This window comes from Lactuca sativa, chromosome 5 (genome assembly GCF_002870075.4).
Source record: "Lactuca sativa cultivar Salinas chromosome 5, Lsat_Salinas_v11, whole genome shotgun sequence".
NCBI classification, from domain to species: Eukaryota; Viridiplantae; Streptophyta; class Magnoliopsida; order Asterales; family Asteraceae; genus Lactuca; species Lactuca sativa.
The window spans coordinates 232,280,009-232,352,097 of record NC_056627.2 but is presented as its reverse complement, the minus strand read 5'-3'; the positions used below and the strand labels follow the sequence as shown (position 1 = coordinate 232,352,097).

At 39.8% G+C, this 72,089-nt stretch overlaps 1 protein-coding gene across 1 annotated transcript; it reads right to left on the bottom strand.

The window, feature by feature from the left end:
* Positions 1-35,962: 35,962 nt before the first annotated feature.
* LOC111911461 (cucumber peeling cupredoxin) lies at positions 35,963-36,905 on the bottom strand. Its single transcript, XM_023907246.3, has one exon. It carries the CDS (start codon positions 36,814-36,816, stop codon positions 36,127-36,129), a length of 690 nt encoding a protein of 229 aa, XP_023763014.1. The 5' UTR covers positions 36,817-36,905; the 3' UTR covers positions 35,963-36,126.
* Between the last annotated feature and the right edge of the window lie 35,184 nt (positions 36,906-72,089).

Below are 72,089 nucleotides of genomic sequence, written 5' to 3'. Positions count from 1 at the left end.
AACTTCTCTGCGGAAGAGCTCTCACTAATAGCAAGGAAGTGGGCGCTCTTCGTCAACCTGTCCACAATCACCCAAATTGCATCAACTCCCCTAGCAGTCCTTGGCAATTTGGTGATAAAATCCATGGTAATCTGCTCCCACTTCCATTTGGGAACCTCCAACGGCTGCAACTTACCATGCGGTCTCTGGTGCTCGGCCTTAACCCTACGGCAGGTTAAGCACCTCGCAACAAACCACGCGACATCCCTCTTCATACAGGGCCACCGATACTCTCTTCTCAGGTCTAAATACATCTTAGTGGCCTCAGGATGGATCGAGAATTTCGACCGATGAGCCTCTTCCATCAAAATGGTATGCGTCCCTCCCACAAACGGTACCCAGATGCGCCCCTAGAATGTCATAAGCCCTCGACCATCGGTAACGAACTCCGAAACCAACCCAACAACTCACTCTTTCTTCTGTATCTCAGGCTGCACAGCCTCAGCCTATGCCCCACGAATGGCGTCCAATACTGGAGCTATCACAGTCAATCTCAAACATACATCTCGCAACGGGGTGCTCTCCGCCCTGTGGCTCAGTGCATCGGCTACAACATTAGCCTTGCCCAGGTGGTACAGGATCTCACAATCATAATCCTTGACCACATCCAACCACCTCCTCTGATGCATGTTTAGGTTGGGCTGATCCATCAAATACTTCAGGCTCTTGTGGTCCGTGTATATCGTACACCGAACCTCGTATAGATAGTGATGCCAAACCTTGAGGGCGAACACCACTGCCCCCAACTCTAGATCGTGGGTGGGATACCTCAACTCATGAGGCTTCAGCTGCCTCGATGCGTATGCTATCACATGCCCTCTCTGCATCAGCACTGCTCCTAATCCCAAGATCGACGCATCACAATACACCACAAAGTCCTCCATCCCCTCTGGGAGGGCTAACACTGGGGCTTCACATAGCCTCTGGCGAAGCGTCTCAAAAGAGGTCTGCTGCTCTGGTCCCCATGAAAAAGCGACACCCTTCCAGGTTAATCTGGTGAGTGGCACAACGATCTTGGAGAAATCCCTGATAAATCTCCGATAATAGCCTGCCAACCCCAAGAAACTCCTGATCTCGGACGGTGACCTCGGCACATCCCAACTCATCACTGCCTCCATTTTGGCCGGGTCGACCAAAATCCCCTTCTGGTTTACGAGGTGCCCTAGGAATTGGACCTCTAGCAACCAGAAATCACACTTGGAGAATTTGGCGTAAAGCCTCTCCGATCTCAGAACTCCGAGGATCTCCCTCAAATGCTCCTCATGCTGCTCTCTGGATCTCGAATACACCAAAATATGATCGTTGAACACGATCACCGACCGATCCAACATCGGCCTAAACACTCTGTTCATGAGATTCATGAACACTGTCGGGGCATTGGTGAGTCCGAAAGGCATCACCACAAACTCATAATGCCCATAACGAGTCCTGAATGCTGTCTTCTGGATATCGTCATCTCGCACCCTTACCTGATGATACCCCGACCTCAAATCGATCTTGGAGAACCAAGATGCTCCCTGCAACTAATCGAACAAATCATCGATCCTCGGCAACGGGTAACAGTTCTTGACCATCAGCTTGTTCAACTCCCGGTAATCAATGCACATCCAGTGTGAACCATCCTTCTTCTTGACAAAAAGGATAGGCACTCCCCACGGCGAGCTGCTCGTCCGAACAAACCCCTTCCCCAACAGCTCCTGAAGTTGCGAGGATAACTCTTGCATCTCTGGAGGTGCAAGGCGATAGGGCACTTGGCAATAGGTGTGGCCCCCGGAACCAAATCGATACTGAACTCCACTTGCCTCACGGGAGGCACACCCGGAAACTCCTTTGGAAATACATCCGGGAACTCACGCACTATCGGAACCTCCACAACTGACCTCGGTTTCTTTGAATCAACCCGCGTATCCATCACATACGCCACAAAGCCCTTACAGCCCTACTGTAGACACTGCCTCGCCCTAGAGGCCGAACAAAACGCTGACCCAGAACGTGTACCCTCGCCGTACACCGTAAGAACTCCCCCACTAGGGTCTCGTATGGTCACCAGCTGTCGCTCGCAGTCGATAACCGCACCGAATCTGCTCAACCAGTCCATGCCCATAATGACACGGACATTACCCATCACAATAGGAACCAAATCAAACGGGAACTCAACACCGAAAATCTCAAACACGCACCCACGGATCACCTCCGTGGCATATATCACTCTCTCGTCAGCTATGGAAACTCTCAGAGGCCAACTCAACGCCTCACGACTAACACTGATGTGCTGACTAAAAACCAGAGATACAAAAGACCGACTCGCACCCGAGTCAAATAACACCAAGGCAGGTACATAATTCACAAGAAGAGTACCTACGCATAACATAATATAAGCATATTATCTCCTCCGCGGTCAACTGAAAGGCTCTCTCTCGTGCTCTCGGCGCCTCGGCCTTCACTGGCCGACTCTCGGTAGCTCTGATGGAGGCAGGGGCAGATCCCTGAGGTGCTCCCTGTGCTGATCCCCGCAACTGCGGACAATCTGCCTTCCGGTGTCCGGTCTGGTTGCAGTGAAAACATACTGCAAACCCCTTGGGGCAGTCCTTGGCCATATGCCCCTCCTTGCCATATTTGTAGCAAGACCCTACTCTGCACACACCGTCGTGGCTCTTGCCGCACTTGCCAAAAGTGCGGCCCCTCTGGCTCCCTGATCTCGAATCGGTGGGCTTGGCCCGCTTGGCTACCGGTTGAGACTGCACCGGTCGCCGATCCCTCCCCTGAGACTCAGCCTCCTCCCTAGCCTGAGTCTCCAACTCTATCTCCCTCTTCCGGGCATTTGCCTGAAGCTCGGCAAACGTCCGGTACGTCGAGTTCGCCATGAACTCACGTATATCCCTCCTCAGAATGCTCAAATATCGACTCATACATGCTTGCTCGGAGGACACGTGCTCTGGGCAGAACATCGCTCGCTCATGAAACATCCTCGTAATCACCGTAACAGACTCAGTACCCTGCTTGAGGGTCAGAAACTCCTAGGCCAAACGCTCCCTCTCCACCTGGGGAACATACTCATCTTGGAAACATAGCAGTGAACCTCTCCCAGGTCACTGCTGCAAGCTCAGCAGGCGTATAGTGTGCCGTCACAAATTTCCACCAGTCCTTCGCTCCCAAGCGAAGCTGTTTCAGCGTGAACCGGACTTTCAAATGCTCAGGAGATGAGCAAGTGAAGAAACACCCCTCTATGTCTGAAATCCACCTCATTGCCGCAATCAGGTCCTGGGTCCCGTCAAACTCCGGTGGTTTTGTGTTGCTAAACTCTCGGAACAGCAACACATCACCACCCTACGGCCTCGTCGCAGCTATAGCTACAGTGGCTGCAGCAACAGCAACCTCGGAAAGAGCAGCGTACTTCTCATCGAATGTCTCTATCAACGTGGTCTTGATAGACCCGAACATCTCTGGTATCTCTGCCCTGATGGACGCAGCCACCTCCTCCTGGATGATCCTGTGGATCTCCTCATCCCTCGTATCACTGATCCCTGGCGTGTGGCGAGTCCCAACCATGATCTCTCTCTGAAATACAATACAAGAATAATATCAGGGACTTGCTCGAGTATACCCACACTCGAGTACTCCATCCTACTTGTTCCTTGGTACTCCAAAGATTCTTACTTGGACTGTACACTGACCCGGTGTCTTCAGTAGTACGGGCCCAATACTACCGTCCACACCGCATCAACATCCACCCCAAGTCCTCCTCCCAGAGTCCCAAGTCCCAAGCACTCTACTCTCTCTAATCATATGATACTCGCAAACAGATCTCTCACAATCTCCTCGCTGCTACCTAACCACTCTGAAAGATTCATAGCAGCAAGACTCCTAGACTCAGGCATCACATATCAGGCCACTCTAGTCCTAATAAGAATACCTAGTCTATTCTAGCATGCATATCATAGCTCATCAGATAACATATCACATTATATCTCATAACACTTGTAATAATGGTACTTTGGGAAATCACCGTTCAGGCGCTAGCTGTTCGTACACACGACTCTGCTCTGTTTGTCTCGCAAGTTCTTCTTTTGAAAACTTGTTTTATTGTCAAAATTTTCTCAAATCCTCGGTTTGAGTTCAGATACGCCCGAAGGTGCACCCGAATCCCTCAAACCTAGGCTCTGACACCAACTTGTAACACCGTAAAAATTAAAACAATTTTTTACTTTCGAAAAGGCATTTTTAATTAAACCATTCATTCACAAAATGTCATAACATCAAGTTTTCAAATCACAAATGTCTCCCAAGATCAAAATACATCCAATCCCATATGTGTGTACGAATCAAGCTGGCGCCTTCCAATGGTCATCACTGGTACCTGAAACACATAACACTGAACACCATAAGCATAAGCTTAGTGAGTTTCCCAAAATACCACACTAATCACATAATAGCCACTCGAGGCTGTAACTCTGTTGACCCTCTGGTCAATGTGTCTCAGTGGGGCCCTCCAGCCCCAACTCTCTATGGGCCCTCTGGCCCTAACTCTAGGGACCCAAAAGTCCCAACTCTGTAACTCTGAATCATGCATATCACATATCACAACAAATCACAACACATAATAACATGCAAACATGGTGGCATATAACTATATAATACTCTGGCTCTGAACTCTATTACCACACTAGGTAAAGTATAGTGAGAAGACTCACCTCGGGTGTCTCGGTAAATATCTGTCTCGAAATAAATATGATCTAGCCTCCGCCTAATCACACAAAGTAATACACTCATAAATACAACTGAACTCAACCCTAAAGGTCAACAAGGTTAACGGTCAACTTTGACCGGACACGGCGAGTGCACTAGGGTGACTCGGCGAGTCTATATGTGTCCACTAACTCCCTTGGATCCTCTCTCGACATGTCGAGTACTTCCCTGACTCGACGAGTTCCACGTGGCATGAATCGCGGGGCCACCACGACTCAACTCGCCGAGTCTCAAGAACAACTCGGCGAGTTCCGGCTTGACTCAGCCCCCCCTTGACTCTCCCTGACTCACTGAGTCGACCCCTCAACTCGGCAAGCCCACTCGCTGAGTGGTTACGGGCAAACTTCATGCTACTCGCTGATGTGCACGAAAGTACCCACTAATTTTAATATTTATAACCTAACAAACTTAGACTATCTATGCACTTATAGGCAGTGTACCTAGTCAGATTACAGTATAGCTTAGGTAAGTCGGGTGTCGATCACAGGGAACGGTGGATTAATTTCATATATTTGGTTATAGGTTATATGTCACACGAAAATAATAAAGAAAATGGTTTAATAAATCTCAAACTAACAATTAACAACTATCGATAAACTAACAGGAAAGCACATCTCTTCAGGTACTTTGATTTAGATAAATTACACCTTAAAAACATAGACAATTGCATACACAAATTCATTTATTCATGTTCACCGATTCCTAAAATGATTAGATTCGCGTTCACTATAACTAATCCTTTAGCAAACAAGTCAATTCAAACAGTGATTAATTGATTAAACTAACATGCTTCCTAGTGTTCAGTTCGTATCAAGCAAGACTTGTAAATATAGTTAATCAATTTAGACATTTAATTAACCTCTTGTTGATGGTCATCAAACAAGGCTCACACATTAACTTACTTATTCTCAAATTAATCCTAGTTTCACATTCGTTATTTCTAGTCTTATAATCTCGATGGTCATCAAAAATCATAAGAGACAAGCAATCGAGCAGATGTTCAAGCAACTCAATTCACTTAACAATTAACAGAAAATAATCATCATTAACACATGAGGATCTTTCAACAAGCTTGGCAAGATAAATTAAACACAAATAAACAATTCAATATAGCAATTAGTCTAATAATCAAAGCTTCATTCAATCATAAACACAAAGTAAAAGGTTTTTACACCTAAATCAGAAACTTAATACAGAAAAGTACCACAATGGAATGCTAAACATGGTCACGTCAGCAATCCATATGATTACCGACATGTATCCGATCTCCAATCTTTCCGATCTCTGCTCCCGTTAGCTTAACGGCCTTCTGGCCGCCTTCTAGACCCTCAAAACGGCTTAACAGAAGTTAATTGTCGACTAAATTAGGTTAGAAGTCGAATCCCCCTTCCTGGTTAGCTAAAAATCGACATTTATAGTCTTTGTGGCCGACCTAAGTACGCTGGGCGTACTTAGGATTACGCAGCACGTACTCAAGATAATCACGCGATCAAGTCTATCCGAAGCAAGTCTGTACGCGGGGCGTAACCTTAAGGTACGCGGGGCGTACTCGCTACCTCAGCATTCTTTTCTTTCTTTCAGCTTCTAAGCCCGGTTTCCGCTTCAGTCTTTTCTTTTGTGCTTTATCGACAACAAATAGCTGCAAAACATAATTCAAAGTATTATGAGTACTTTTTAGTTCTAAAATAGAATAAATAAGGCCAAAATATTAAGATAAAGTGTATAAAAATATATATATAAATACGCATATCAAAATACCCCACACTTAGCCTTTGCTTGCCCCCAAGCAAATTTGCTTTTATTTTACCAATATCGCACTAAAGAATCCATTTAAAACTCAGCCATTATGCCAAGACCTCAACGCGCACATTTGTGTCTAATATTTTCCTAAAGTACCCCCCCCCCCCCCATATTTTAAATACTCACAATCTTCATAAACACTCGCCCACTTTTTCCGAACAATGCTCATTTTATGCAACCCTCCGAATCCATCCGCAGAAAACCTCCTAACCTCAAGGTATTTTTAGTTGAGCAACCTAAGCATACATAATCTAGAATTACAATTTTTCGATACCACTATGGAGCTTTATTTGAATTCTTCATTTCTTTGACATTTGATCTTTGATTTCTTTGAATTCAACACCTTATTTGATTTGATTTCTGGTATCTTCAACTTTTTGGTTTTCTTCAGAATTTTGATCTTTTGATCTTCACTTTATTTGCTCCAAAATTCTTCAAACTTTACTCGTAATTCTTTCTTTTTTTTTTTTTTTTACATGTAACTCACTTTTTTTTTTCACTCAAAACCTACATGCTTAATCAGAGGCGCTCAACCTCAACCTTTATTGGTTAATGATAATAATTTTCCTGGATACATTTCAGGTTTAGGCTGCTAAACATATTGCATCCTTCAAACCGAGCGGGGTTATGTTTTTGTTCCATGATTTCACTAAAATAAGGGAGGCCACAAATGCACTATAACGTGTATTGGCTCAACTAAACATTTGAGTTCTCATCAGATCATTTCATACAATATTAGCAAAATTTAAATTATCACTAGATTTTCTAAATTAAACTATTATTTCAAGTTTTTTTTTTTTTTTTTTTTTTTTTTTTTTTTTTTTTTTTAAATTTTCCAAATTCTAACAATTTCATTTTTCTCTTAATTTTAATTTACTTTTACCGATCCCCTACCCCACACTTATTTCATACAATGCCCTCATTGTATGCTAAAACAAATTAAGAACATAAAAAGGGAGAAAAAAGAACAGACTCCCCTGGGTAGTTGTGGCGAGATCGAATGGGGCTGCTACAAGCTGCTCTGAATATCGCCGAAAGACTAAAAACTGGAACTGCTGCTTCTAAATTTGCCGAAAATAAAATCAAGACCGCCATCTTCGAAAATGTGGTGCAAAATATTGCAATTAAATGCAAAGCATAGTAACCATGACGTGGGAAAGTGTCGACCACGTCATCTCGTCGAGAATGACATCCTCTACTTGCGATGAAAAATCCCCCATAACATAGGAAAGTGTCAACCATGTCGTGGCAGCCGGGACGATACTACTTCCTCGCGTCGAAATAAAACTCTATGGTATGGGAACTGCTCATCCATATCATAAGAGTCAAAACATCGTAACAATGCCAATCTTCAAAACGATCGCTCACAAAATAAATATGCACCCCACACTTATGACAAATCGTGGGTCTCGATTATAATCTTCAACTCTCATACCGCTCTCTCTAGCAACAGTCGGACCTAGCTGCTGAACTTACTGCCAGCTTCCTAAGGGCGAAAATTCTGCAGAAATCAAATACTAAAAACTAAACTAAACTAAACACAAAACAAATAAAACAAAATAAAAAAGGATCACTCGTCATCTCCATCATCATGTGGCTGTGTCCCAGAAGTACCGGCCCCATCAAATCGTGACTGGAATGGTGGTGGAAAGGGAACCGAATACTGAAACCCCTGGTGGGCAAAGAATGCGTTCAACGCATTCCCATACCACTGCTGTTGCATGTCCACATGTGCAACATACTCGCTAAGGTTCTGGACCCTCATGTCAAGACGGTCAATACCCTGAGCCAGGTAGCGCATATCAATCTCCCGCTCAGGTCCCTGCTGCGCTCCCCGAGGAGCAGGTCGACGCCGCTGGACCCGTCTCGGCTGTGGCTCGGCAGCACCCTCCACATCTGCCACATCATCTGCTCGAACCCTCAAAACACCATCTCCACCCCGCTCTAATACACGCATCGACTCCAATAGCTGAAGACTCATCGGCCTTATGTCGTGAAACACCATCGATCTCATGATCTCACGTGTCATCAACTGGTATGATCGAGCTAACCGTGTGATAAAATGCCCTCCGCATATCGGGCTATCTCCCCTAAGTCCCCTGGCCCTCCGTCCCAAGTATACAGCTAAAGCAACTGGAAGGTTCAGGTGCCTCCCTGGAGTAACTAGTGCCCATAGGAAATACAGGTCCGTCGAAGGCACTCTCTCACTATTCTTGTGATGCGTGAGAGACATAGAAATCAACCGGTGCAACATTCGGTATGTAGTGGACCGAATCATCCCCCCTCGAGCGGTAGATGGTGTATAAACTCCTCCCGTAATCTCGGCCCAAAATGTGTTCTCATTATAGTCCTCTGGCCGATCCATGAGACAATCAGCAAGGAATGCCGGGAAGTGAACACTCCTCGTCTCATCGACGGTGTAAATACCCACCCGAGTCGCAAGCTCTATCACGCTGCATTCCCGGCTCACTCCTCCTAGTCTGAAAGCAAAGGTTGTCCTGTCATCGAGTGCCTTCCTGGATCATAGGAAACTGTAGCGTAGAACTCTAGCAAAAACTCCCGATACACAGGCTCCTGGATCCTGAACAAATGCGCCCATCCCTGACACACAAACAATTCCACACCACTCGCGTCCGAGTGTGTGTATTGCAAAAATTCCTGGATCAATGCAGCAAGTCCAGTCCTGGTAGCCAATTCCCAATCAAATGAGGGTGCAATATCAAACTCCTTTGTGAGAAGCAGGCTCAAGTTGGTGACATAACGCGCCCGGGTAGCATCGTTCAGCGTTTGCGGAAATTGTAAAAAACGATGATCGGTCACATCCTCGGGAGGGTTGGTTCTTTGTGCCCTTCGAGCCATAATCTGCACAGACAAACACAAACACAAAACCAAACACCATTTCACAGAATTAATGACTTTTTAAACCAAAATTAAAAAATTTGGATTTGGTTAGGGTCTGTACGCTGGGCGTACATCCAGCGTACGCTGGGCGTACGTCCAGATGCACGAATCTGTGTTGGTTCCTTTACTTGTGCAAAAATCATAACCCACATCAAAATAAACACAGCAGGGCATGCAAACTGTTAACATTTCGTGGTCCAAATGTAGTATGAACAAAAATCGGGATCTCCCAAAAAAAATATGAATCAATCCCTAGGAAACATTTAACAGGAAACATGTATAGCGGTCAAAAATCGAAGCCTAGTCAAGAACTCGAAGTCACAGGGGTACGCTAGGCGTACGACCCCAAGCTCAAATCGATGGTGTGGGACGGAATTAAGACGAAATTAGGTTCGAGGGTTTAGTGTATTAATCGAAATCGGTCCATTCAAGCCCTAATCAACAAATACAATTGCGAACTCGGCCCTAATTCGAGAAATATATAAACCCTAGATTTCAAGCAAAAGCTAAATGCAGCTTATTCCACCGATTGAAACACAAATACATGATATTGAGTAACCGAAAAGCTTACTTGTGTGTTGGATTTAACAAGAAACGAAAAAAAATCGAGGATCTTGGAGGCTTCTTCCGTCCACAGCGTATGCGATAAAGAGGTTTTGAAAAGAATAACAAAACAGTCAAAGGGTCAAAAGATATACCTGGTCGTCGCCCTACGCAGGGCGTACTACAAGGTTACGCGGGGCGTAACCCCGTCCCCCTGAAATGTTCATTCGCGATCCGGGCACATTACGCATGGCGTAAAATAACTTACACGGGGCGTAATGTTTAAATGAAATTTTCCTTTTTTCTTTTAATTGAATTTCCTTTTCTTTTTAAACATTTAATCTAGGGACTTAAAACTTATTTATTTTTTTTCTTTTTAATTTCTTAAGCTAATGATGACTTCACGATGAGTGATAAAAAAAAAACGGAGATGTCATAATCACTTATCTTTGTCAAGATCAAACAACAATGGTTGATCAAAAGACCTTTGCATGCAAGAATTGGTTTGCGAAAACACCCACTTTCGGGACCCGTTAGAATATTTCCTTTGTTTTCCTTGCACCTTTAACTAAAAGCGGAACAAGAAGTGACCTAACTAGTCAAGAACAGCAAGAGCTCGGTCTTCCACTTAACCACCACAATACGCCTTGCTATACTACGCCTCATGGATTGAGTTGGACAAATCAACAAAGTAGTAGGCTAAGCAGGTCAAGAATTCCCTAGTCGCTTTCATTCCCGAAACCCCTGCAAAAAGTAAAGTCAAGCAGTGTGTACAATCCCAAATTCCTGCAACATAAAAACAAGAACCTTCCCGACAAGTGAAATGATATCATCAAAAATCAAACTAAAAATAAAAACTAACTAAAAACTAACTAAAAACAAATAACGAATAATCAAATAAAATAAATTAATGACAAGCCGTTCCCCGGCAACGGCGCCAAAAACTTGATATGCACAAAAGTACCCACTAATTTTAATATTTATAACCTAACAAACTTAGACTATCTATGCACTTATAGGCAGTGTACCTAGTCAGATTACAGTATAGCTTAGGTAAGTTGGGTGTCGATCACAGGGAACGGTGGATTAATTTAATATATTTGGTTATAGGTTATATGTCACACGAAAATAATAAAGAAAAAGGTTTAATAAATCTCAAACTAACAATTAACAACTTTCGATAAACTAACAGGAAAGCACATCTCTTTAGGTACTTTGATTTAGATAAATTACACCTTAAAAACATAGACAATTGCATACACAAATTCATTTATTCATGTTCACCGATTCCTAAAATGATTAGATTCGCGTTCACTATAACTAATCCTTTAGCAAACAAGTCAATTCAAACAGTGATCAGTTGATTAAACTAACATGCTTCCTAGTGTTCAGTTCGTATCAAGCAAGACTTGTAAATATAGTTAATCAATTTAGACATTTAATTAACCTCTTGTTGATGGTCATCAAACAAGGCTCACACATTAACTTACTTATTCTCAAATTAATCCTAGTTTCACATTCGTTATTTCTAGTCTTATAATCTCGATGGTCATCAAAAATCATAAGAGACAAGCAATCGAGCAGATGTTCAAGCAACTCAATTCACTTAACAATTAACAGAAAATAATCATCATTAACACATGAGGATCTTTCAACAAGCTTGGCAAGATAAATTAAACACAAATAAACAATTCAATATAGCAATTAGTCTAATAATCAAAGCTTCATTCAATCATAAACACAAAGTAAAAGGTTTTTACACCTAAATCAGAAACTTAATACAGAAAAGTACCACAATGGAATGCTAAACATGGTCACGTCAGCAATCCATATGATTACCGACATGTATCCGATCTCCAATCCTTCCGATCTCTGCTCCCGTTAGCTTAACGGCCTTCCGGCCGCCTTCTAGACCCTCAAAACGGCTTAACAGGAGTTAATTGTCGACTAAATTAGGTTAGAAGTCGAATCCCCCTTCCTGGTTAGCTAAAAATCGACATTTATAGTCTTTGTGGCCGACCTAAGTACGCTGGGCGTACTTAGGATTACGCAGCACGTACTCAAGATAATCACGCGATCAAGTCTATCCGAAGCAAGTCTGTACGCGGGGCGTAACCTTAAGGTACGCAGGGCATACTCGCTACCTCAGCATTCTTTTCTTTCTTTCAGCTTCTAAGCCCGGTTTCCGCTTCAGTCTTTTCTTTTGTGCTTTATCGACAACAAATAGCTGCAAAACATAATTCAAAGTATTATGAGTACTTTTTAGTTCTAAAATAGAATAAATAAGGCCAAAATATTAAGATAAAGTGTATAAAAATATATATATAAATACACATATCACTCGCCGAGTCTATTCTTTAGACTCGGCGAGTCCATGCCATGCATAAACTCAAACTCACTTCTGAGGTCAGATCTGTTCCATAAAATCATAGATCTAGCCTCCCCAGGCATGATAATCACGTAAAGTCCAAACCTTGGGGCTCAAACAACAACTATTTGCTCATAAATAATGTTTTAGCCCCATGTCTCATAACTCTAGGCCAAAACTCTCATGAATCCTCATAAAGCTTAAGGAATAAAGCATCTCTGGACCTCTATGGATCTCAACTCAAGCCTCATCACAAATAGGGACGAAATGGACATCAAATCTCACCAACAAAGGGGTAAAGAAACCCTAAACCCCCATGTTCATCATAACAACAGAAAAGGGAGCCAAAATATACCTCCAAGATGATGCTCTGAGCTCCAAAATCGAAGGATGTCCACCTCCTTTGCCTTCTCTTAGCTAGAATCTCCCTTTCCTTGCCAAAAAAAGCTTCAAAGGTCAACAATGGCCTTTTCCCTCTCCCAAAACGCTCAAATCTCTTTAGGGTTTCTCTCTGGGGGGGTTAGTGGCCGCAAATGATGGCCATAAGCCCCTTTAAATAGGCCTCAAACCCTGGAAATTAGGGTTTCATTAAACAGCTTGGACTCGCCGAGTCCACTTTTGGACTCGCCGAGTCCAGACGCGAACCCACGCCCAAAACCGCGATCCTACTCGGCGAGTTTGGACTCCAACTCGCCGAGTCCCCTCACAAAACCCAAAAATACAAGAATAAGTAATACCTGCGAATCCGGGGTGTTACATATGGAAAACATGATTTGTATCTTTCACATTATTAAGGCTTCACTCAAAATCATTTGAGGCTTTGGTCAACATGCAACAACATGCATCTAGGGACACTAAACTAGTCTTACGAAAAGAATTTATACCTTTTGCAGCTCTAGTATTGACAGTATTTTTGAAATAAAATGAAAAATATTTTTGTATTTTGTGAAAAATTTTGAAAGAAAAATAAAAACAAAAAGAAAATTATTTTTGGAATTTATATAAAGAAAATTTTGAAAAGAAAAACCTAAAAATAAGTGTGAAAAAGAGTACACAAAAGAATACAGCCAAAGTTCGTTTTAATGAAAAAGAAGTGAACGAGTTTAGAAGGACCGAACCCGAAATAGACGGAGCGTTCGGTTCATTCGATTCCCGGGTGAACCGAACCCCAAATAGACCGAGCGTTTGCTCTATTTCGCTTCTTACCTTTAATGAAGCGAAGGTCATTTTGTTACTAATTCTGCTTCCATCATTCCTAGGCCATGTAAGATCTTATTGAAACTTGCTTTAGGTAAAGCCTTAGTGAATATATCTGTTAATTGATCAGTGGTCCTAACGAAATGAATTTCTACGTTACCATCTTCCACATGATCTTTGATGAAGTGATACTGCAGTGCTATGTGCTTTGTCTTCGGGTGTTGCACTGGGTTATAACAAATCCTAATTGCACTTTCAGAGTCGTAATATAGTGGGATTTTCTTCATGTTAAACCCATAGTCCCTAAGCTGACTCTGTATCCAAACAACCTGAGATGTGCATGAGGCGGCGGCTATATATCCAGCTTTAGTTGTGGAGAGAGAGACACAAGTTTGTTTCTTTGATTGCCAGCTAACCAATTTACCATCATGAAATTGCCATCCTCCAATAGTGCTTTTACGATCCAATCAACAACCCCCTAAGTCGGCATCTAAGAATGCTTGGACAAAGAAACTTGAGTTGGATGGAAACCATAGACCGAGAGAGGAAGTTCGCTTCAGAGAGCGAAATATTTTTTTTACCGCTAGCATGTGAGGTTCGTGTGGGTTAGCTTGGAATCGGGCACAATAGCAGACTGAGAACATGATGTCTGGCCTGCTAGCTGTGAGATACACCAATGACCCAATCATCTGATGATAAAGCGTCATGTCAGTAGCTGGCTTTTCCAAAGATGGTGTAAGCTTAGTTCCAAAAGCCATAGGTACTTTCACTTTGGAGTCGCCTAACATCCCAAACTTGGAAAGTAACGTCTTTGTATATGCCTCCTGATTTATAAAAATTCCTTTGGGTCCCTGACTAATATTTAAGCCAAGGAAAAAGTTAATTGGACCCATTGAGCTCATCTCAAATTTAGTTTCCATCAACTTCCTGAATTCAGCTGTTAGGTTGGGATTCGTGGTGCCGAAGATGATGTCATCAACATAAATTTGGACTATCATAAGGTGGTTACCCTCTCTCTTTCGAAAGAAGGTTGGGTCAATCGGACCTTATTTAAATTTGGACAGTTTTAAGAATTGAGTTAGGGTTTCATACCATGCTCTGGGAGCCTGCTTTAGGTCATATACTGCTTTGTCCAGAATGTAGCAGTGATTTGGATGCTTCTCGTTCACGAAGCCTGACGGTTGCTCAACGTACATAGTTTCTTCAAGTTTTCCGTTGAGAAAGGCACACTTTACGTCCATTTGATAGACCTCAAAGTTCTTGTGTGCAACATAAGCAAGAAAGATTCGAACCGAGTCTAATCTTGCAACTGGAGCGAAGGTCTCTTCATAATCTATACCTTCCTCTTGACAATATCCTTTCACCACCAACTGGGCCTTGTTGCGAATCACATTCCCTTCCTTGTCCATCTTATTTCTGAATACCCATTTGAGACCGACAACTGAAGCATCCTTTGGAGTTGGAATTAGACGCCATACTTTGTTTCTTTCAAACTCATTCAGCTTGTCTTGCATGGCTTGAACCCAATCAGAATGACCAAGAACTGGATGAGTATTTTCTCCGAGCAGCAGATTCCAGTGAAAAATGTCGGCTTTGTTGGAGGTTCCGAGTTGCACCTTTACTAACGAAACACCTTCAGGTAAAATCCCATAATTTAAATAAGTAAATTTCAATTAAATAGCTTGAAATTTTATGTTCCATGAAATGTGCATGATTCTTCTGAAATACTTAATGTGAGCTCTAGAAAAGGTATTACAATATTATCATGGAAATTTGATGAAGAGATATGAATTTCATGTGATTCACATGTAATTCACATATGAATCACATGTAAATCATAATTGAATTACATGTGATTCACATGTAAATCACAAGTGAATCACATATGAATTATGTCTATATGGACACCTGCATTTTGTGTGAATGTTCTTCGTTAATTATTTTTTAAAATTTTCTTATATATTTTACATTTGAATCTTAAAAGATACAATCACATGTGAATATCACATTATATAATCACATGTGAATCTTACATGATATAATCACATGTGAATCTTACATTATATGTATATATATATATATATACATACATATTTATATTTATATTTATATGTCACACCCCCGAATCTGACGGCGGAAACGTCTGGGGGCTTGTGCGTGACTTCATCTTGAAATATCATTACAGTGAATATAATTGAAACATAACATCATCATCATCATCATCATCACACGTAATATAACAACATTCATTGTTTACATCGAGTATTTTATTTGAATATTACATGCCAAAAATAATAAGAGTATGATGAAACAAAATATAACACAATATCCATTAGTTTGTTTCGTTCATCCTGCTGCAACGGTTTCCTGAGAATACAAGTATTTTTGAAAACGGTAACATAAAATATTGGTGAGTTCATATTCATGTTTGTGAAAATCATTTGTATAATTTTGAAACCACCAGAAAATCCGATATTTTCTGCAAACTGTTTAGTATGTTTGTGTCAGATCTTGTATTAATGCATGTATGTTTTTGTTTATTTGACTAAAAGGGTAGAGAGAATGTAAAGAGCATGTAAAGAGAATGTTCCCAGATAACCCGATGTTGTCTGTAAAAGAGAAAGATGCCATACCAACCCCCGAGGTTGAGTACCAGTACGAGAATGTTTCCGAGTAATCCAAGAGAAAAGAGAATGGTCTTCCGTAAACTTCATAACGTTAATTCCTCTAAGTGAGTCATCATAACCATACTAAATAACGACAATTTTGACTATCTTGGCGTTGTTGGACGCAAATTTTGATTTTTGATTATAAGGTTTTCGTCACCCTAGACTGAGTTAGTCTAACTGTAGCGAACAGCTCAGGTGTGGGGTGTCATCCCCGTATACATCTATACACAAATCCTCGTTCTCCCTCCAAGAGACTCTGGTTAGAACTAAAGGCTACGATCGTACACTTAATAGGTGCCAACCGACAAAACTCACTAGATCCTTAATCGAATTTACGTGAAGAAAAGTATAATCTCATTCTAGGCCCAACGAACCATGTAAGTGAACCACTAAGGCATCGCTAAACATGTAAATCATTTAAAGGCCCAAATTGGAATGAAATTATATAACATGGGCCCGAAATATATATATATATATATATATATATATATATATATATATATATATATATATATATATATATATATATATATATAAAGGGCAACTAAGGCCCATTTCACATGTAAGACATTTACAGGCCCAAATAGCACACAAATAGTATCCAAGATCCGTCGCACATGTTAATGGGTCAATGAGGCCCAATAAACATATAAATAGTATACAGGACCTATCACACATAAAAATGGGCCACTAAGGCCCAATAACCTAGAAAATGATCAAATTAATCCGTTTGTTAGTTTATCGTTGGTTTTGGTTCAAGTATTCACTAAAATAACATAAAAGCCCACTTTTTGTAAAAATGACGTTTTGGCCCAATAAGCGAAAAATTTACAATTAAGGCCCAATTTTTGTAAGAAATACACTTTAGTCTCCATTTTGTTCAAAACTTGTTTATGGTAAAAATAACATTTTAAAAACCATTGTTGTCAAAAATATCATTCTTGGCTTGATTTTTGCGAAAAAACACATTTTCTGGTTTTTGAGCTTTTCCGACCTAGTCGTTGGAAAATTTGTAGAAAAATCATCGTAAGTCGAAATTTGGATCCGTCAATTCTGGAAGTTTGGAAATTTTTTCTACTTTGTTAAAAATGTTTCTCATAATTTTTAATTGCTCATAACAAGTGTGAAATTTTTCACCTTCACAGGCTGGTCCAAAATTATTTCAAATCTGATAGGCAGTTTTGTAAAATTCGCCAAAAATTGTAGAAAAATCGTATGAAAACGTGAGACTAGTATTTTAAAAGGTATAAACCTGAATTTTATCCATGTAAAATAGTTTTGAAAAATACTTCCATTAAGAGGGTCAAAAGAGTTCGAGATTGGGCTAAAACTTTCCTGTTAAAAGTTGATTTTTTAGTATAAGTTATAGATCTTTGAGCACAACACTCATTTTTACTATTTTAAGTGTATAATTCCCGGATCTACAAGTTTATATGTAATATATGTGATAAAACATACTTTTCTCAAGGTTCTTTTGAAGATCCAAGTGATAAACTTCAAGTTCTTAACATATTTTTAGATTAATGAAGTTATCAACACATAGTCACCAAATAATTCATGGAAAACACACATAGTCATGCATATACACATAGATCTACACAAATAAACTTGTATTCTCCCCCAAAATCATATGAAAACCGAAAACAAGGGGTATGAAACTCACCTTTGCTTTGATGTTTTGGTTGTTGATGAAGAAGTGAAGAGATCTCGGCCCTAGATGTGTTATTGAGATGATTTTCGAGCTCTAAGGTATTCTAAGAGTATTATTCACGAAATCATGGGTGTAAGAGGAGTAAATGTGTTTAAGGATGAAGTATAACACTTAGGTTTGCAAGAACTTACCACAATATGAAGTTTGAAGTAATTTCCCTTGGTGATGATCCTTATATCCACGGTTTTGCTTGAGATAAATGGGTGGAAAAGTGTTGAGAGAATATGTGTTAATATTGAAGTGTGAGTGAGTTTAGAGAGTGAGAGAAGGCCGAGACATAGAGTGAGAGATAAGAGAGGTATATGTCACACCCCCAAACCTGAACGGCGGAAACGTTCGGGGGCGGATGACTTCATGTGGTAACGTAACAAATGAATACATAGTAAAGAAAGCAATACAACCATCATATATATAATTGAAAGTTTACATTTGTCAAAAGTTACATGTTCAAAACCAATTACAATATGATGTCAAAATATGAGATTAAACTGGCGCCGCAGCATCCCTTCTTACAAAGCATATTGATACCTGAAATTACTAAATCCCTGGGACATACAAGTAATTTTGAAAGAGTAGATCAGCATTTAAGCTGGTGAGTTTCATAGGTATTAAATGACAAAGGTTTGTATAAAATGAAATGTTTTGTCCTTGTTTGTTTGTTTTCTAAAAAATCCTATATTTTCTACTAGTATAAAAGTAGCCTTCTCTCAAGACCAATGTTTATTTCTAAAATGTATGTAAGTGTAAAATAACCAATATGTTTGAAAACCTCGTAAATCAATGTATTTTTAATACCCCATGTGAGTTTTATAACCATACTATTGACTCGGAATGCCTATACACAACGTTCTTCAGGCGTTGGAATGTTATGACGTTTGTTACCCCAAATGGTGGACTATAGCTAACAGTCAAGGCGCGGGTTGTCAAGCCCATATAGATCTATACACAAACACCATGCTCCCCCTCCAAGGGATTCTGATATATAATATAGAACTTGAAATGTGTACTCGAACGTACATGAAGTTAATGTCTCACAAACCGTGGTATAAAAACAGATTTACGTGTTAAAATGTTCGTTTACTCTTGTATATGAAAGTGACTTCTTGAAAATCGTGTTTCTAGTATGTAAAAGTTAGCAATATCCTCATAAAACTATACCTATTATAGCTTTCTAAAAGTGTGTCTCTTTTGTTTAGAAATACCTAGAAAAGGAATCACTTGTTATGAAAGTATAGATTTTTGCAGAGCCTAAGATAGACAAGTATACATATAATCTAAGAAAATGTTTAGTTTATACATGCATTTCAACAATTTATATTTCAAAAGATAGTATGCTATTGTAACATATTTTATATACGAAAGTTCCCTATAAAGTTTATAAATCACATATGATTTGGTTAAATAAAAGCATAAAATAATTCTTTATATAACACACGATGATACTCGTGTGTTTTACTTGTATCCCCCCCCCCCCCCCCCTTGAAAGCATATAAAAGCATTTATAGAACATTTAAAAGGTTAATTAAGGGGTATGAACTCACTTGAAAGTTTGCAGAAAGCGAGATGGAAACCGGGCAGAATTTCGTCTCGGGAAACGGAATTTTCTCGGGATTCTCGGGAATCTCGGGAGTAAAAACGACCTTCGAGACTTGAGCAAAATGACCGGGGCTTCGGGTTAGAACGAGCACGGAAAACGAGGCAAGAACGCATGCGGATGAGAGAATACTGTCCACGAGGAGAGATTCAATAAGGGTGAAAGTTGCAAACTTGACTTTGCTGTGCTCGGGACAAGAGCAGATTTCAAAGACTAATTCCGTCCTTTCAATCCACTGCCTCAGAGCTATCACTCCACCAGTTCCATAAAACATCTGGGGTTTGGAATTAGTAAAGTCCTTATAGGTGCATTCTCAGGGTTGCCCATGACTCTCGCCATGGTTGGATAGGTGTGTGCCAGTTCCTGAGCCAGTAGTACTCAAGTTATTGATCTGTGACATGGCAGCTGCTACCGCTGTGGTGACTGCTGCTTGGAACATGACAGCATCAAACTGAGGTGGTGGAGGTGGTGGTGGTGGTATAGGTGCTTCCCCACCGTTGTTTCGCCTTGGGTTCCTACGCGGAGGCATCCTTCAACTAAAGGTTGAAAAGATAATGATAAGAATTACTTAGTATAGAAACTGAATGTGTCTAATGAACCAAATTGCTATAGTTCGACAACAGATGATAGTATGAGTCTTAAAATAGAAGAATGAAAGTTATTTGTAAGACTGAAAATATGAATCAAGAATTTGGTTTCTCGATGACTTTTCAAGGATTTAATGAGATACTCAACGTAGTAATAATAGTGCCACTTATATTAATATAATAGTTGATACAATGATCACGAAAATTTGACCCCTATAAGGGTCTCCGGTTACAAAGTTTGAGAAATTTAAAGACTTTTAGCCGAGGTCCTAACTTATAACAAAATTTGAGATTTTTGCAAGCACTACTTGCGACGTAGGTTGCGCTTGGAGCTTGACTACGCATCCGATTGCTTTGACTCAATTAGACGCCTATCAAAAGCGGCTTGTTGTTCCCTTAATTCGGCGAGGGCTGCAATCATTTGCGCTTGGAATGCCTCGGTTTGGAGTTTAGCATTGTCTTGCATTCTGTCCAGCCTACGGATGTCGGAAGTGTGAACCTGTACTTCCACGTTGACATCCCGGAGCCGGCTAGCTTGAACTCCGGATTGATAGGACTGATTGGCTAGCTTGCCCACCATTAGTGGGAGTGCCCGATCAGCCGAACCTCCACCGCAGACATCGTAGAAGTCCCGGCACATGCCGTAGGGAGGGCGTAGGTTTTGTTGTTCGCTCCAATGGTGGAGGTGACTTCCCCAGATGGGATTCGGTCCTTGAAAGTTCCTTATGAAGACGGGAGGTTGTACGGGTGGTGGGTTGATCACTTCCGGCTCTAAGTCGGTACCGGAGTCATCATCCACTTTTATCGGTTCCTCGTCCTCTTCGGGATCATCTTCGACCCATCCTCCGTTGCCTTGGTTGGGAAAGTAGAGGTCGTCGGGGTGGTGAAATCCAGCCATTTGACTGTACGAGAAATAGGGTTATAAGAATTGAATAAAGTTAAAACATGCAAGACTAAACATGTAAGTTAAACTAGTTTATGTAGCAAATACTCCTATAGTATTTAAATTCTTGTGTTTGATTCTTGTGATGTTTTGGTAAGTTTGACTTGTTGCTTACTACGAGCATTCCTCGATATACGTTGGTCCAATCTTGGGAAAATATAGTTGATCACGCTATATTTGTCCCAAATCTGATTACATATATCGAGTCTTAATCGTAGTGTCAACTTGTCTAAATACTTGTTGTATAGTTAGATATCATGAAAATAATTTGTTGTATGCATGTATTTGTACTTAAATGAACTAACAATTTAAGTTAAACGTAACGCTGCTTAAGCGTAAAAACAAAATAAAAATGTTTTTTCAGAGAGTATTAGTCCCTTAAGCATTTATAGTTTGTATATCTTATGTGGTTCGATATACTTAGTTCACTATAAACATTGCTCTGATACCAATCTGTCACACCCCCAAACCTGAACGGCGGAATCGTTCGGGGGCGGATGACTTCATGTGGTAACGTAACAAATGAATACACAGTAAAGAAAGCAATACAACCATCATATATATAATTGAAAGTTTACATTTGTCAAAAGTTACATGTTCAAAACCAATTACAATATGATGTCAAAAGATGAGATTAAACTGGCGTCGCAGCATCCCTTTTTCAAAAGCATATTGATACCTGAAATTACTGAATCCCTGGGACATACAAGTAATTTTGAAAGAGTAGATCAACATTTAAGCTGGTGAGTTTCATAGGTATTAAATGACAAAGGTTTGTATAAAATGAAATGTTTTGTCCTTGTTTGTTTGTTTTCTAGAAAATCCTATATTTTCTACTAGTATAAAAGTAGCCTTCTCTCAAGACCAATGTTTATTTCTAAAATGTATGTAAGTGTAATATAACCAATATGTTTGAAAACCTCGTAAATCAATGTATTTTTAATACCCCATGTGAGTTTTATAACCATACTATTGACTCGGAATGCCTATACACAACGTTCTTCGGGCGTTGGAATGTTATGACGTTTGTCACCCCAAATGGTGGACTGTAGCTAACAGTCAAGGTGCGGGTTGTCAAGCCCATATAGATCTATACACAAACACCATGCTCCCCCTCCAAGGGATTCTGGTATATAATACAGGACTTGAAATGTGTACTCGAACGTACGTGAAGTTAATGTCTCACAAACCGTGGTATAAAAACAGATTTACGTGTTAAAATGTTCGTTTACTCTTGTATATGAAAGTGACTTCTTGAAAATCGTGTTTCTAGTATGTAAAAGTTAGCAATATCCTCATAAAACTATACCTATTATAGCTTTCTAAAAGTGTGTCTCGTTTGTTTAGAAATACCTAGAAAAGGAATCACTTGTTATGAAAGTATATATTTTTGTAGAGCCTAAGATAGACAAGTATACATATAATCTAAGAAAATGTTTAGTTTATACATGCATTTCAACAATTTATATTTCAAAAGATAGAATGCTATTGTAACATATTTAATATACGAAAGTTCCCTATAAAGTTTATAAATCACATATGATTTGGTTAAATAAAAGCATATAATAATTCTTTATATAACACACGATGATACTTGTGTGTTTTACTTGTATTCCCCCCCCCCCCCCCCCCCCTTGAAAGCATATAAAAGCATTTAAAGAACATTTAAAAGGTTAATTAAGGGGTATGAACTCACTTGAAAGTTTGAAGAAAGCGAGATGGAAACCGGGCAGAATTTCGTCTCGGGAAACGGATTTTGTTGGGATTAAAACCCTAATTGAGATTTGATGAACAAGATGCGGAAAATAAGAACAAACACAAATATGAAGATTATGTCGAATGATCACTCGATTTAGTCAAATATGAGGAATAAATTACACTTTCAGCATAGACTAAAGAATCTAACACTACATAAGAAACCTCACAACGTGGCGGCTACATTTTGCCTCACACTCTTAACCCTAATAATGAATAATACATGACTATTTATAGGGAAAAGACAAGTCTTGGGCTTTTAACCTAGAATTCATCAAAGGGGCCCATTGCCATCATCCATGGAGTGCTTTGAAACCCTACAATCTCCCCCTCAAAGTATGGAATGGATGACAACGCTTTAACTTCCAAAACAAGCATCTAGCAAATAAAAAGATTTGCAACGAGGAATATATGAAGCAATCCACAAATCTTGATTCTTCAATAGTCTTCAAACACGGGCTCTAGGATATATAAATCAAGCACTGAAGTAATGTCTTTAAACTTCATTTTCGAATGTAATCCCAAAGAATCTTCATGAAAACCAAACCCGCCATAAAAACCCATTTCAGAACAAAGAAACTGAATCACTTCTTGTCTTTGAAGAGCTCCCCCTCAAAGTCACAATGATCTTCAAATAAGCTAATGATATAAGCCATCAAAAAATATCATGTAACAACCCAAACTTTAAGATTCGTAACGCCACTTGATCGAGAAAATCCAAGAAGTCGGAGATATAACAAGTCCTTAGCAGAGCTCGATGAAAAACTTCCGTTGTAAAGGATACTTCTCTGTAAAAGCTTTAGCAGAGCTCGATGAAGAACTTCCACTGTAAAAGCTACCTTCATAATTCTACCACAAGCTTTATAAAAAATCTTCAACTTTGAAAAGTCACAAATCCAATTTCGAATGGCCATACCAAATTCTCCCCCAATTTATAATCAAAAACATGATTATAAAGCCTTCAAATGGTCATGAGAATGATCTTGAATGGATAAAAATTTACTAAGCTCCCCCGCAACAAAATGATATACACAATGAAGTATAAAATCCGAAAAAGTCGTGAAAATTTGGCGTTATTGCAAAAAACGACTTTCCGAACCGCCAAGACTTGATGGAATCCATAATTTTCTGTTCACGAAAAAATATGAGCGTTGAAAAATCCAAAATTGTTCACCGGCCCTCAAATTTGCAAACTTTTTGAAAAATGGGTTGAAACTGACATATTGCTGAAAGTTAGGGGATTAAAATAATAAATCTGCATCATATTCCCTTCAGTTGTAACAGTTTCTGAATTTGATCCAAAACTTCCAAGTCATGAAATATACAGGGACCATAACTGTTAAATCACTAAAATTTCAGGGACCAGAATTGTAACTTGAGTCATCTTCCCCACTAAATTAGTGAAATGAAAGAATACAGCGACAACAATCACGCGATTAAATTCCGAATCCAAGAAATCGACATCCACGAATTACACTTTAGTTCCGAGCATAAAAATGCGAATGCCTGCCCATACAACAACTCATTCCAATTCCGAGCCGACTGGAACTACGAATTCAGGTTCGTTCCGAGTCAAACAATCGATAGCAACTCTGAATCCAGACTCCGAATCAATTCCAAACACAGGTTCGATTCCGATTGCAAATATGAGTTACGATTCCGAGACCCCGTTTCCAGTTACATTCGCAAGTGAAACATTCGTACCAAAAAGTTCACAGTTCCAATTTTGACTTTTCGCATAGACTTCCAAAAGAAATTACAATTAGGAGTTCCTAGTTCAACAATGATATCAATTCCGATTCTTCAACATTTCTTCCAATTTTGACTTCTAGCTTTGACCATCAACAACAATAAACGCCAAGCAACAAAATCAATTTTCAACTCAATTTCCGGCCTAAACAGATCAACTTCCAGATCAAATATCACATTCAATCAGTACAAATTCTGCTCTTCGTCTTTTCATCATCGGTTCCAAAAAAAAAATTATCAACAGGAATACCCAATAACATCGAAGAACAACTCTAGATCCAAAATCCCAGTCGATGATAACAAGAGATGATTTACGTTCGGAGAAATCATTATCAGTCGACAAACAGAATCAATGTTAAGAACGAAACACAATAACAAGAACAAAGCAACTAGCGATCCATACAGAAATCGATTTTGGAATATGATAGATTAGATCAACAATATAATCAAATAAGAAAATCAAAATCGATTTTGAGAATGTTTTTGTTCAGTAATTTCGACTCAAGAACAGAAGAAAAAAGGATTTGAAGAAAGAAAATCACTGAATCATGTTCAGTCGATTGCAATAAGCGAATTCATAGAACATGATAAAATGGGCCATACCATCCTTGATGAACAGTACACTAAAATAGTAACAGGTCCAAGTGTACATAAACAAAATTGGATCGGTGTAATAAAACGAAATAAGAGTGATTATATGGCCACAAACGGGATCTATTTATCTGAAAACAAGTTAACCAGATCCAAAGAACAGAGAAGACAGAAAATACCACGTGAACAGTAGAGGAATATCATGAATAGTAGCTTGAACAGAATTTTGATTCGAAAACGCTAAAACACCAATAATCTTCAATAACGTGTGCAGAAAATCATCAAATCAAGAACCGATACTTCAAAAATCAATAGATCTTCAAAGACCCGCTCTGATACCACTTGTTGGGATTAAAACCCTAATTGAGATTTGATGAACAAGATGCGGAAAATAAGAACAAACACAAATATGAAGATTATGTCGAATGATCACTCGATTTATTCAAATATGAAGAATAAATTACACTTTCAGCATAGACTAAAGAATCTAACACTACATAAGAAACCTCACAACGTGGCGGCTACATTTTGCCTCACACTCTTAACCCTAATAATGAATAATACATGACTATTTATAGGGAAAAGACAAGTCTTGGGCTTTTAACCTAGAATTCATCAAAGAGGCCCATTGCCATCATCCATGGAGTGCTTTGAAACCCTACAGATTTTTTTCGGGATTCTTGGGTATCTCGGGAGTAAAAACGACCTTCGGGACTTGAGCAAAATGACCGGGGCTTCGGGTTAGAACGGACACGGAAAACGAGGCAAGAACGCAAAAGAAAGGAGAGAAATGGAGCCCTTTCTTCGGAACCCTTGCATCCCTTTTATAGGGGCTGGAACTGCCTCGGTACGCAGGGCGTACGCGTACGTCATGCATGACCGAGTCCTCGACTACCTCGGACTTCGGATGGGACAAGGCTAGCTTCGCATAGGTCGGGACGTGGACGATCTGAGGCCTTGGCCTTGAGTACGCGGGGCGTACGAGGGTACGCAGGGCGTACTTCGGCCCTATCTGCTGACTCCTTTCGGATAATACCAAACATTTATAATTAAATTTATATTTAATTTAATTAATAAACTTCTAAAATTCATATCTTCTTCATACGAATTCCGTTTTCGATGGTCTTTATATCCACGTGTAGGTGAGACTACGCTCTACAACTTTCGTTTAGACTCCGTCGGCAAATTTCGAAATTATTTTTATTATTTATTTTTAAAATGTCGTGTTTAAGGAATTTCTCTAAAAATTCATAACTTCTTTATCTGACGTCGGTTTTTGCCAGACTTTTTACCGCTGAATTACCATTGTCGAGACCTTCGATTCTCGTTTAGGTCATTCCGGCCAAAAGTCGCTCGATCTCCGATTCGAGTTTTTAGCTGTCTATTGCTATGCCGAACTTGGAAAAATCATAACTTCAATATATGAAGTCGGATTTGGGCGTTCTTTTTACGTACGGTCACAGTTTAATGACATTAAACATAGTAGGAATTTAAATAGAAACTTTTTGGACATTTTTTTTATCAAAGTTAATTTTATTAACTCAAAAGTGGTTACAATACTTGACTTTTTAGGTCATTACAAAGAGTTGAAATATCGGGTTGTCACATCATCCCCCCGTTAGAGGGAATTTCGTCCCGAAATTTAAAGTAGTAAAGATACCAGTGGATTAGAGAAAAAGATGAGGGTACTTTTGCTTCATCTGATCTTCGCGTTCCCATGTGAATTCAGGTCCCCGCTTGGCGTTCCAGCAAATCTTCACGATGGGTATGCGACTTTGTTTTGCTTGTTTGACCTCTCGGTCCATGATTTCTACCGGTTCTTCCACAAAGTTGAGGCTCTCGTTGATCTCGATCTCGTCGAATGGAATAACAAGAGTCTCATCGGACAGACACTTTTTCAAGTTCGAGACATGGAAGGTTGGATGTATGTTAGTAAGTTCACGCGGTAGGTTAAGTTTGTAAGCCACAGGGCCGATTCTAGCAAGAATCTCGAAAGGCCCTATGTATCTTGGATTTAGTTTCCCATGCTTCCCAAAGCGTATTAAACCCTTCCACGGTGAGACCTTCAATAAAACGTGGTCTCCTACCTGGAATTCCAAAGGTTTCCTCCTTTGGTCAGCGTAGCTTTTCTGTCGGTCTCTGGAGGCTTTCAACCATTCACGAATTTGAACGATCTTCTCTGTCGTTTCTCGTATGATTTCCGGACCGGTAAGAGTGCTTTCAGGAACTCGTCCTCTAGCTAACTGGGTATCGCCAACTTCAGTCCAGCACAGAGGGGATCTGCACTTTCGACCATAGAGGGCTTCAAACGGAGCAGCCTTTATGCTTGTATGATAACTATTGTTGTATGAAAATTCGACAAGGGGTAAATGGATATCTCATGCCTTTCCAAAGTCAATCACACAGGCTCTCAGCATATCTTCCAAAGTTTGTATCGTTCTCTCACTTTGTCCGTCTGTTTGTGGGTGGTAGGATGTACTCATATCTAGCCTAATCCCCAGGGAACTTTATAGTGACTGCCAGAATCTTGAAGTGAATCTATTATCTCTATCGGAGATAATGGATATCGAAACACCGTGCAGTCGTACTACTTCCCTTATGTAAGTTCTTGTAAGCTTTTCCATTTTGTCAGTCTCCTTGATTGGTAGGAAATGCGCGGATTTGGTTAATCTGTCGACGATGACCCATATGGTATCAAGTCCACCCGTCGTCTTGGGCAACTTGGTAATGAAGTCCATAGTAATCCGTTCCCATTTCTATTCTGGTATCTCTGGTTGTTGTAGTAATCCTGACGGTTTTTGATACTCGACCTTAACCTTTGCGCAAGTAAGGCATTTACTTACAAAGGTAGCAATCTCTGCTTTCATGTTAGGCCACCAGTACAGTTTCTTAAGATCCAAATACATTTTATCTGAACCTGGGTGAATGGAATATCTTGTGTTGTGTGCTTCGGTCATGACTACGTCTCTGAAACCACCATGTTTCGGTGTCCAAATTCGGTCCATGAGATAATATGCTCCGCCACCCTTGACTTCTAGATTCTTTTCCATTCCTCGCAGGGATTCACCCGCCACATTTTCAGGTTGCAAAGCTTCCATTTGTGCCTCCTTAATTTATGTGGATAAGTGGGAATGGATAGTCATAGTCAGAGATTTGACCCTCCGACCAGTGTATTCCTTTCGACTGAGGGCGTCAGCTACCACGTTGGCCTTGCCAGGATGATAACGAATTTCACATTCGTAGTCATTGAGTAACTCAACCCATCGTCGTTGTCGCATGTTGAGTTCCTTCTGATTAAAAATGTGTTGAAGGCTCTTGTGATCGGTGAAAATAGTACTCTTTGTTCCGTATAAGTAGTGTCTCCAGATCTTCAGAGCAAATACTACTACTCCTAACTCAAGATCATGGGTCGTATAGTTCACTTCGTGTGTCTTAAGTTGTCAGGAGGCATAAGCGATAACCTTCCCTCTCTGCATAAGAACACAACCAAGTCCTTGGTTTGATGCATCGCAATACACTACGAAATCTTCTATCCCTTCAGGGAGGGATAGTATCGGTGCGGTGCACAAGGCCTGTTTCAGCGTTTGGAACGCCTTCTCTTGTTTCGCTTCCCAGTCAAAGGCCACGCCTTTCTGGGTTAATGTAGTAACAGGTTTCGCAATGCTAGAGAAGTTCTTTATGAATCTGCGATAGTAGCCGGCGAGACCTAGAAATTGACGAATCTCTGTAGGTGTCTTTGGTGCCGACCAGTTCTCAATGGCCTTAATTTTGGAGGGGTCCACGTGTATCCCTTTCTCGCTAACAACGTGACCCAAAAATTCGACTCTTCAAATCCAAAATTCGCATTGAGAGAACTTCGCATAGAGTTTCTCCAATCGCAGTGTTTCTAAGACTTTTCGTAGGTGCTGACTATGCTCTTCCTTACTTCGGGAGTAGATAAGTATATCATCGATAAAGACGATGACGAACTGATGCAAGTAAGGACGACATACCCTATTCATTAGGTCCATAAATACTGCTGGTCCATTGGTTAATCCGAACGGCATCACTACAAATTCGTAGTGCCCATATCGAGTTCGGAAAGCTGTCTTGGGAATATCCCCTTCTAGTACTCGTAATTGGTGATATCCGGATCGTAGATCTATCTTTGAGAAGTCGTTTGCTCCTTGAAGTTGATCAAATAGGTCGTCAATACGGGGTAGAGGATAACGGTTTTTGACAGTAAGTTTGTTCAGTTCTATGTAGTCAATGCACATACGGAACGATCCGTCTTTCTTCTTTATGAACAAGACCGGTGCTCCCTAAGGTAAGAAACTTGGTCCTATGAATCCTTTTTGAAGGAGTTCATTAAGTTGACTGGAAAGTTCTTGCATCTCTGTTGGTGCTAGACGATAAGGTGATTTTGCTACTGGGGTAGCCCCCGGAACTAAGTCGATTCTAAACTCGACTTGGCGTTGTGGTGGTAATCCCGGTAGTTCTTCTGGAAAGATATCGGGAAAGTCGCGTACTTCCTGAATGTTATTGATGTCCTTCAGTTCCTGACTTGTATCGACGATGTGCGCTAGGAATGCTCGACAATCCTTCCGTAAACACTTTCGAGCTTGGATGCATGAAATGATGTGAAGGTTTGTACTTGATTTGTCGCCGTAAATCACTAATGTTTCGTTGTTAGGGAGGTTAAGACGAACTACTTTCTCAAAGCACATGATGTCGGCGCGAAGAAGACTCAACCAATCCATGCCGACTATGACGTCGAAACTTTTAATTTGGACCGGCATGAGATTGATTGGGAAAGAATGACCGTCTAAAGTTAACGTACAGTCCATGTATATGCAGTTAGTGTTTTCGGTTTTTCCATTGGCCATCTCTATAGTGAATGATTTTTCTAATTTGGTAGGTTTAGGTTTAAGTAAGTGAACAAAGTTTTGACTCACGAAGCTTCTCTCCGCTCCACTATCGAATAATATGCATGCATATGAACTATCTAGAAGGAACGTACCAGCAACTACAGTCGGATCAGCTACAGCTTCATCGTGGCCTATCGCCAAAACTCGTCCCACCCCGCCGGTATTTGCTGCCTTTGGGCAGTTCCTCCTGTAGTGGCCCACCTCGTCACAACCGTAGCAAGTTTGGCCTATACCCGCACTGGGAACTTGAGTGATCGGCTTTGCGGGATCCTTGCAGAAACGGACAGTGCGTCCCTTTCTGTTGCAGTTGGAGCACTGCATTTCCCGACAAGGTCCATGATGGTGGTAAGTGCATTTGGCGCACTTTGGAAGGTTACCTACATAAGGCTAGGTTGGGTAGGTATTTGTAGGGACTGTAGTAGGTACAGTGGCAGCATTCACTAAAACCAGTTGTTTCTTCACGGATTCTTGGGAAGACCCACCCTTCCCTTTATTCCATACCCTCTTCTTGTTATTGTTGTTGTTGTTGTTGTTGTTGTTGTTGTTGTTTCCCTTTTGTGATTCTGGTGTAGCAACCATTGAGTTCTGATGACCTCCATAATCAACAAGAGATTGTGTCAGTTCCTTGTCACTTTCAAAAGTGTCAGGTTTTGAAGCTAACACGCTTGACCTAATTTGGGGCGACAGACCCCAAATGTATCTCTCTATTTTCTTGCTCTCAGGAGTAGTCATATCTGGGCAAAGGATTGCCAGATCGCAAAACTTGTTGGTATAAGTTGCGATGTCGGTACCAACCATTCCAAGAGTCCAGAGTTCGTGCTCGAGTTTTTGAATCTCTCCTCGTGGACAGTATTCTCTCATCCGCATGACTTTTAAGCTCTCCCAGCTTATGGAGTTTGCCACTATCAGGGTAAGTACCTTAACGTGGAATTAGTAAAGTCCTTGGACAGTATTCTCTCATCCGCATGCGTTCTTGACTTTTTAGGTCATTACAAAGAGTTGAAATATCAGGTTGTCACGGTATAGAATTTGAATTATTAAGGGGTGGTGTGAGAGTTGCATGGATACATGCACTATTGCATGGATATCCAACAAATAATTATGAGGTGTCACCGCATTTTCTCCCATTAGTTTTCTCTTTTTTTTTTTGTTAATTGATGTTGGGCCGAGAATGGGCTAAGAGAAATGAAAATGAAATGGTTATGAGTCCAACCTTGGCCTTGCTCGATTTTTATGAAGTTTAATTATAAATTTTCAGCCCATTGGGCCCATTAGGAATAAAATGAACCATTTTAGGTTCATATGGCCCAAAATGTTAAGTTTTATGAGGGTGTGTCCAATTAGAACCCAATTAGGGTTTCTAGGCCCAAAGTAGTTCAAGTTGATGGTTTATTGGTCCATTAGGCCCATTAAGAGAATCATAGTCCATAGTGAACTTGAACCGGGACGTCTAGGGTTTTCAACTCATAGTCGATTATATGAGATGTATTGTATTAGGTTTTGACCTTCATTCAAGAGTTTGGATTCAATTGGATGACGTTGATTGAACATAGGGTATGATATTCACTTAGAGTATAAGCCTTACAATAGATGATGTTTTCATGAGAATAGAATTCCCTAGCTAAAATTGCTAGTTGTGACATTATATCTTAATAAGCATTTAGCCTCAAATATTGAATTTTAAGAGGTACAAGACCATCATGCAATATGTATAAACATTTAAAGCATTACATGATCTATGGTCAACAAGTCAAACATTCAATGGCTTTAGGTGGGTCAGCTACTCTTCTAAAACATGAATGAATCAGTCAAGTGTGAAGTGGTATTTCCTCACATTCAGGAAATTGAATTGTTTAATAGAAGATATAATCTATAAGGCATCTACTCTCTCAGTTCAGTTAATATGTTGTTGCCTTTAACCATTCACCATCACCATCTCTCTTAAAAACCCTAAAATCCATCTGCATCTTACAAGTCTCTCCATATGTCTCATCGTCACCATGTATCGCCACCGCCACTGATAGCTACCATGACAATAACACGATACCACCACACAATTAAACCATCACTCACTGTCAACCTTAAATTTCGATGGCTTTGACCGTGTCCCTTCGCTATCTTGTCTAACAACTTCAACATAAGGACAACTTCTCTACTCCTATTTTTCTAAAAATCCCTTTTCTTCTGGAAAAAAACAATAAATTGAAGAGACTCATCCCCATGCTTAGTGCCATTTACCATTACAAATTCCATATTTAGTTGTTTACTTTTTCCAATTTCGTTATGATCTTTCTCTCTCTCTCTCTCTCTCTCTCTATCTCTCTCTCTCTCTATAAGCTTGATGTGTGCATCTTTAATTCCATGTAGGTATGATGGTTCATACTAACATAAGGTTTATGAAGGTGGTGGTTGAAACAACAACATTGCTCCCCTGTATGTGAGGTAGTACCAGGTAAGAGCCCTGATGCAATTTATGTTTTCTAGCCCTAAGGTGACATATTTTTTTAAAGTTTTATTTCGATTTTGGGTTCTTGGTATGGGTGGAAGACATAACTTCATCTCTCTCACTGTAAGCTCCATGAAAAACCCTAGCATAGAGCTCATAGAGCTCCCCTGTTCCTTGATTTCTGTTGATTTGCAATAAAAGAAAAGGCATGCCAGATTTTAAGATGAACGTCATGACATGACGAAGATTTTAAAAGAAACGTTTGGAGCATTCTACATCAGTAAGTTATACAATCTTGGTTGGTTAGTTTTCCTTTTGATTTGTTTTCTTCTCTTTTCAATGATTTTTAATTATTTCCCTTTTTGATAACTTCTAGTTGTGTTGATAGTGATGGTTATCAGGTAATGTTTGAGAATAATGATTCTGTTTTGAATGTGTAATTTCTCTAGAATTGGTGCTATTTAGATCCAAGAAAATGGTTAGTGTACTTTGTTTTTCGTCATCCATACATGCGTTCTGGGTTTTATTTTTATTTTTTCAAAACATTTGTGTGAATGACTGAATTGTTGTATGAATTCCCTCATTATTGATAAAATATTGGTTATTGCAGAGTTCCAAAGAAGTCATTAATTAACAAGCATCATAACACCCTTACATGACGACTGATTAAAGAGAATGTTCAAGAACAGAAATGGGAAGCAATTATTGAAAAAGGGTAATTTGGTTTCATTTTTTACTTTCAGTTTAGGCACCCCATCTATTTAATATAATGTCGAAGTGTAGGTACGTAAGACACACTTATTTATTTATTTATTTATTTCATTTTAAAATAATGCACATTTTCTTTTCAAAACATTCGATTGTATAACATGCTTTTGTTTATTTTTTGTGTTTTTGAACAAGTTGATGACACTTGATTACTTGAGAAACATAAAAAGGTATGTTTGGGACAACATGTGATGATAAAGAGGTAGTTCTAAGTGATTGCAACTTTTACAACTTTAGTGTTTGATGACTTAATGCCATGTTTATGACTTATTTAATAAACCTGATTTAAAATGTCAATTATGGAAATTGGAATATAGATATGATGTTATGGAAGAAAAAATCATACCCATGCTGCCCTTAATCACGTGCAAGTTCAGAAGGGATGTCTTAGGGAGAATGGACAGCTTTACCCTTGGTTATATACTTATATTCAAACGAGTGTGATTTTAATTGATTAAACATAATTAGAGGTTTCCTAGAACCCTTACCTCGAGCTATGTGTATATCTTGACCATTTTGCCCTTGATTCTACTTGGTTTTCTGCACCTTATCTTATTAGTGTACACCTTTTTACATAGATGAACGACTACATTGCAATCTCATCCTTCTGCATGATTATTGCATATTAGGTCCAAACATGTAAGCCTTTAACATATGATATTATGTTGATGGTGGTTGCTTCATACCAAATGGAATTTTACATCATAGAAATCTTGATGGTATAGTTTTGAAAATTTTACTTCAAAAAATCTTCAGTTTGGTAGAAGTTGGATTTTTACTTTACCAAGCTTCTTTAAAAACAAACGAATAGCAATGAACTTCTAAGAAATCTTGAATTTCATTTTGAAACTGTTTTTTATTTTTATTTTTTTTGAAGAGGATACTTTTATAGAAGAAAAATCAAGATACATTAAAATATTTCTCAAAGGGGTCAATGAATTGGTAGAACATGAAATGAAGTAAATAATTCAAATATATTTACTGCACTTGGAATCGACTATATTTCTCTTAAGATTATATTGGGTTTGTTTTGGTGTTATTATAAATAAATTTTGATTTTTTTGTTAGTTTTGTTTTGTTTCTTGGGTTTTAATTTTGTGGACTTTGATTATTTATGATTTAGATTAATTTAAGTTTTTTATTTTATTTTATTTTTGGCTTTAATTTTATGATTTTGATTCAAATTATGTTTTGGTATGTATATTTTTCATGATGATTGACTAAGGTGAATAAGGTGATCATATACTCATACACCTCATGTTTTTTATCTGACTGACAATGATCTACTTCATAACGGCGTAAATATAAATTAAAAATAACTTATCATAATTTTCAAAAATAGTTACAATAAAGTAACTTGTAGAAAAATATAGTTAATCGAATTAAAATGTTGAAAGTGCCTCTTCACATAATACTTTTGTAATAACAATGTTGCATAACTTTTCCAAGTAAAAGAAGAGTGTAGTAAACTCTATTTCATTTAGTTTTGGTTATACTAACTAACTAACTAAAATTATTAGAAGATAAAATAATTATAAAATTAATTAACTTCTATAATTTTTTTACCGAGTTAATAGTATAGCTTATTTATCTTTTAGTATATCTTATTTTGTCATGCTATTTATTCGTTTAACAATGTTTTATCTTTATAAGATAATGAACAAGTCTATAATAAATAATAAATACATAGCAAAAAGATCAAATATATCCAAAATGGATGCTTTTGAGGAACTTACAATCAATGCTCCATGAACACATGAGATATGAGCCCATCATATATAATTATAAACACAATTACAAACTCATGCCATAAATAAGTTCATAATCTCATAATCCTTGTGAATTAATTTGTGAAAATAATTATTTATAGTCGTCGTCTGGCACGGAAAAACGGTTTATATATATATATATATATATATATATATATATATATATATATATATATATATATTTGTGAAACATTTTTAAAATGTGAAAAGTGATAAATTAAAGAAAATATAAAAATATTAACACAAGAAATGATAACACTTTAAAGCTTTGTAGCACTTTTTGTTTTTTATATTTTATTTTGTATCAAATAAAATACTTGTAATATCATGTTTATAGATTAGTAAATAAAAATAAGTTTTTATCTTTTCCTTACGAACATTATAGTATACACAGTATGCATATATGCACCCGAAACGATGAATTTTTTTTATTAAAAATTGATAGTTTTTTATTAAAATATTCTAGTTTTATTTTTTTTTTATTTTTTTAGTTTTTATTAATTTTATTGTTTTTTAAAAAATTGCAGTTTTTAAATAAAAAATCATTTTTTCTCAAAAAAAATCACTTTTGCTAAAAAAAATTTAAAAACTAGTATATATATATTTTTTAAATAAAAAATTATGTTTTTTTTAAATCCGAAATTTTGATTTATTATGTTAATTTTTAGACATTTTTATTAATGTTCCAAACACACAAAAAAATAAATAAACACTAAATGAGATTCATAAGATGGAAATCATGTCCTTAATAAATTAATTTTAATCTAACGCTTCATATTTTATTATTGGGTTCTCAAAAGAGTGAGTTTTCAACGGATCGCAATCCTATCGATGTCTAGTTTTTATAATAACAGCATATTTATAAATTCAATAAGAAAATGGTCAAACTCCCAGTAAAATATATCATAATTTTCATAAAAAACAGTATAAGTTAAGCAATATCAATCTCTATTAAATAAGTACAACAACGCATAGGAAAAAGAATAATAAACAAAAATGAATTACATAATATCACCTTCTCACGTAACCATTAACCACCTGATCTAGTAAAACAAAGCTAAAGCGATTGCCAAGAAAGTGAAGGGCACCACGGCGGTGAAAGATGGAGCAAAACTGGGTGATGGTGGTGGTATAATGTTGTTATCGGTGGGAGAAGGGGCGTTACTCCCTGAGGGAGATTGGCCGGAGGTGGGTGGTGATATTGGGCTACCTTCCTCGGAGGAAGGGGTAGGGGAGGAGGTTGGTGGTGAGGTTGTAGTGGATGGAGCAGGGGTAGCGGTCGGTGGAGAGACCGGTGCAGGAGTAGCGGGTGCCGGTGTTGGAGCAGGGGTGGTAGACACAGCGGAGACATTGATGGTTAACTTCTGACCAATTTGGCAATGAGTACCAACGGTGCAGATGTAATAGTGAGTGCCAGGTGCGTTCAAGGTGACTCTAGCGGGGCCGTTGGTGGCGATGGAGATGGGGTTGGTGGTGGTGCATGGGCCATACGCCGCCTGCGATACTTCAGCGACGTTATGGAATCCGGTGGTGAAGTTAAAGAGAAGAACATCGCCGACACTGAAGGTCTGACCTGATGCCCAGGTGGTGTAAGCAGAAGGTCCGTTGGGAGGAATATTCCAACCCAAGGCGTCGCCGACCACATGGGTAGTTTGAGCTGTCGTACCGTGAAATTGCACAGATGCAAGCATGAGCGCCATAATTACCACCAAATTGAACTTTAAACCTGCCATTTTTAGCCCTTCAAATTCTTGGGAAGAGAATAGATGATTATTTTAAATATTGTAGGATTTTGAAGGTTAATGGTGTTTTTAGAAATAATTGTGTTAGGATTTGTATTTATAGGGTATTGTTGCAGGGACATGTGGAATATCGAGTCAACAACAACGAAAAGGAAAGTCGCAGTTTTGGTTTTGGATTCACATGACATTATCTAAAAAATATAAAAGAATTGAGAGGACAATTGATATGAATTTGTGTGCATCGATCAAGAAACACGTTTTTATCTCTAAACATTTTTTATGTATAAAAATAATTTTAAATATAAATTTCATTTTTGTTGATATTAGATGTTGGGCTGTCTATATATTTTGTTTATAAATTTAAATATTAAAATCGTGCTTTGGATTTTATTAAATTTGGTTTTATTTTTCTGAATAAGTGTGTTTTACGTAAAATGTGTATATTAGTTGATAAAAAAAAATGGGTGTGAATGTGTTGTGGTTTTTCGTTGAAAAAATATTTATCGTTAGCATAATATATATATATATATATATATATATATATATATATATATATATATATATATATATATATATATATATATATATATATATATATATATATATATATATATTTGTTAGACTGCTTGACAACATGATGGATTAAATACTTTTTTAAAATAAAAACATATTTTAGGTGGAAATATAGACGTGTTCTTACAAATTGATGGAGAAAAAAAAGGAAGAATCTAATGGAAGTTTCCAGCGGTCCAAATAAGCTACGTTTGACTCTAACATCCCAATTCGTTACGACTATTGCCATATTAAGTTACGTACTCCATCTTTTATCAATTTCTTTATAAATCCACTGACTTTATGTAATTCATTGGAATAGGTCAAACCTTTCAAATAATTAAGCTAAAAAAGATTAAACTAAAATACCTTCATATGTTTTAAGTTGCATAGAATTCACTATGCCTTAAGTTTCATAAACCAGAGACAATCAATTGCAAGTATGATCTTTGTGTCAAAATCGTAAAGCAAAATGAAAACATATATAATGCCAAAGTTAAAAACTTATGTCTTTTGTGACACTTTTCTCGAGTTTGATACGTCATTGTTTTAGTTAGCATCACATAACCAAATAGTATAATGTCAATATATCACAACAACGTCCCATTTCACATCAATCATGGCAACGGCTAACCTAGTAAATGGTTAATATTGCAATAAATCAGAAAACATAGGTTTTAGTTGCAACAAAAGAATGTCAAAATTGAAAAAAATAAAAATAAAAACATAATGATTTTTTTTTTTTTTGCAATTTATCTGTTGTTGTTGTTGTTGTCGTTGGACCGCCCACTCATCGCGCCATGGTGAGCGTCTAAGACAACTTAATGGATTAAACACTTAACCCTTAATCTCTAGAGTTCAAAACTAAGATCCAATTCTTTTAAGGGTCTTAATGGATAAGATTTCCAACTTTATCTATACCCATGGTTCAAACTCATCCAAACTCTAAACGTAACTCTCAAAGGGACCAAAAATATCACCAAGACCATGCATGACACTTAAATGAAGATGAAGTCCAGATCTTAGCACCATAATGGCTCTATAAGACTTAAATGTTTGACCTTTAACCCTGAATTTGTCAAAATTGCAACTCACATCCATCAAAAGGGCCAAAACAAGCATATAAAGCACTAAAACTCAAAATACTCTTAGATCCAAAGATGAAACATAATAAAGAAATGATCTTTATAACTTACAAGGGTCCAGAAGAGTAGATATAGTAGAGATCCACAAGCTTCAAGCTTCCAAGCACAACTTTTCTTGCTTTCTTTACCAAAACACCCAAAATATGCACCAACAGAGGTTCAAGGAGAGAGAATGAGCTCAAACTATGAAAATAGAGGCTAGGGTTTGCTCCGAAGGAGTTCCTGATGAGTTGGAGGTTGAAAGTGACCTAAAACACGAAACGTTGCCATTAAATACGAAGCAAACCCTAATTTTATGGGCTTGGGCTGCACAACTCACTATGTCGTGGTGAACTTCTCACCACACCGTGGTTACGGGGTTTTACCCATTCCATTCCAACTTTAAACAACCATAACTTCTTCGTTCCAAATTTATTTTCAAGGATCTTTATATGCATGCAAAGGTATTAATAATCCCTACAATCCTATCCAATTGATTTTGACTTAAAACATACCGAACTAAATTTCTTAATTCATGCAAAGATTCTGAAATATTACTTTTTCCCATTTTACCCTCGACTCTAAATTCACCCTTTCAGGGACTTAACTCACTTAACCAACATTATCAACATCTAATAATGTATTGAAATTTATTTCATTGAAGTCTAAGACCTTTATTCAATCAATTTACGATCCACTATCTTGAAATTAGAAAACATCCTGAAACTGCATACTACATACCTCCCACTTCAACTGGATTTCATCCTCGAAATCCGTCTCGGTTAGAATCTCTGAAAACAACACCAACAAAATCCATACACTTCCTCCAACCACTTCATAAAATAAAAGTATCCACAAAGAAAAATTCACGAGACCACTTAGAACCTAGCCAATGCCAAGAAATAACCCAAACACTTGCAAACACTCAACTGCACAACCACCTTTCTCTCCCCAACTATAAGACCCAACTCATTGTAGAACCATTCAAACCTACAATTATCAACAACCTATCTATATACTGTATAAGATCGGAACCTGTCAATCTAAACTCTAGTGACCATAAAGCATACCTAAAGACTGATGATAATCAATTTGTCATACCTACCTTTAGTTCCTAACTAGAAACGCCACAAAACCATGCAAAATAAGCGCTCAAAACATCCCGATCATGAATTCGAACCAATCATAAATCCAAAAATTATTCCTCAAAGATCTTAAATACACACTTGACTTCCAGACAAGTCATCACCAAACCACCACTCCCATGAACGTAACAAACCTCAATCCAAAAGAAATCCCATATCATCTCACATGTACAATCGCCTAAAAAATCATTCAAGAAACCTATAACGGACCCCATCACTGGTGACTTAACCCACATGAAACCATTCTCACAAAAAAGAACAAGGATCTGCTAAGAAGAAGCTCAACAAGGAACTGTTGATGAACAACCGAGGCATTTCAAACAAGTCAAAATCCTCCGGATGTCCGACCCCAAACTATCGGCCACTAACCTACTAGCAGAAATACCATAGTGATCTAGCTCCAAACTATGCCAAAATACTAACAAACCAAGTCACAAAGATCCCATCCACTTAAGTCGTATCAATACTAGTTCACGATATGTCGTGACACCATCCAATCATTGGAATGATGAGCTCACGGTTCTACACCTTTCTTTCCGTCATACAACAACAGACATGACGATCACTACCAACATTTTGAAAACCAGAAAGGAGACCGAACCGACCGTCATCCTAGTTCGATGCTTCAATGGGTCCAAACGGTCGGACCGGTCTCAAAAACTGGATGATGTCATAGTTACATTATGAATAATTTTAATTATATAAAAAATATAAAAAATGAACAAAAAATTATTTTTTAAAATTCCCAGTTTTACCGGTTCAACTAGACCGGTTTTTTCTGATTCGACTGGTTTTTACTAGTTCACATGAAGACCGTTTTTTTGGCCTTTAAGAACCAAATCCGGGACCGGTTCCTAGTTAAACCACTAGGTCTGGTCTAGTTTTAAAAACGTGGCTGACGACCAGCACCTCAATAGGCCAATATACACACAACTATCATCCGACCAACCTGTAGAAACCCAATCAACATCTATCCAGAACTTGTCAACCACAACACAAGCCATACAACTCAATAACATGCAAAACCTACTGCAATCTAGACTGCTAACGGCACATCAGTAGATGACAACATGATTACACGTGACTAGAAAATAAGGTAGAGAGTTGAATGTTTGTTCCAACCCGAAAGCAATAAATCAGACTAGAATCATGGCAATAAGTCAGACCAAGTGTTCTCAGGCGGTCTTATTCGATCCACTTGAAATCCTCATGTCAATGTTAGACGAACTACCACATTAAATACCCCCTAGGAGAGCATACAATCAACCTGTGATCTACTGCATTTTTTCTTCGTTACAACCTTACCTAAAGGGTGGAGTACCGGTGGATCTAATGATTAAAATAATTCAACTGCTAATAGAAAATTCTCTACTAAATAACCAAAATATGATCCCAAAACTTAAATAAAATTGAGCAGATTCCATCAACATGCAAATACTCGATAAAACTTCCAAATTCGGAGCAAAAATACAAAATCACCCAGAAATGCTGTTAGAACCATGATCGGATCGACCCTAAATACCAACGCTAAAGACGTGATATCCCAAAGTGAACTCTGTGCAAATATGAGGTTACACCTAGAAAATTGAACAATGATGTTCAGACATCCGAATTTCCAATAACCAAGGAAAACTGCCAAACAAGAGCCTGCTAGGAACAATAATTCCACAACCAAACAATTCAGGGTACACATACCCAGAAACCTAGATACACCTGACAGACCTTGAAGAAAGTTTAACACACCAATTGCACCTATAACTAACACAGCTCGAAACCTTCAAACAACCCCAACCGTTGACGATGAATGGTATAACCAACGTTGAAAATCGGTCGACAAACTAAACTCAATGATCCTACACTGTTGAATAAACTCCACATAAAAATGAACACACCAAACTAGGTGATCAACAGATCAACAACTGCTTATCCTTGGCTATAGACATCAATCCATACTACCAGCTAACCAATCTATTAATAACTGGTACAAAACCTAAGCAGTTCAAACACTCCTTAACCTAATACTTGTCATTCCCAAAAAGAACTATTGTCTACAACGAGTTCCTTTCCAAACAATTTCCTGGTGCAAGGACAACCAATGCACTCTAGGAGACATAAATCTGACGGCAACTTGCTCTGCACCCTCGATTTGACCAATTCGTGAATTCCTTCAGATCTTGAGGGACTCCAATATATCCTTAAGAAGTGTAATGAGTAAACCTCCTACCACTAAGCGAATCAATGGTAGCCTACATTCCCTCACTTATATAGTAGTTACCTAACCCAAAGCCTTGCATACTAGAACTGCTAATTTCTCTTACTCAGTGCACTAAAACCACCAAATCGACCAATTTGTTGATCCTCCGACCAGAATACTCATTTCTCCCATACATAGGGTTTGAACTACCACCAATTTATGTCTACAAACTACCAAACCTCAGACTAGCTCAACCAGATACCTTCCTGTAACACCCTGTTTTGACTCTTTAGTAGGATTTAGTATAAACCGTTGGTTTATGTAACATCCTATTTCAAGAAGTTTCTTATTTCATGATTATGAACTATAAATAGATCAATTAAAGGCCTTAGACTACAAAGGAATAGGTTTTAAACCTTATTGGGTGTTGATAATGTTGGTCAAGTGCTTAAAGCCTTCGATTTGTGCTTTGAAGAAAAAGGGTAAAATGGAAAAAGTAATATTTCGGGCTTCTTGCATGGATTATGGTTTTAGTTCTACATGTATTAAGTCAAAAATAATTATATAGGCTTATGGGGCTCGTCAACACCTTTTCGTGTATATAAAGTGAAACATCCCAAAAATGCAAGCCAAAGATTTTGCTTTTAAATCATTAACAAAACCAATAATCATCCATCATCATAATAAAAACCAAGGATCATGTATCTCAAAAAATCATGTCAATATTGTATCAAAATCATATAAGTAATCATCAGAGTCTAAAACAATCCCAGGCTGAATCTGTGGTGTGTGCCATGTGATGATCTCGAGCCCTTCCCTTTGCTAGTGGAAGTACCTGAAACCAATACTAAAAACTATAAGCACAAAGCTTAGTGAGTCTCCCCAAGCTACTACACACTATACACATAATCACATATTGGGCCTAGCCCACTGCATCGGGCCCCGCCAGCATCGGACAAGTCCGGCATTGGGCCCCGCCCAACATCGGACCGAGGTCCGACATACTTGGGCATTGCCCCTGCATCGGGCCCCACCCAGCGTCTGACCGAAGTCCGGTATATATATGATGAGCATAACATAATCATATACATAAAAATAAACGTAACAAGAAAGTTAACATTCCTCAAGCTTGCCCCGACATCGGACCAAGTCCGGAACACATAATCACACACATGTAAGAATCACGCAGACATCAAGCATACTAACTGCATCGGTCCCCGCCTGGCATCGGACTGAAGTCCAGAACATAAAACCAACACCGGGCTAACCCCAGCACATACAATCACACATAAACAGGCCAAGCTTGGTGCCTTAGACCCGTTCCTATAGAAGAAGACTCACCTCTGATACTGAATGTTGAACTCGAGTGAGGAATCCCTGTCTGCTGCTCCGGCTATAAATTCTATAATAACACTTAATCAAAAACTGATAACTCTAAATAGGGTAAAATGACCATTTAACCTCCTGGTCAAAGTCAACGCTCTGATTAATGTCAACATTATAGGTTGACCAGCTCGCCGAGTTCTATAATTCAGAAATCCTGAAAACGCGATTCAACTCGACAAGTCATTCCACCGACTCGTCGAGTTCTATCGGGCTACTTAGTCGCGAATTGGCTCATCCACTCGTCGAGTCCTTCAACGGACTCGCCGAGTTCTACTAACTGAAATCAGGACAACACGATACGACTTGTCGAGTTCCCATACGGACTCGACGAGTCCTTATGTCTGTTTGGCCATCTTAACAGATTAAGCCCCTATCTTCTAGATCCAAGGTTCTTAGCTTGTTTGCCCATTGGAAAGGCCTTTCTAAGGGTAAAGTTTCCAACTTTACCCTTTCATAACCCTCCTAAAATGTCACACCCCCATACCAGAACGATAGAAACGTCCGGAGGTGGGTGGCTTCATTATGCAGTATCATAACAATTGCATATAATTGAAACATAGCAAATCCAAACAACATACATAAATATGACAAGCTTACATTGTTTTACATCATGTTTATGTTTTCAAGTGTACACAAAAGAAACATCAGTAAGCAAATTTCCCAAAATACAGCAAAATAAGCATGAGTCCGCAATCCACAACTGTAACCCCCGCGTTTCCAGGCTAGGCATTATCCTTGATATAATAGTCTAGGTTAACCTTTGTAACCCGTTTTGAAATAATAAGAGTGTATTATTTTTGTATTATGTGTTTCGTGCTTAATTGCTTAATTATTTGATTTGATTAATTAAAAATAAAATAAGCATCAAAATTTAAGTGTATAATAAACTCAATATCTTTGCATAAAGTTGTAGCGGTCGAAACGAGGTTTCCGAATTTATATAGAACGCCCAAATCTGACTTAGCAGGGTTTAGATGACGACCATAGACTTTTCTAGACAGTCCTGTGGAACGCTAGCAGGTTCGCCACCTGTAGGTGTTAATGAACTTGGGTGTTCATTCGCTGTACTCCATCACCCTCATCGTTGCCTTATTTGACTTATATTGCTGAGGAACTCCCGAGGCATGTGTTGTTGCCTCGATGAAATATTCTAAGACTAGGTCCCTTGTGTTAGTTGTTTTAGGGATGTAAAGTGAGAATAACGGGAATGGGTAATTGGGTTATTGTTGGTTGGTGAAATTAAATATAATTATTTATTATGGGTTGAAAACCCTATATGCTCACCAGGCTCCCAAGCCTAACCCACTCAGTTTTATTTGTATTACAGGAAGTGGCGCTAGGGCATAAGATGGATGAACCATCAAGTTGTTTTGTTTACAAGTCTGTATATGTATATATTTGTTGAATGACTTGTAATGTTATCGTTTATGCTTTATGGTCTGTATCGGAACATGACATCCCGAGTTTTGATTATATAATGAAAATGCATTTCTTGATGAAATGCTTTGGTAAATATTATTTTATCATACTTTGTTTTTGGGAAAAAATTCCGCAACTTTTTCAAATCAAAAGGATTTACTCTGAAATTATTTTAAAAGCATATATGAAAATCGGTCTTTTCTGACCGAGATTTTGGGGATGTCACAGTTGGTATCAGAGCATTAGTTTAAGCGAACTAGGAATTTGTAGGATTTCTAGACTTAAACTTAGAATGCTAAGTGAAATTTTGAGATGTGCGTCTGTTATGTTTAAGACACGAGCACTAGTTTATTTTAGGAAAGTTGCCTAAAATGCTTTTATGTGCTAAATGTTATATATTTCCATATATGATATTATTTGTTCGGATCTATGGTCTGTTGCCGACCGGATCTAGAAAGCTTATGTGTGTAGGATTCTAAGCGTACGTCTACGATATTAGAACTAGCATGTAAAAGTTTCGAAGCGATAAGGATGATTTGAATATCTATCGTGAATGAGGATCTAATTTCACCTTATTCGGTGTGTAGATCAAAAATGGTGAGAACAAGAAGCGGAGTTGGAAATGCTAATGAAAACAGGAATCAACCACCAGTGATTGAGCAAATACCTGTAGTAGCAGCAGCACCTGAGCCGATAATAATGGCTGGTGTACAAATGATTATTCAAACAATGTTGGATCGTCAAATGGAGGAGACTAGGCGGTTTCTTCAACAGAATCATGAAGAACTGTCAATTCGTGTGAAACAGCCTGAATTAAATGAAGGGCACTCTGAATGTGGAAACTTCAGTGGGTCTGTTGGTCAAGCCAACCCACCGATAGTTAGGCAAAACAACCATGATGGAAGGAATGATGGAACGGGATGCAAGTACAAGGACTTTCTAACTTGCAAACCATCGACATTCAATGGAAAGGAGGATCCGATTGGAGTTATGGATTGGATCTCAGAAATGGAGTTGGACTTCATGACTTGTGGCTGCAGAGGCAAGTTGCAGACTATCTATGCAGTGCGTCAGTTCCGAGGTGGAGCCCTTCGTTGGTGGAACACTCTAGGGAAGACTTTAAGCCCTAATGAGCCACTGCAGTTGTCATGGGCAGAGTTCTTAGCGCAGTTCAAGCGCAAGTTCTGCTCGGCTCAAAATCTGTTGGAATTAGAGAACAAGTTTCTGACATTGACGAAAGGCAACATGTCAGTTGATGAATACACTAATAACTTTACCGATAAGATGGAGTTTGCTTTGCGCATCGTGCCAGATGAGCTGACAAAGGTTGACCGATACGCAAAAGGACTTCCATGGGAGTACGAGGTGCCGGTACGTCAGGCACATACTCTAGAGGCAGCTATCTGGGCTGCCAAGTCTGTTGAGAACATGATTAAGGGGAGAACCACCAACAAGGTTGAGGTTGGTGAGAAGAGAAAGTTTGAGGGAACATCTGGTTCCGGTAAGAAAAGCAAATTTTCGAAATCTGATTCGAAAAAGTTTGGTGGAGGAAAAGGAGGCGAAGCAAAATGGTGTGAGAAGTGCAAGAAAAAGCATTTTGGAAAATGTAGTGAGGAAGTAACCTGCTACAAGTGTGTAAAAATTGGGCATTTTGCCAATGAGTGTACGAACAACAAAAGGATGTGTTTTGGTTGTAATGAAGAGGGGCACATTCTGAAAGATTATCAGAAGAAGAAGGAGGCAGCAAAGCCCAACATTCCACCAAAGCCGAAGGCGAGAGCCTTCCAGATGACACTTGAGGCTGCGAAAGATGAAGCTGATGTCGCTTCAGGTACCTTTCTCGTAAACGAATTACCTGCTCAAATTTTGTTTGATTCTGGAGCCAACTACTCCTTTATTTCGCATGAGTTTGGTAGAAAACTAGCCTTGACTATTGATAGACTAGATAATGCTTTATTAGTCGAAGTAGCTAGTGGCAAGTTTGTACCTGTTGGACATCGTATGAAAAATATCTTAATCGACCTTAACAGGAATAAGTTTCACGAGGAATTATTGCCTATCAAACTTACTGGTTTCGACATCGTGTTGGGAATGGATTGGCTTAGCCCCAATGATGCCGAAATTTTATGCAAGAAGACGATAGTAAAAGTAAACCCGCCTGGGAAAGCTTCGTTTATGGTGTATGGGCACAAACGTAGAGTAAATTCTGGAATCATTTCTCTAATGAAAGCCTGAAAGTGTTTGACCAAGGGATGTACATCATATTTAGAATTCGTAATCGATTCTAAGAACGAAAAGAAGGTGATGCAAAGTATTCTAGTGGTGTGTGATTATCCGGAAGTATTTCCCGAAGATCTTCCTGGATTAACACCTGATAGACAAGTGGAGTTCAGAATAGACTTGTTACCAGCAACCACGCCAATAACAAAAGCACCTTATCGATTAGCACCGATGGAGATGAAGGAGCTGATGATGTAACTTCAGGAGTTATTGGACAAAGGTTTCATTAGACCTAGTTCATCACCCTGGGGAGCTCCGGTGTTATTCGTAAAGAAGAAAGATGGAAGTATGAGAATGTGCATTGATTACAGAGAGCTGAACAAGGCAACAATAAAGAATAGATATTCGTTGCCGAGGATTAATGACCTATTTGATCAATTGCAAGGTTCGAGCTATTTCTCGAAGATCGATCTAAGGTCAGGATATCATCAGCTAAAAGTAAGAGAGCAAGATGTCGAGAAGACTGCGTTCAGAACACGATATGGACACTATGAGTTATTGGTTATGTCATTTGGACTAACCAATGCTCCAGCAGCATTCATGGATTTAATGAATCGGGTTTGTAATCCATTCCTTGATAAATCTATGATAGTGTTCATAGACGATATTCTGATTTATTCGAAAAGTCAAGAGGAGCATGGAAGACACTTGCGAGAAGTGTTAGAAGTTTTGAAGAAGGAAAAGCTCTATGCGAAGTTATCCAAATGTGATTTTTTGATTCGAGAAGTCCAATTCTTGGGTCACGTGGTCAACCAAGAAGGGATAATGGTTGATCCAACAAAGATTGAAGCTTTGATGAAGTGGGAACAACCGAAAAGTCCCACGGAGATCCGAAGCTTTTTAGGATTAGCCGGATATTACCAAAGGTTTATCCAAGGCTTTTCTTCAATCGCTAGTCCACTAACAGCTTAGACCCACAAAGGAGCTACTTATGCTTGGAGTGATAAGCATAAAGAAGCATTCGAGAAGCTAAAGAAGAGGCTATGTGAGGCACCAATTCTATCTCTACCCAATGGAGTTGAAGACTTCGCTGTTTATAGCGATGCGTCTGGGGTTGGATTGGGTTGTGTTTTGACCCAAAGAGAAAAGGTGAGAGCATATGCATCTCGACAACTGAAGGAACTTGAAAATAACTACCCTACTCATGATTTAGAGTTGGCAGCGGTAGTTTTCGCTCTAAAAATATGGAGGCATTACCTCTATGGCACGAAGTGCAAACTCTTCACTGATCATAAGAGTCTCCAATATCTCTTTAACCACAAAGAGTTAAATATGAGGCAACGACGCTGGCTAGAGTTACTTAAGGACTATGACTGTGAGATACTTTACCACCCTAGTAAAGCTAATGTTGTTGTCGATGCTCTCAGTCGGAAAGTCAATCTTGAAAGGAAGAGGCCAAGAGCGTTAAGAATAGAAGTTGTCTCGACAATTGTGGAAAGTATAAAGAAAGCTCAAGAGGAAGCTTCTGAGAAGAATGACCGAAAGGAGGAACATTTGGGCAAAACGTTGGTGTTTGATACAAACGGTCATGGACTGAAGGTGTTCCAAGGTACGATTTGGGTACCTAAGTCCAAGGGGATAAGAAATCTTCTGATGGAAGAAGCTCACAAAACCATGTACTCGATTCATCCTGGCAGCACTAAAATGTATAGGGACCTAAAACCCTACTATTGGTGGCCGACGATGAAGCTTGATGTTGCAAAGTATGTGGCCGAGTGTGTGACCTGTGCGAGAGTCAAGACACAACATCAGAAACCATATGGGAGTTTAGAGCCTTTACCTGTACCTATGGGTAAATAGGAAGACATTGCTATGGATTTTGTCACTAAACTACCCAGAACAAAGAATGGTCACTACATGATTTGGGTGGTCGTTGATTCACTAAGAGTGCGCATTTCATAGCGGCCAATGAGAAATGGTTTATGGAAAAGCTTGCAAATTCTTACGTGAAGGAAATTGTGAGGCTTCACGGTGTTCCGTTAACGATTGTATCGGATCGTGATAGTCGTTTCACCTAAAGGTTTTGGAAAAGTCTACAAGAGGAAATGGGTAACAAGTTGTGTTTAAGTACAGCTTACCATCCGCAGACTGATGGTCAGAGTGAAAGAACAATACAAACACTTGAAGATATGTTGAGAGCATCTACCCTTGAATTCCTAGGTAATTGGGATGAACATTTACCTTAGGTAGAATTTTCCTACAATAATAGTTTCCACTCGAGCATAAAGATGACACCTTATCAAGCTTTGTACGGACAAAAGTGTCGTACGCCGTCTTGTTGTCTTGAGGCTGGGGAACAGCAGTTTATGGGACCCGAGATGGTCCATCAGACTGCTGAGAAGTTGAAAGTGATCAGGGAAAGAATGTTAGCAGCTCAGGATCGTCAAAAGAGCTATGCTGACAAGAAGCGAAGGCCGATGAATTTTGAAGTTGGAGATTCGGTTTTGCTTAAAGTCTCACCGTGGAATGGACTTATAAGATTTGGTAAAAGGGGAAAGTTAAGTCCAAGGTTTATTGGACCGTTTAAAGTTCTTCAGAGGATTGGGAACCAAGCTTACAAGCTAGAACTACCAGAAGAACTGAGTGGTATTCATAACACTTTCCATGTGTGTTATTTGAGGAAGTTCACGGGAGAAGTTCCTGATATAATTCCAATTTCTGAATTGAGAATTGATGAAAAAAAGAGGTTAATTGAAGAACCAGAGGCAATTGTTGACCGAAAGACTAAGAAACTTCGACGCAAGATGGTCGAATTAGTGCTTGTCCGTTGGAAACATTCGAATGGGCCAAATCTCACTTGGGAAACGGAGAGTGACATGTTGAGTCGCTATCCACATTTGTTTGTTGATGTGTGATTCTGGGGACGAAATCATCTTAAGGGGGAGAGAATTGTAACGCCTGCGTTTCCAGGCTAGGCATTATCCTTGATGTAATAGTCTAGGTTAACCTTTATAACCCGTTTTGAAATAATAAGAGCGTATTATTTGTGTATTATGTGTTTCGTGCTTAATTGCTTAATTTTGTGATTTGATTAATTAAGAATAAAATAAGCGTCAAAATTTAAGTGTAAAATAAACTCAATATCTTTGCATAAAGTTGTAGCGGTCGAAACGAGGTTTCCGAATTTATATAGAACGCCCAAATCTGACTTCGTACGAGGAAGTTATGATTTTCTGAAGTTTCGACTTAGTGGTATGCAACCCGAAATACTCGATTTGAGATCAAGCGGTTTATAGCCGAAACAATCTAAACGAGAATCGAAGATCTCATTGTTAGTAGCCAAAACGATGAAAAGTTAGGCGAGAACGGACGTCGGACGAAGTAGTTATGAATTTGTAACGAAGTTTTCCTGTCCGGGCCTACTAAAAATAAATAATAAAAAATAAATAAAAATTAGCCGACAGATTCTAAACGAAAGTTGTAGAGCGTAGTCTCACCTACGCGTGGATATAAAGAACGTCGAAAACGGAGTTCGTATGACGCAGATATGAATTTTCAAAGGTTATTAAATAATTAATATTTAAATTTAATTATTATGTCTGATATTATCCGAAGAGGAGTCACCGGATTTATCCGAACTATGCCCAGCGTACAGCGAAGCATGACACGCCTCGCACTCGAGTTCTTCGGATGACGCATGCAGTGACAATTTCGGAGGCGTATGCCCCGCGTAAGGCAGTACGCCCAGCGTACTGCGAGGCTTCAGCCTCCTATAAATAGGATGCGAGGGTTCTGGGCATTCTTGCTCATTTCTTCTCTTTTTCGTGCCGAAGCTCTGCGTGTAAACCCCCGAAGCCATCCCGACACCCCAGATCTCAAATCCAAGTTAAGAAGGAATTTTTACGCTCCCGAAGATCCCGAGAAGTGCGATTCCCGAGCTGAAGCTCTGCCCGCGAGGAGTTCGATTTTTGTGGAGATCTTCCAGATCTGCCAAAGAATACTCCTTCTGTAAGCCGTAGTGCAGTCTGATCATCTTCTGATCAAGTGAGTGTGTAGTTACTTTCTTCTAACGCATAATTATGAAGTATTTTATATAAAATACGTGTTATGTGTTTATTTTGTTGTTATATGTGTGAATGTATATTCACTCTCTTCTATCTCATAGATCTGATTTATTCTCTATGAAATACATGTTATGTGTGTGTGCCTCATCTAATATGTGGAATATATATTGATTAAAGCATGCTATATAGGTTTTAAACTATGTATAAAAATGTATATTTTTATCTACTAATATGTTGGGTAGAACATGGGTAGATAGTTGGTGTGTAATAAACAGATGAGAGGCCTCGTTGTTGTTTTGATTTAGTCATCTAGCGGAGTTTAGATGAAGTCCATAGACTTTTCTAGACAGTCCTGTGGAACGCTAGCAGGTTCGCCGCCTGTAGGTGTTAATGAAATTGGGTGTTCATTCGCTGTACTCCATCCCCCTCATGGTTGCCTTATTTGACTTATATTGCTGAGGAACCCCCGAAGCATGTGTTGTCGCCCTGATGAAATATTCTAAGACTAGGTCCCTTATGTTAGTTGTTTTAGGGACGTAAAATGAGAATAACGGGAATGGGTAATTGGGTTATTGTTGGTTGGTGGAATTAAATATAATTATTTATTGTGGGTTGAAAACCCTATATGCTCACCAGGCTCCCAAGCCTGACCCACTCAGCTTTATTTATATTACAGGTAGTGGCGCAAGATCATAAGATGGATGAACCATCAAGTTGTTTTGTTTACAAGTCTGTATATATATATATATATATATATATATATATATATATATATATATATATATATATATATATATATATATATATATATTTGTTGAATGACTTGTAATGTTATTGTTTATGCTTTATGGTCTGTATCGGAACATGACATCCCGAGTTTTGATTATATAATGAAAATACATTTCTTGATGAAATGCTTTGGTAAATATTATTTTATCATACTTTGTTTTTGGGAACAAATTCCGCAACTTTTTCAAATCAAAAGGATTTACTCTGAAATTATTTTAAAAGCATATATGAAAATCGGTCTTTTCTGACCGAGATTTTGGGGATGTCACAGTTGGTATCAGAGCATTAGTTTAAGCGAACTAGGAATTTGTAGGATTTTTAGACTTAAACTTAGAATGCTAAGTGAAATTTTGAGATGTGTGACTGTTATGTTTTAGACACGAGCATTAGTTATTTTAGGAAAGTTGCCTAAAATGGTTTTATGTGCTAAATGTTATATATTTCCATATATGGTATTATTTGTTCGGATCTATGGTCTGTTGCCGACCGGATCTAGAAAGCTTATGTGTGTAGGATTCTAAGCGTACGTCTACGATATTAGAACTAGCATGTAAAAGTTTCGAAGCGATAAGGATGATTTGAATATCTATCGTGAATGAGGATCTAATTTCACCTTATTCGGTGTGTAGATCAAAAATGGTGAGAACAAGAAGCGGAGTTGGAAATGCTAATGAAAACAGGAATCAACCACCAGTGATTGAGCAAATACCTGTAGTAGCAGCAACACCTGAGCCGATAACAATGGCTGGTGTACAAATGATTATTCAAACAATGTTGGATCGTCAAATGGAGGAGACTAGGCGGTTTCTTCAACAGAATCATGAAGAACTGTCAATTCGTGTGAAAGAGCCTGAATTAAATGAAGGGCACTCTGAATGTGGAAACTTCAGTGGGTCTGTTGGTCAAGCCAACCCACCGATAGTTAGGCAAAACAACCATGATGGAAGGCATGATGGAACGGGATGCAAGTACAAGGACTTTCTAACTTGCAAACCATCGACATTCAATGGAAAGGAGGATCCGATTGGAGTTATGGATTGGATCTCAGAAATGGAGTTGGACTTCATGACTTGTGGCTGCAGAGGCAAGTTGCAGACTATCTATGCAGTGCGTCAGTTCCGAGGTGGAGCCCTTCGTTGGTGGAACACTCTAGGGAAGACTTTAAGCCCTAATGAGCCACTGCAGTTGTCATGGGCAGAGTTCTTAGCGTAGTTCAAGCGCAAGTTCTGCTCGGCTCAAAATCTGTTGGAATTAGAGAACAAGTTTCTGACATTGACGAAAGGCAGCATGTCAGTTGATGAATACACTAATAACTTTACCGGTAAGATGGAGTTTGCTTTGCGCATCGTGCCAGATGAGCTGACAAAGGTTGACCGATACGCAAAAGGACTTCCATGGGAGTACGAGGTGCCGGTACGTCAGGCACATACTCTAGAGGCAGCTATCTAGGCTTCCAAGTCTGTTGAGAACATGATTAAAGGGAGAACCACCAACAAGGTTGAGGTTGGTGAGAAGAGAAAGTTTGAGGGAACATCTGGTTCCGGTAAGAAAAGCAAATTTTCGAAATCTGATTCGAAAAAGTTTGGTGGAGGAAAAGGAGGCGAAGCAAAATGGTGTGAGAAGTGCAAGAAAAAGCATTTTGGAAAATGTAGTGAGGAAGTAACCTGCTACAAGTGTGTAAAAATTGGGCATTTTGCCAATGAGTGTACGAACAACAAAAGGATGTGTTTTGGTTGTAATGAAGAGGGGCACATTCTGAAAGATTATCCGAAGAAGAAGGAGGCAGCAAAGCCCAACATTCCACCAAAGCCGAAGGCGAGAGCCTTCCAGATGACACTTGAGGCTGCGAAAGATGAAGTTGATGTCGCTTCAGGTACCTTTCTCGTAAACGAATTACCTGCTCAAATTTTGTTTGATTCTGGAGCCAACTACTCCTTTATTTCGCATGAGTTTGGTAGAAAACTAGCCTTGCCTGTTGATAGACTAGATAATGCTTTATTAGTTGAAGTAGCTAGTGGCAAGTTTGTACCTGTTGGCCATCGTATGAAAAACATCTTAATCGACCTTAACAGGAATAAGTTTCACGAGGAATTATTGCCTATCAAACTTAATGGTTTCGACATCGTGTTGGGAATGGATTGGCTTAGCCCCAATGATGCCGAAATTTTATGCAAGAAGACGATAGTAAAAGTAAACCTGCCTGGGAAAGCTTCGTTTATGGTGTATGGGCACAAACGTAGAGTAAATTCTGGAATCATTTCTCTAATGAAAGCCAGAAAGTGTTTGACCAAGGGATGTACATCATATTTAGAATTCGTAATCGATGCTAAGAATGAAAAGAAGGCGATGCAAAGTATTCCAGTGGTGTGTGATTATCCGAAAGTATTTCCCGAAGAACTTCCTGGATTAACACCTGATAGACAAGTGGAGTATAGAATAGACTTGTTACCAGCAACCACGCCAATAGCAAAAGCACCTTATCGATTAGCACCGATGGAGATGAAGGAGCTGATGATGTAACTTCAGGAGTTATTGGACAAAGGTTTCATTAGACCTAGTTCATCACCATGGGGAGCTCCGGTGTTATTCGTAAAGAAGAAAGATGGAAGTATGAGAATGTGCATTGATTACAGAGAGCTGAACAAGGCAACAATAAAGAATAGATATTCGTTGTCGAGGATTGATGACCTATTTGATCAATTGCAAGGTTCGAGCTATTTCTCGAAGATCGATCTAAGGTCAGGATATCATCAGCTAAAAGTAAGAGAGCAAGATGTCGAGAAGACTGCGTTCAGAACACGATATGGACACTATGAGTTATTGGTTATGTCATTTGGACTAACCAATGCTCCAGCAGCTTTCATGGATTTAATGAATCGGGTTTGTAATCCATTCCTTGATAAATCTGTGATAGTGTTCATAGACGATATTCTGATTTATTCGAAAAGTCAAGAGGAGCATGGCAGACACTTGCGAGAAGTGTTAGAAGTTTTGAAGAAGGAAGAGCTCTATGCAAAGTTATCCAAATGTGATTTTTTGATTCGAGAAGTCCAATTCTTGGGTCACGTGGTCAACCAAGAAGGGATAATGGTTGATCCAACAAAGATTGAAGCTTTGATGAAGTGGGAACAACCGAAAAGTCCCACGGAGATCCGAAGCTTTTTAGGATTAGCCGGATATTACCAAAGGTTTATCCAAGGCTTTTCTTCAATCGCTAGTCCACTAACAGCTTAGACCCACAAAGGAGCTACTTATGCTTGGAGTGATAAGCATAAAGAAGCATTCGAGAAGCTAAAGAAGAGGCTATGTGAGGCACCAATTCTATCTCTACCCAATGGAGTTGAAGACTTCGCTGTTTATAGCGATGCGTCTGGGGTTGGATTGGGTTGTGTTTTGACCCAAAGAGAAAAGGTGATAGCATATGCATCTCGACAACTGAAGGAACATGAAAATAACTACCCTACTCATGATTTAGAGTTGGCAGTGGTAGTTTTCGCTCTAAAAATATGGAGGCATTACCTCTATGGCACGAAGTGCAAACTCTTCACTGATCATAAGAGTCTCCAATATCTCTTTAATCAGAAAGAGTTAAAATGAGGCAACGACGCTGGCTAGAGTTACTTAAGCACTATGACTGTCAGAAAGTCAATCTTGAAAGGAAGAGGCCAAGAGCGTTAAGAATAGACGTTGTCTCGACAATTGTGGAAAGTATAAAGAAAGCTCAAGAGGAAGCTTCTGAGAAGAATGACCGAAAGGACGAACATTTGGGCAAAACGTTGGTGTTTGATACAAACGGTCATGGACTGAAGGTGTTTCAAGGTCCGATTTGGGTACCTAAGTCCAAGGGGATAAGAAATCTTCTGATGGAAGAAGCTCACAAAACCATGTACTCGATTCATCCTGGCAGCACTAAAATGTATAGGGACCTGAAACCCTACTACTGGTGGCCGACGATGAAGCTTGATGTTGCAAAGTATGTGGCCGAGTGTGTGACCTGTGCAAGAGTCAAGACACAACATCAGAAACCATATGGGAGTTTAGAGCCTTTACCTGTGCCTATGGGTAAATGGGAAGACATTGCTATGGATTTTGTCACTAAACTACCCAGAACAAAGAATGGTCACTACATGATTTGGGTGGTCGTTGATCGATTCACTAAGAGTGCGCATTTCATAGCGGCCAATGAGAAATGGTTTATGGAAAAGCTTGCAAATTCATACGTGAAGGAAATTATGAGGCTTCACGGTGTTCCATTAACGATTGTATCGGATCGTGATAGTCGTTTCACCTCAAGGTTTTGGAAAAGTCTACAAGAGGAAATGGGTAACAAGTTGTGTTTAAGTACAGCTCACCATCCGCAGACTGATGGTCAGAGTGAAAGAACAATACAAACACTTGATGATATGTTGAGAGCATCTACCCTTGAATTCTTAGGTAACTGGGATAAACATTTACCTTAAGTAGAATTTTCCTACAATAATAGTTTCCACTCGAGCATAAAGATGACACCTTATCAAGCTTTGTACAGACAAAAGTGTCGTACGCCGTCTTGTTGTCTTGAGGCTGGGGAAAAGTAGTTTATGGGACCCGAGATGGTCCATCAGACTGTTGAGAAGTTGAAAGTGATCAGGGAAAGAATGTTAGTAGCTCAGGATCGTCAAAAGAGCTATGATGACAAGAAGCGAAGGCCGATGACTTTTGAAGTTGGAGATTCGGTTTTGCTTAAAGTCTCACCGTGGAAGGGACTTATAAGATTTGGTAAAAGGGGAAAGTTAAGTCCAAGGTTTATTGGACCGTTTAAAGTTCTTCAGAGGATTGGGAACGAAGCTTACAAGCTAGAACTACCAGAAGAACTGAGTGGTATTCATAACACTTTCCATGTGTGTTATTTGAGGAAGTTCACGGGAGAAGTTCCTGATATAATTCCAATTTCTGAATTGAGAATTGATGAAAACAAGAGGTTAATTGAAGAACCAGAGGCAATTGTTGACCGAAAGACTAAGAAACTTCGACGCAAGATGGTCGAATTAGTGCTTGTCCGTTGGAAACATTCGAATGGGCCAAATCTCACTTGGGAAACGGAGAGTGACATGTTGAGTCGCTATCCGCATTTGTTTGTTGATGTGTGATTCTGGGGTGAAATCATCTTAAGGGGGAGAGAATTGTAACGCCTTCGTTTCCAGGCTAGGCATTATCCTTGATGTAATAGTCTAGGTTAATCTTTATAACCCGTTTTGAAATAATATGAGCGTATTATTTGTGTATTATGTGTTTCGTGCTTAATTGTTTAATTATGTGATTTTATTAATTAAGAATAAAATAAGCGTCAAAATTTAAGTGTAAAATAAACTCAATATCTTTGCATAAAGTTGTAGCGGTCGAAACGAGGTTTCCGAATTTATATAGAACGCCCAAATCTGACTTCGTACGAGGAAGTTATGCTTTTCTGAAGTTTCGACTTAGTGGTATGCAACCCGAAATACTCGATTTGAGATCAAGCGGTTTATAGCCGAAACAATCTAAACGAGAATCGAAGATCTCATTGTTAGTAGCCAAAACGATGAAAAGTTAGGCGAGAACGGACGTCGGACGAAGAACTTATGAATTTATAACGAAGTTTTCCTGTCCGGGCCTACTAAAAATAAATAATAAAAAATAAATAAAAATTAGCCGACAGATTCTAAACGAAAGTTGTAGAGCGTAGTCTCACCTACGCGTGGATATAAAGAACGTCGAAAACGGAGTTCGTGTGACGAAGATATGAATTTTCAAAGTTTATTAAATAATTAATATTTAAATTTAATTATTATGTCTGATATTATCCGAAGAGGAGTCACCGGACTTATCCGAAGTACGCCAGCGTACAACGGAGCATGACACGCCTCACACTCGAGTTCTTCGGATGACGCATGCAGTTACAATTTCGGAGGCGTATGCCCCGTGTAAGGCAGTACGCCCAGCGTACTGCGAGGCTTCAGCCTCCTATAAATAGGATGCGAGGGTTCTGGGCATTCTTGCTCATTTCTTCTCTTTTTCGTGCCGAAGCTCTGCGTGTGTGACATCCCCAAAATCTCGGCCAGAAAGGACCGATTTTTCATTTATGCTTTTAAATAATTTCAGAGTAAATCCTTTTGATTTGAAAGAGTTGCGGAATTTGTTCCCAAAACAAAACATGATAAAATAATATTTATCAAAGCATTTCATCAAGAGATGCATTTCATTATATAATCAAAACTCGGGATGTCATGTTCCGATACAGACCATAAAGCATAAACGATAACATTACAAGTCATTCAACAAATATATACATATACAGACTTGTAAACAAAACAACAAGATGATCCATCCATCTTATGCCCTTGTGCCACTTCCTGTAATACAAATAAAACTGAGTGGGTCAGGCTTGGGAGCCTGGTGAGCATATAGGGTTTTCAACTCACAATAAATAAGTTATATTTAATTTCACCAACCAATCACTATCCCGATTACCCATTCCCGTTATCCTCACTTTACGTCCCTAAAACAACATCTATCTCAAGGGACCTAATCTAGGATTTTCATCGGGACGGACATCACTGCGGAGGGGTTTCCTCAACAATAGATATCCTAAAGGCAACCATGAGGGGGATAGAGTACACCGGTGAACACATCGTTCACAACACCTACAGGTTATGAACCTGCTAGCGTTCCACTGGACTGTCTAGAAGGAGTCCGTGGTCGTTATCCGTACTCCGCTGAATAACTAGATCAACAACAACAACAACATCGAGGCCTCTCATCTGTTTATTACACACCAACTATCTACCCATGTTCTACCCAACATATTAGTAGACAAAAATATATATATTTTCATACATAGTTTAAAACCTGTATATCATTTTCATTCAGTATATATTCCAGATAACAGATGAGGCATACCACATAACACGTATTCCATAGAAAACAATTCAGATCTATGAGATAGAATAAAGTGAATATCCATACACGCATACAATCACAAAATATACACATAACAAGTATATCATATAAAATACTTCATAGTTACTCGTTAGAAGAAAGTAACTATACCCTCACACATATAAACCACAATTTACTTAATACACTCAAACCACACTTGTATTATTATCGTGTTTATGAAAGGTAGTATACACTCACTTGATCAGGAGATGATCGGACAGCACTACGACTTGCAGAAGTAGTAATCCACAGCAGATTTGAAAGATCTCCTCAAAAATCGAACTTCTCGCGGGCAGAGATTCGACTCGGGAACCGCACTTCTCGGGATCTTCGGGATCTCGGGACTTGCCTCGGGGCTAGAGTATGATACCGGGGCTTCGGGGTATTTCTGGCATGCAAAACGATGCAAAACGGGAGAGAGAAGAGAAGGAATTGGCAAAATAGCCGGCTGCCTTCGGATCCCTTTTATAGAGGCTGGAGCCTCGGAGTACGCGGGGCGTACTGCAGTACGCAGCGCGTACTGCTTCCGAAATCGTCACTGCATGCGTCATCCGAAGTGTCGACACTCTTCGGAGTACGCGGGGCGTACTCGCATACGCGGGGCGTACGTCGGATCGGACTGGTGACTCGGCTTCGGATAATGCCGGATTTTTGATTTAAAAATAAATACAATTTATTTATCAAACTTCGGAAATTCATATCTTCTTCATACGAACTCGGTTTTCGACGTTCTTTATATCCACGGAAAGGTGAGACTACGCTCTACAACTTTCGTTTGGACTCCGTCGGCTAATTTTGAATTTATTTTTAATAGGCCGTGATAGAAAAACTTCGTTATGAATTCATAACTTCTTCGTTTGACGTCCGTTCTCGCCTAACTTTTTATCGCTTCGATACCAACAATGAGATCTTCGATTCTCATTTAGATTTCTTCGGCTAAAAACCGCTCGATCTCAAATCGAGTATTTCAGGCTGCACACCGCTAAGTCGAAACTTCGATAAATCATAACTTCCTCATACGAAGTCAGATTTGGGCGTTCTATATATATTCGGAAACCTCGTTTCAACTACTACAACATTAACCAAAGATATTAAGTTTATTTTACACTTAAATTTTGACGCTTATTTTTATTCTTAATTAATCAGACCACATAATTAAGCAATTAAACACAAAACACATAATACTCAAATAATACATTCTTATTATTTCAAAATGGGTTACAAAGGTTAACCTAGACTATTACATTGCTAAAAAAAATGGCAAGCCCAGAAACACAGGCGTTACAATTCTCTCCACCTTAGAATGATTCTGTCCCCGGAATCACACATCAACAAACAAATGCGGATAGCGACCCATCATGTCACTCTCCGTCTCCCAGGTGAGATTCGGCCCATTCGTGTGTTTCCATCGGACAAGCACTAACCCAACCATCTTGCGTCGCAATTTCTTAGTCTTTCGGTTAATAATTGCCTCTGGTTCTTCAATCAACCTTTTGTTCTCATCAATTCTCAATTCAGAGATTGGAATTATGTCGGGAACTTCTCCCGTGAACTTCCTCAAATAACACACATGAAAAGTGTTATGAATTCCATTTAGTTATTCTGGTAATTCGAGCTTGTAAGCTTGGTTCCCAATCCTCTGAAGAACTTTAAACGGTCCAATAAACCTTGGACTAAACTTTCCCCTTTTACCAAATCTTATAAGTCCCTTCCACAGCGAGACTTTAAGCAAAACCGAATCCCCGACCTCAAAAGTTATCGGTCTCCGCTTCTTGTCAGCATAGCTCTTTTGACGATCCTGAGCCGCTAACATTCTTTCCCTAATTATTTTCAACTTTTCAGCAGTTTGATGAACCAACTCTGGTCCCATAAACTGGTTTTCCCCAGCCTCAAGCCAACAAGACGGCGTACGACACTTCTTTCCATACAAAGCTTGGTAAGGTGCCATCTTAATGCTCGAGTGGAAACTAATATTATAGGAAAATTCTACCAACGGTAAATGTTCATCCCAATTACCTAGGAATTCCAGAGTACATGCTCTCAGCATATCTTCAAGAGTTTGTATCGTTCGTTCGCTCTGACCATCAGTCTGCAGATGGTAAGTTGTACCTAAACATAACTTGGTACCCAATTCTACTTGTAGACTTTTCCAAAATCTCGATGTGAAACGACTATCACGATCCGACACAATCGTTAACGGAACACCGTGAAGCCTCACAATTTCCTTCACGTAAGAATTCGCAAGCTTCGCCATAGACCATTTCTCCTTGGCTGCTATGAAATGCGCACTCTTAGTGAATCGATCAACGACCACCCAAATCATGTCGTGACCATTCTTTGTTCTGGGCAGTTTAGTGACAAAATCCATAGCAATGTCTTCCCACTTACCCATAGGCACAGGCAAAGGTTCTAAACTCCCGTACGGTTTCTGATGTTGTGTCTTGACTCTCGCACAAGTCACACACTCGGCCACATACTTTGCAACATCAAGCTTCATCGTCGGCCACCAGTAGTAGGGTTTCAGGTCCCTATACATTTTAGTGCTACCCGGATGAATCGAGTACATGGTCTTGTGAGCTTCTTCCATCAGAAGATCTCTGACTCCTCCTGTCTTAGGTATCCAAATCCGATCTTGGAACACCTTCAGTCCACGACTGTTTACACCGAACACCAACGTTTTGCCCAAACGTTCCTCCTTTCTGTCATTCTTCTCAGAAGCTTCGCTCTGAGCTTTCTTTATACTTTCCAAAATAGTAGAGACAACTTCAATCCTCAATGCTCTTGGCCTTTTCCTTTCAAGATTGACTTTCCGACTGAGAGCATCAGCAACAACATTAGCTTTACCGGGGTGGTAAAGTATCTCGCAGTCGTAGTCTTTAAGTAATTCTAGCCAGCGTCGTTGCCTCATATTCAATTCTTTCTGATTAAAGAGATATTGGAGACTCTTATGATCAGTGAAAAGTTTGCACTTCGTGCCATAGAGGTAATGCCTCCATATTTTCAGAGCGAAAACTACCGCTGCCAACTCCAAATCATGAGTCGGGTAATTCTTTTCATGCTCTTTCAGCTGTCGAGACGCATATGCTATCACCTTTTCTCTTTGGGTCAAAACACAACCCAATCCAACACCAGACGTATCGCTATAGACAGCGAAGTCTTCAACTCCATCGGGTAGAGAAAGTATCGGTGCCTCGCATAGCTTCTCCTTTAGCTTCTCAAATGTTTCCTTATGCTTCTCACCCCAAGCATAAGTAGCTCCTTTGTGGGTCAAAGCTGTCAACGGAGTAGCAATCGAAGAAAAGCCTTGGATAAACCTTCGGTAATACCCGGCTAATCCTAAAAAGCTTTGGATCTCTGTGGGACTTTTCGGTTGTTCCCACTTCGTTACAGCTTTAATCTTTGCTGGATCAACCATTATCCCTTCTTGGTTGACCACGTGACCCAAGAATTGGACTTCACGAATCCAAAAATCACATTTGGAGAACTTAGCATACAGCTTCTCCTTCTTCAAGACTTCTAACACTTCTCGCAAGTGTCTGCCATGCTCCTCCTGGCTTTTCGAGTAAATCAGAATGTCGTCTATGAACACTATCACCGATTTATCAAGGAAAGGATTACAAACCCTATTCATTAAATCCATGAATGCTGCAGGAGCATTGGTTAGTCCAAACGACATAACCAAGAACTCGTAGTGTCCATATCTAGTTCTGAATGCAGTCTTCTCGATATCCTGCTCTCTTACTTTCAGCTGATGATATCCTGACCTTAGATCGATCTTCGAGAAATAGCTCGAACCTTGCAATTGATCAAACAGGTCATCAATCCTTGGCAACGGATATCTATTCTTTATTGTTGCCTTGTTCAGCTCTCTGTAATCAATGCACATTCTCATGCTTCCATCTTTCTTCTTTACAAATAACACCGGAGCTCCCCAGGGTGATGAACTAGGTCTAATGAAACTTTTGTCCAATAACTCCTGAAGTTGCATCATTAGCTCCTTCATCTCCGTCGGTGCTAATCGATAAGGTGCTTTTGCAATTGGCGTTGTTCCTGGCAACAAGTCAATACGGAATTCCACTTGTCGATCTGGTGGTAATCCAGGAAGATCTTTGGGAAATACTTCCGGATAATCACACACAACTGGAATATTCTGCATCACCTTCTTTTCCTTCTTAGCATCAATCACGAACGCTAAATATGAGGTACACCCCTTGGTCAAACATTTTCTGGTTTTCATCAATGAAATGATTCTAGAATTCACTCTGTGTTTATCTCCATACACCATAAACGAATCTTTCCCAGGCGGGTTTACTTTGACTATTTTCTTCTTGCATAAAATTTCGGCGTCGTTGGCGCTAAGCCAATCCATTCCAAGCACGATGTCGAAACCATTAAGTTCGAGAGGCAATAATTCCTCGTGGAACTTATTCCCATTCAGATCAATTAAGATGTTTTTCATGCGATAGCTACCAGGTACAAACTTGCCACTAGCAACTTCGACTAATAAGGCATTATCTAGTCTAACAACAGGCAAAGCTAGCTTTCTACCAAATTCATGCGATATAAAGGAGTAATTGGCTCCAGAATCAAATAAAATTTGGGCAGGCAATTCGTTAACGAGAAAGGTACCTGAAGCGACATCAGCTTCATCTTTCGCAGCTTCCAGTGTCATATGGAATGCTCTCGCCTTTGGCTTTGGTGGAATGTTGGGTCTAGCTGCCTCCTTCTTCTTCGGGCAGTCCCTCGACATATGACCCTCCTCACCACAACCATAGCAAATTTTCTTTGTGAGGGTATACTCTTTGGCATAGTGCCATGGCTTTCCACACTTGTAGCATGTGTTCGCTACCTCACATCTTCCATGATGCTTCTTCTTACATTTGTCGCACCACTTCGCTTCACCTCCACTTCCTCTCGAACCAGACTTCGAGAACTTGTTTTTCTTGTTGGACCCTGAAGTTCCATCGAACTTCCTCTTTTCACCAACATCTATTCTTTCCAGACCCTTTTCCTTCTGCTGGGCCTCCACATTCTTAGCTGCACGAACATCCGTTTTCAGAGTAGTTGCCATCTTGACTGTCGGACCAAAGTCGGCAGGCAGTCCATTAGCAAACCTCTCAATCTTGGAGAGTTCCGTTGGCACTAGGTACGGAAACAACTTCATCTTCTCAGTAAATGCAGTAGCATAGTCATCTATGCTCATCTTCCCTTTCTTTAAGTTTTGAAACTCATTGTTTAGATCAATCAGATCTATCCCCGAACAATATTGCACCCTTAACTGTTCCAAGAACTCCTCCCATGACATTTTAAGGGCTTCTCCTCGTGGCATAGTATCTGCCAACAACTTCCACCAACTCAAGACTCCAGTCTTCAGTTGTCTAACCGCAAAGACGGTCCTCTGTTTGTTGCTACAGTTGCAACTTTCAAATACCATCTCCATTTTGGAGATCCAATCCATTATCTCAACAGGCTTTGGGCTCCCAGAAAGACTTGGCGGTTTGGTGCCCAAGAAGTTCTTGTACATACGCCCATCCTTGTTGTTTCTCCTTTCTGGATCGTTCCTTCGTTCCTCTTGAGTCCCAACTTGACTCATCATGCGACTATTGTTCCCTTCCTCCGATTGCTCGGGAATCAATTCAGGTTCCTCAATAGGTATGATAGGTTCATCCCTATTATTATGCAACATTTGTCGCATCTCCTCCCTTTGTTCGGCTAGCATAGCGCGAATCATGGCTTGCACTGCAACCATTGTTATTGGTTCTGGTGCTGCTGCTACAACAGGTATCTGCTCAATCACTGGCGGTTGATTCCTGTTTTCATCCGCGTTTCCAACGCCACTCCTTGTTCTCACCATTTTGATCTACACACCGAATAAGGTGAAATTAGATCCTTATTCACGATAGATATTCAAATCATCCTTATTACTCCGAAACGTTTACATGCTAGTTCTAATGACGTAGACGCATGCTTAGAATCCTACACACATAAGGTTTCCAGATCCGGTCGGCAACAGACCGTAGATCCGAACAAATAATATCATATATGGCAACATATAACATTTAGCACATAAAAGCATTTTAGGCAAATTTCCTAAAATAAACTAGTGCTCGTGTCTAAAATCCAACAGACACACATCTTAAAATTCCACTTAGCATTCTAAGTTTAAGTCTAGAAATCCTACAAATTCCTAGTTCGCTTAAACTAATGCTCTCATACCAACTATGACATCCCCAAAATCTCGGCCAGAAAAGACCGAGTTTCATTTATGCTTTTAATTAATTTCAGAGTAAATCCTTTTGATTTGAAAGAGTTGCGGAATTTGTTCCCAAAACAAAACATGATAAAATAATATTTATCAAAGCATTTCATCAAGAGATGCATTTCATTATATAATCAAAACTCGGGATGTCATGTTCTGATACAGACCATAAAGCATAAACGATAACATTACAAGTCATTCAACAAATATATACATATACAGACTTGTAAACAAAACAACAAGATGATCCATCCATCTTATGCCCTTGTGCCACTTCCTGTAATACAAATAAAACTGAGTGGGTCAGGCTTGGGAGCCTGGTGAGCATATAGGGTTTTCAACCCACAATAAATAAGTTATATTTAATTTCACCAACCAATCACTATCCCGATTACCCATTCCCGTTATCCTCACTTTACGTCCCTAAAACAACATCTATCTCAAGGGACCTAATCTAGGATTTTCATCGGGACGGACATCACTGCGAAGGGGTTTCCTCAACAATAGATATCCTAAAGGCAACCATGAGGGGGATAGAGTACACCGGTGAACACATCGTTCACAACACCTACAGGTTATGAACCTGCTAGCGTTCCACTGGACTGTCTAGAAGGAGTCCGTGGTCGTTATCCGTACTCCGCTGAATAACTAGATCAACAACAACAACAACATCGAGGCCTCTCATCTGTTTATTACACACCAACTATCTACCCATGTTCTACCCAACATATTAGTAGACAAAAAAATATATATTTTCATACATAGTTTAAAACCTGTATATCATTTTCATTCAGTATATATTCCAGATAACAGATGAGGCATACCACATAACACGTATTCCATAGAAAACAATTCAGATCTATGAGATAGAATAAAGTGAATATCCATTCACGCATACAATCACAAAATATACACATAACAAGTATATCATATAAACTACTTCATAGTTACTCGTTAGAAGAAAGTAACTATACCCTCACACATATAAACCACAATTTACTTAATACACTCAAACCGCATTTGTATTATTATCGTGTTTATGAAAGGTAGTATACACTCACTTGATCAGAAGATGATCGGATAGCACTACGACTTGCAGAAGTAGTAATCCACAGCAGATCTGGAAGATCTCCTCAAAAATCGAACTTCTCGCGGGCAGAGCTTCGACTCGGGAACCGCACTTCTCGGGATCTTCGGGATCTCGGGACTTGCCTCGGGGCTAGAGTATGATACCGGGGCTTCGGGGTATTTCTAGCATGCAAAACGATGCAAAACGGGAGAGAGAAGAGAAGGAATTGACAAAATAGTCGGCTGCCTTCGGATCCCTTTTATAGAGGCTGGAGCCTCGGAGTACGTGGGGCGTACTGCAGTACGCAGCGCGTACTGCTTCCGAAATCGTCACTGCATGCGTCATCCGAAGTGTCGACACTCTTCGGAGTACGCGGGGCGTACGTCGGATCGGACTGGTGACTCGGCTTCGGATAATGCCGGATTTTTGATTTAAAAATAAATACAATTTATTTATAAAACTTCGGAAATTCATATCTTCTTCATACGAACTTCGTTTTCGACGTTCTTTTTATCCACGGAAAGGTGAGACTACGCTATACAACTTTCGTTTAGACTCCGTCAGCTAATTTTGAATTTATTTTTATTATTTATTTATAATAGGCTGCGACAGAAAAAATTCGTTATAAATTCATAACTTCTTCGTTTGACGTCCGTTCTCGCCTAACTTTTTATCGCTTCGATACCAACAATGAGATCTTCGATTCTCATTTAGATTTCTTCGGCTAAAAACTGCTCGATTCCAAATCGAGTATTTCAGGCTGCACACCGCTAAGTCGAAACTTCGATAAATCATAACTTCCTCATACGAAGTCAGATTTGGGCGTTCTATATATATTCGGAAACCTCGTTTCAACTACTACAACATTAACCAAAGATATTAAGTTTATTTTACACTTAAATGTTGACGCTTATTTTTATTCTTAATTAATCAGACCACATAATTAAGCAATTAAGCACAAAACACATAATACTCAAATAATACATTCTTATTATTTCAAAATGGGTTACAAAGGTTAACCTAGACTATTACATTGCTAAAAAAAATGGCAAGCCCAGAAACACAGGCATTACAATTCTCTCCACCTTAGAATGATTCCGTCCCCGGAATCACACATCAACAAACAAATGCGGATAGCGACCCATCATGTCACTCTCCGTCTCCCAGGTGAGATTCGGCCCATTCGTGTGTTTCCATCGAACAACCACTAACCCAACCATCTTGCGTCGCAATTTCTTAGTCTTTCGGTCAACAATTGCCTCTGGTTCTTCAATCAACCTTTTGTTCTCATCAATTCTCAATTCATAGATTGGAATTATGTCGGGAACTTCTCCCGTGAACTTCCTCAAATAACACACATGAAAAGTGTTATGAATTCCATTTAGTTCTTCTGGTAATTCGAGCTTGTAAGCTTGGTTCCCAATCCTCTGAAGAACTTTAAACGCTCCAATAAACCTTGGACTCAACTTTCCCCTTTTACCAAATCTTATAAGTCCCTTCCACGGCGAGACTTTAAGCAAAACTGAATCCCCAACCTCAAAAGTTATCGGTCTCCGCTTCTTGTCAGCATAGCTCTTTTGACGATCCTGAGCCGCTAACATTCTTTCCCTAATTATTTTCAACTTTTCAGCAGTTTGATGAGCCAACTCCGGTCCCATAAACTGCTTTTCTAGTGCCTGCCATCAGGGGGCAGGGGTGAGTGGGGCATTCTGTCTCCAAGAGAGACCATTGCATGATTGGATAGTTGAGGAAGTTTCGCGAGCCATTCGCGAGGATCTGCCCGACATGGTCGTGAGGATTACTGGTAGATTGATAGCGAGGCTTCAGGATCAGACATCTGTTGTTCAGTCAGCAGGCGTTGCCGTTGGGGTAACGCAGGAGCGAGAGTCGGGCAGGGAGTCGGAAAGGAAGAGGAAAATGGATGAGACTCAGGTAGCCACAGGTTCGGGTAAGAGGCCCAAGGGTTCGGATTTGAGGACGAGGAACTATCAGAGCCGCAGTCGATGCAGGAAGTGCGGAAGGACGCACATGGGTGTGTGTAGGCGTAGAAGTGGTGGCGATGCTGGATGTTTCAAGTGCGGCCAGATTCGCCATTTTAGCAGGGATTGCATTATTACCATCGCCCAGGGACTTGATCCGATATGTTTCCATTGCGGTCAGAGGGGCCACAAGAAGGCCCACTATCCGAGTTTGTATTCAGCAGGGCAGGCGCCAGCTCCTGCCCTTGGGACTTCAAGTACCGATAGTGGTTGTCGAGGTCGGGCAAGGGCGCCTACGACTCGGAGCCGAGTTTTCCGGTAGGTTTCAGCAGGGATTCGAGCAGCACTGAGTAATGAAGGTATGTAACTTTTGCTTTTCATTCAGCTTATGTCATGATTATATTGCTATGGTTCTGCTTCAATTTGTGGTATAAGTGTTGTGTTATGGAGTGGCTTGCTTGTGATTATGTTATATGCCATTTGCATACCTCGGATAATTGGTTGGTAGTTAGGGGATGTGCTCTTATGGAGATGGTTTCGGAGGATGCAGTAACTGTAGCATGGTTGGGAGAGATTTGGTTCGTTTCGCTAGTTCGGAGTGGTTAGTGATTTGGATGGAGTGGTCAAATTCCTACCTGGAGGGCTTGGGTTCCCTAGTAGATGTTTTGGAATGGTAGTGAAGATCAGAATCTCTTTTGAGTATGAAGCAGCAAGGGGTAAGCAGGATCGAAGTGGGGGAGAACCCTCCGGGTATACATGGATAAGAGTCACGTAGACTCAGAATGATTGCGCGGCCTCTGAAACGATTGTAGCACAGTGATCGATGGGTTGAGGAGTTCAGATTTGGGAGTTGAAGGACCTTTCCAGTAGTTAGTTCATGTAATCAAGATGGTTAGAAGCTGGTTGAGAATCCAGGATTGGAGGACCACCTGTAGAGGCTCAAGTGAGTCGGAATGAGGATCCTGAGAACGGTTAGCAAGAGATGTCTACGTATTAGTAGCTAGTGTCAGCGTCAGCATGCAGGATTGTGTAGATTCAGGAGTTGGGAGTTTGGAAACTTCCCAACAATAGCTTCTTGTATCCGGATTAGTAAACGGTTGGTTTGGGAACCAAGCCGAAGAGTTCCTCGACGAAGCGCTAAGTATATCAAGGATATAAGATGTCGAGGATGATGCAGAATTCAAAGACTGAGGGCTGGTTTTGAGAAATCGGGATGAGGAATCACTAGCGGGACTAGGGATAGTCAGGATGTCCTCGGGATAGTAGTAGTAGTAGTGTTGTAAGTCTGCGGGGGTAGCCGTAGCATTCACTAGCAGTCAGATAGTAGTAGTAGTGTTGTAAGTCTACGGGGGTAGCCGTAGCATTCACTAGTAGCCAGATAGTACTAGAGAGTTGTAACTCCGCGAGCGTAGTCGCAGCCTTTATCAGATTGGTAGGTGGCATGAGCGCATGTTGGACGCGGGAAAGCAGTAGTACCCACCAGTTCGAGTGCAGCAGTGAGGATATGGTAATCCACGGGTTAGATTTCGGATTTCCCAAATGGTTCAGTTATGGTTAAGTCAGCAATTTTGGCTATAGATCGTTACATCAGTTATGAGAACAGAGTAGCAGTGGACTGTGGGGTTCGGGTATGTTAAGGGCTACCGTCAGTCTGGGAGCCATCATGTTGTTAGTCGTGGAATTGATGATGTCAGGATGTGACGTATGGACCCGATCGGTTGGATTGGAAGATTGTTAGAGTCGCAGTGACAGGATAACTAGTGGAAACTAGTTCCAGAGAAAGATTTTGTTTAGAAGTCATGGGAACGACTAAGTGAGGAGTCCCTTGACTCCACAGTTGGGTTGGAGTTCAGTGTTTCAGCCGGTTCAGTGTTTCAGGCAGCTCAGTGTTTCAGGCAGCTCAATGTTTCAGTCAGTTCAGTGTTTCAGGCAGCTCAGTGTTTCAGTCGGTTCAGTGTCTCAGGCCGTTCAGCGTTTCAGTCGGTTCAGAGTTTCAGGCAGTTTAGAGTTTCAGGCATGTTCAGTATTGCAGGCAGTCCAGTGTTTGGAAGGTTTCAGAGTTTTGGGACAGTATTAGTATTTGTGTTGGAATGCAAGTGCTGACGGTATAGTTGGTTAATTTGGAAATGTCAAGTCTCTCTCAGCAGGATCAGTTGAGCCTTCTGCCAAGTGTAAGTGATCTGTAAGGATAGCTAGGCAGGTAGCTTTCTTTCACGATGGAGGGCTCGAGTTAGTAGGAGTTGATTAATTAGATGGGATATAAACAAGTTGTTTCCAGCAACATCGTTTCAGTATGAGCGGCAGAATGGATAGAACAGTTATAGATAGTCAAAGTATCTTCAGGAGTCGCTGGAAGCGACTAGGAGATTGCGATGGAGTGTAGTGACCGGTGGGAGTCCGGTAGCTCTGATTCGGTAGATTGGTTAGACCAGAGTAGTCTCAGTGCATCCGGTAGGCGGATGGGAGGCAGCAGGATTTTCAGTCGGAGGAAGAAGCGTAGAGGAAATTATAGAAAAGAGAAGGATTCAGTATGTTCTATCGGTAGTGAACGACACTGTGAGTGGCTGGAGTGATGGACAAAAGGGTGTTAGATTTTCCAGATAGAGAGTTGGAGGCAGTTCGCAGGACAGTTGGTCATAGCAAACTTCGAGGACGAAGTTTAGTTTAAGTGGGGGAGAGTTGTAACACCCCAAACTTTGGAAAGTCAAGAAAAGAAAGAAGACCTCAATTTTTGAGGGGAGACTCGGTGAGTCCTAGGAGGGACTCGGCGAGTCCGAGCGGGATCCGGGTCGAGGTGTGAGCGACCGACTCGGCGAGTCGGCCAAGGAGACTCGACGAGTTGGGTCTGAATGAGGAAAACCCTAAATCCGGGACTTGGAGCCTATTTAAGCGTCTCAATCTCCTTCCTAGGGTCCCTTTACTGCCTCTCTACCCCAGAACACCAAACCCTAGCCGCCATATCCGTTTTTGAGCTAGATCTTGCCTTGAAGAATGCACTAAAGCTTGGAGGAGGAAGAAAGACCTTGGAGGTGCAAGAAGGGACTGTAGATCTGGGATTGTGGAGTCATTTCAGACCAATTGGAGGTAATAAGCTATTGCTTGGACTCCCTTTTGCATCTAGATCTATTCTTATGTGTGACTTTTGGTCATTGTTGGTATGATATGTAACCAATTCGAGTTGGAGGTTCAGATCTGAGGTTGCTACCTCAGATCCATGTTGGTTTTGGTCTTGAATCCCCTAAAGTATCAGCCCTTGGTATGTTGAAGAAGCGTGTTTGCCATAAACCCTATTTTAGTGTGTTTTTAGCATAGATATCTCAATCTACACGTAAAGTTTGCCACTTTACGTGGGGAATAGGCCCTAGAAGTATGGATCTATGAGTTGGAAGTTCTATTTGGCTCGAAAAGCCACTGCATGGATTGAGCACTGGATAGACTCGGCGAGTCCTTCGAGTGGACTCTGCGAGTAGCCTGAAGATGAGGAGGAACTCGACGAGTAGGATGAACAGCTCGCCGAGTCGGATGAAGTTAGGCATGGACTCGGCGAGTTGGATGAACAACTCGACGAGTTGGTTGAAGATTGTCTAGGACTCGGCGAGTCTGTTCTTGGACTCGGCGAGTCAGATCGCGAAACCCTAAACCCTTCGAGTTGAGACTCGAATCAGTGAGTCGGGTGGTGACTCAGCGAGTTGGACAGGACAGGACTTGGAGCTAGTTGGACTCGGCGAGTCATAGACTGACTCGGCGAGTCGAGTCGTGAATAAGAAAGAGCCTGAGCATATGAGCTCGGCGAGTCAGTAGGTAGACTCGGCGAGTAGGGTTGACCTGGAAGGTTGACTTTGACCAGAGTTGACTTAGTTGACTTTTGGAGGTTAGTTAGACTAAGTGTTATATTGATATTGTTAGCCCGAAGAGCTAGAGGAGCAGCGGTTCAGGGGATTGTCGAGTAGCAGCCAGAGGTTTATCAGTAGAGCTCAACAGTTCAGGTGAGTTTCCTTCCAGTAGGAACGGGTCTACGGCCACAATGCCGACCCGTTTAGCTAGTAGTAGTTTCCGGAGTTTGATCTGATGCAGTAAATGGTATGTCTGATGCCTTCGTGGCTCAGA

What these genes read in the sequence shown, in the direction of transcription:
- LOC111911461 (XM_023907246.3), bottom strand. Translation starts at nt 36,816, where the DNA reads ATGGCAGGTTTAAAGTTCAATTTGGTGGTAATTATGGCGCTCATGCTT.